Consider the following 72089-nt stretch of genomic DNA (forward strand, 5'->3'; position numbering starts at 1 on the left):
CTCCATTGAACATCTTATTCTGGCTCCTTCTCAAATACCCCCCAGTGCCACACATAACTGACTGCTTACACTTGACTGCTGAAGTGGAGAGCTGTGCATCACAGTGAAGTGGGCGTCTCTGCATAATGGGAGGGTCATCTCGCTGATACTGACAACATAGTTAATTTGTCAGAATGTTATGCAAATATGGTTAAAATATAAGTTGATTATTAAGAGTAAGAGAAACTCCAATGTGATACCTTTCACTTCAGAGAAAAATTGTAGTACACAAAGAGAATGATTACAAAATATATTTGGTAAGCATAAAACCATTCACATTTAAATAACCACTATGACGAATTTTAATTAAGTCAATTGTTAGCCCACACGTAACAGTTTGATACAACTAATTTTGCAGCATCATATTATTAAAACCAAAACAATATACTGAACGCAATCCTGTTACAAAACTTTAGTTAAGCTACCACTGCTTTACTAGGTATGTTGTCTTTTATTTGGAGGAAGAAAAGCCCTTATACAAGAAACATTCTATCTGCATTTGCACTTCACTTCAGCTAGGGCTGGTCGAAGCATATCATTGTTTTTGGTGCCAAACAACAACCCTCCTCTAAAATGGATGATGGAAGTCACCACTCTTTATCTGGCCCAAACATTTGCCTTTGGAATGTTTACTGCCCTGGCCCCTTTGATGCTTAATAGTTATTCATCTCTTATTACACATCTAATATGACCTGTCTCTAAGCGTGGGACTGGAATTCGAACCTATGTTGCTCTGTGTTGTCTCGTTTCCAAGACAAACATGTTGCCCCTGAGCTATCCTTCCGGCCCATGCAGGGATGCTGGTGGCATGCACCAACTACATTGGACCGAAGGGTGTAGAACTTTCAGGATTCAAACTCATAACCCTGTCTAACATGTCTGGCTAGCACAGGAAACAGAACTCATGATATTCCCTGACCATAAGGGGCTGCCCCGCCCCTCACCAGAATAACTTCCAATGCAGGGCCAGATGGCCCGGCATCTAACAGTAAATTAGATTTGCTTGGTGGAAAAGCTTTGCCTGGTCTATCAGTATCACTGGACCACCATTAGGAGAATATCATCAGTGTCCAAGAGTACCTGCAAGCATTTGTGCCAAGTAGAAGATTCTGCCAGAATCAAAATAGACCTGGTGCTTAATTATTATCCATGACATTATCAAAAAATGCTATGGTAAGCATATTATTTTGCAAGAATCGTACGCGTTCATTATCACACATGTGACAAGGTCCAAACTGATGCTATTAAGAAGATTCCAGGTGTAGTGTATGAAAACAACCCATGAACTGCAGGAGTGTTTTAACACCAAGAACATTTTTATTTTTATAACAGTGAAGTTTCTCAGCCTTGAATATATGTTAAGAATTGGGTAAAGACATGTACTGGGGCTAATAAACACTTTATCTCATCTGTTTATTAGTGGATCCCAAAGCTGGTCCACAACTTAGGCTATTTAGAAAGAGGCTACATCACTGCCACATAAAGTATAGCAATAAACAGAGAATAGAAACTGTTTTTACTTATTGTCATTTGGAGTCCTGATGGAGCAGCGTTTAGCTGTGAAACATGTTGATTCAACTCTTAATTATTAATTGTAAACAAATCTGCAACCTCATCATTTTTTAAAAAAAGATTTATCATTAAGATGTTCTATTGTTAATCTAAGCATATATTGGAATGTCAACCTAGCTTTTCACCCACCAGGGATGGAGAAGGTAATGTAGAATCTTAGTAAGAGACACACAAAGGGTTTCATTGCGAGTTTGCCTGTATTTGTGTCAGAGTTACTGCCAAAATCCTCCAATGTTATTGCCACTTGGTCCAGCAGATTTTCTGTGGGATGGTAAGTGGACTGGTAATGTTAGCGTCCATCTTTTGAATCCAGAGGACTCTCGGAGGATTTGGGCAGATTTACACCGTGTACTAAATCCGCCATGGTAAATCCACTGATCTTTGGAGATAAAGTGCAAGATTAATCTCCAGCTATTATCAGGATGTAAATCCTAGCCTTCACCCACAACCTCGGCTGTGCAGGAAACTGTCGGTATTTCTGTTACTGCTTTTACTGCCATTTATCCCATACTTCTGTACTTTTATTGAGGCCCAATGCGGTTTTCACACAATGCCAGATGCAGTGCTACAAAGGGACATTTTCAAATGCTTTAAAGTTATAATGGCTTGATCACTGTAAAAGAGTGATTTTCATAGCATTTAATAATGACACTGAAGTTCCTATTTAATTCTCATTTGGCTGCATATAAAATATATTGAATTGTGTTTGGTTTTCTGAATTTGTGTGTTTTGACAACATTCATCAATGTGTGTGTGTGCAGATCTTTACAAGCAATCGATTTATTTAAAACGGGTGAAGTGAGTGGCTTAGAAATATCTGAAGGCTTTTTTGTCATGGGTGTTGTTCATGTCTACGTTTCTACATTAATTAATATGCTTTTAAAGAGCAGATGTCAGAATTATTTAAATCATTTGAGATTTTGCTCTTTGGAACAATCTTCTGCATTTTTCGTTTTTCAATTTTGCCAAACATAGAATTTGAGCCCTAAACCCAGAAAAGGCAGCGTCCCACCCAGAGTGAGGCTACTTCGTGGCTAACCTGATAGGTTTCTGGTTTAGCTAAAGCGACAGAGAAGCCCCTGCAAGGACGACTTCTCCCCTTAACATTAACGGGCCCTTGGATGGGATGGATGGCTGAATCCTTCCCGCTTTGACAACACCCTCATGGGTGAATCATAATCTTTTCTGAAGCAATTTCTGAACAAGTTTGCAGGATTTCAAACCACTCAAAATGCATGGGGTTCAAGTTTTCATCAGACTGATTTGCCCCTGTCTGGTTATCATCAACTTTAAAAATCCTCCAATCTGATGATTAATAACTAGTTATAGACACACGGTTTGAAGCCATATGTTTGAAACAACTACATTTGAAAATGCATTGCGTCAGTATTCATTTTATTACTGTAAATGCAAGTTCGAAATTGTAAATTTCAAATTTGATCTGATTTGCGTTTTTATGTTATTACTCTCTTCTCCAATTATGCCTCTCCTATGTCACCTTCCCATTTCTTGCTAACCTTGCTCCCATTTCCTAGATTTTAAAATGTTTCTACCAGCACATGGAGGATAAAAGACAGACCATATAAATTGTTCTCACATATTGTACATTGGTGTCCCGATAGAGCAGTTTCACCTGTGAAACACACGTTAATTCAACGCTAAATTAACAGTTGCAAAGTTAAAACCAGATACTGGTTAATTTTTTAGACGTTCTACCACAAAGTCGACACTTCCCTCCTTGATCAACATCTATTCTGGATGATCTGCTAACACCAACATGAACATTCGACGTATAGGTCGGTAATACTTCAGATATCAGCATTATTTCTATTGAAGAATTATATTAAGCAAAAACAAGATAGTGACAACACTGCCCATGTCCTTTCTGACACCTCCTTCATCACTATTTGTTATGAGTGAGTTAAAAGTGAAATCTCAGTGAGGCAGTAGAAGGGCCCAAACTGAGAGCACGCTTCAGTGATTGGGCTAGCTCAGCACTGCTGGAGCCTCACTATTATCTGACCGTGTTTTACAGCTGGGACATTTGATCAGACTTACCCAGCTGACCAACATCTGGTGTCATATATATATATACATATAATTCTATTAGAATGATTGTACATTGGGATCTGATCATGTGCACAGCCATACTTACCCGATCATGCTAAAATCCAATACAGGAAAAGTAAACATTATCATTTGGCAGTCATTGGAACCCAAAGGAGCGACTGACATCACAGCTTTTTGACCCCACATCCAAGCCCTGACTCCGTCCAAATCAGTACACATGGTTCAATGTTACAAACATTTTAATGGAGCACCAACTCCGATGAGGATTATGAACTCACTGATTCAAGCTAGCAAGTTGTAACCATTTTTATCACAGGCATAACTGTCAAATCTAAAACTATTTGGTCATTTTTATTTTCCCAAGATGCATGTTGATTTAATCCTAAACAGGCCGGATTCCTCTCTATTGTTATTTGACCACCTCCCCTTTCTCATTGGGCTATTCTGAAGAGAACAATAGGGTGTGTACATGACTGTACATCTTGGAATGATAATAAACTTCCATACACAAATCATAATGTCCTTCTAGGTTGTGATAATGTTTTTGTTCAAAAAGACGTGCAGCATTCTTATTGAGACTAAAATAGGTGCTTGGAGCTGTCATTAGAAATTTAATACTGTAACATTTTAAAAAGAGCCAGTTTATAATGTTTTTATTACAATGTTAGTACAATTAAATAATTTTATTTTTTTAAACCTGCTTTTACAAAGGAAACACCATTCCCTATGATATTTTTTCCATATGTGCATAAAGCTGCCAGCAATGGCTGTGAGGGCTCTAGAAAATGGGCACCTCACAAGGAGACTCTCGCCCACATATAAAGAGAGAGAGTGAGGCAGTAGAAGAGCCCAAATTGAGGGCACGCTTTAGAGATATAGCATGACATAGAGGAAAAGAGTGCAGAGAGAGAGAGTGAAAGAGGTGGAGAAAGAGCTAGATCAGTCTAATCTATGACTGGCACAATTAGTTAAGATAAAAAATACTTTGCCATAGCAATCACCTGATGGCAAGCCTATTCTCGCAATACATTGATTTGGTCATTATCTAGCCATTTCTCTGCCAATCATCTTCCACCCTTCCTTTGCATCTTTGGTCTGGGTAACAGCAATTCTCCAATAAACCATGCACACCCCTTGTATGGAAAGATGATGGCAGACTTTTGGTTGTTATCAAATTGGTGGTTGTTTTGAAAGATATTACAATCTGCCATAGGTTCATAAATGGCATATTTGTCTGTGACTAGTCATGAAAAAGTACTTGCTTATTAACACACTTCAAGAAAACAAAATAATACAATGGAGTAGTTCACATCAGATCTCAGTTTCAGACTGAATTGGTTGGAAAAAAGGCATTTCAGTTTTTAACTCAGTTCAATTTCTTAGTTGATTGTCAGCTCTGATAAGGGTCTGTATGTATTGCACTTCATTGTTGCATGTACATTTTGATCTCCCGGTGAAATATTCTTCTGAGTATCCCAAACTAAATGTTGTCTGAAAAATAAATGAAAAAGTTAAGAATTCTCCACCTTTTGTTATGACTGAAGCTTTTGAATAGTGCCAAAATGGCGTGTTTCAAAATGTGCACGAGGCCCTTCAATATATTATTCTATTTGCAACAATTAACATGCCAGTACAAGGATGAAAAGTCACACAAATTTACCGTATTATGCTTACGCCAAACAGTCACAACCACAAACAAAATGGGGTCCATATATCAAAATCACCATAATTCTGAAATGTAAATACAGAGCAACATTGCATTGTAAAGGAAACAGTGTGCAGTGCTATCATAGGTGGCCTTATGTATGAACTCTGTATTTTACTAAGAATTGGTTTATTGTCTATTTCAGCAGCAGGAAGCACCACCACACTGACCCACCAGAAGAAGAAGCAGTGACCGAAGCAGATGCCTGACCACCATGTCCTCGCTCACCAACTTCACAGTCATTTGCAAGCCATCCAGTCAGGTGACTAGAAAAGATTGAAAGAGTTAAGGGCACCTTCAAGACCCTGTCCACACTCTGCACAACACCAATAAATATGGCGTTGCTACGCTGTTATCGGGTGATTGGCCCATTGCCCATTCACATGACCGGAAAATACTGGAGCTGCCAAAACACTTTAAAGTGCTGGCCTGTGGTATGCAGAATCACCAGATCAGCAGCAAAAGTGTTCCTCGTGCACCTAGCAACCACAAAGAGAGACAGTATCCCAAGTGGAGGCCTACCCAAAATGTCCTGTTGGAGGTATTTAGGGTGGTATTTGAGGTTCGTGGTATTTTGGGGTATTTCATGGTATAGTGGTGAGCCTAGCTTTAGAGTACTTCCTGATAATTGTTCTTATACCGGGATCACTAACTGTAACGAAATACTGGACTTAGTACACTTTAAACAATTAACTTATCCCCTTGCAGTATCTTATTTACAATACCACAATATGCCATTTTGGCTTCCATCTCGGACTACAGTTACCATGTAAATGAAACATGAATATTCACACACATAGCCCTTCTGTAACCCAGTGTACAATAACCAGTTTGGTTGTTGTCCTATCACACATGACAAAGTGAAATTACCAAAGGCATACAATCTCACTACTGGTTATACCGAGGGCCCTGTGTTACCATCACAGATCAAACACGTAATAAATATTCTGAAATGATTCAACTTTTGAATTGTTATTCTTTATCAGAGGTTAGAAATATGCAAGATACAGATTTAACATACAATGCAAAATGTTCACATAGCCCCTACAGCTTGGTGCCAGGAATCAAAAATAAACATTTCTAAGTGCACTTCACTTGCGGTTATTTTTCTCTGCAATGAAAGGGCCTTGCTATGCTAGATTTCAAAATATATTTTTTTTAATTATAAATGAGCCTTAAGGGCAGTGTATATTGGTAACTGGTCAGCACTCTGAGAAAAATGTCCTTGAGCTTCTAACAAGTCTTGGCGGAGACTAAACTACTATTACATTTGAATTTGGTTGCATGAATAAAAAAACATATAAACACAGTTATGCACGTTTAAGACTTCACTGTATGGTGCCAAAAAATGAAATGTCGACCTCTGACAAGTTAATAATGATATTCTCCACCCCACATGATCCAATACTAAGCATTCAAACATTAGCACGCTCCTCAAATTAACTGAACTCACCAAGGATAATCTTTAAGTTTGTGCCTGTCCCGAACTGCCAACGCCCCCATCTAGCTGCCGGCCACCCTCTTCTAAGTTTGGAAACAGCCTCTGTCTGCACACATCTGTCCGCAGGGTAAGCAAAACTCTTCTGAGACGGCTGCCTGCCAGGAACCCGAAGCCAGAGAGTGAGAGAAAAAAAACCAGCCCTTTTTTGACCAGCCTTTTAAAGCATTTTTCCGAAACCTACCCAGAATGTAGATCCTACCTACATAAACTGTAGAAATGCCTGCCCTTTTCTGTGGCCTCATGTGTCATTTAAAACCACCTTCCTTTTTGTCAATCAGCCAGCCCTCCAGATAGTTCTGAAGCACATGGCCAATCTGCCGGCTTAGAGCAGAACCAAATTGGATGCAAACATAACATTTGCCCCATTTCCTCCTCTGAAAGTCTTAAACAATAAGCTAAATGAACTTCACATTCCACACTTCTGACTTGTCACATCTTCATTCAAACACAGGGCACCCTTAATTCTGCATTTTTTTAATCATATTTCCAAACTAACCCTGCACAACCCAAATGCCTTAGATTTATCAATCTGCAACACGTTTAGATAACCAGCATGAACTTTTGTGCACTGATTGTTAGTATCATGGTATGTTATATGTTAGAGGGATAAGGTAAAATAGTATATGTTAGTCTCATGTTTTTATTTTAGTGCAACTCAGCCCATAACCGTGGTGTGGTGTTGTAAAGTGCTAACACCCTGTTATGTAATGCCCAATTCAAAACCTTTATTTTTCTAGCATTTGTTCTGTGCATTTCCAATAATTACATCTACTAGATTGAGTCTCACACATGAGTCTCACACTCATGTTCTCCACTGGAAGCAATCTTTTACCATGTTGAAATGCAGAGTACAAGTTGAAATCCATGACTTTGCTAAAATGTGGACGTTAAAATGGAGAGGTATCCTTGTTGAAATTCAGAATACCTTGCCCTACAGTCCTCACTCAACCATTGCAACAGTATTGACCGACTACCTGGTCATGTGTCTAAAAAATGTAGACAGTGCAGGATTAGCAGCAGAAGGGCACGCAGCAACCACAGCAAAGACCTGCTAAACTGGACTTCCCTGCTGCATTGCCATTGGCTCATCACACGGGAATTCGGCAAATCCTTCATGCATCACTTGATTGTGTTCTGCCCCCAGAAAGCAAATGATGTATTTGGATAAGGGTATCCCCTTTATGTTTATGCATGGACCATGATGTGGAGTGTGCTCATACCCCTGGCCCATCACAGGAAAATATTCAAATCAAATCAGGCGACAGTACTTGATTGATCAGACCTCAGCACCTCCTGCCCCTCCTGCAGGAAGTGCCATCAATCATGAACTGCAAAAGAAACACTTTTCACTCCATGTCACAAAGACCCACACACCCCACACCAATGCACAATCAGACACCACAAATGAAGAGAAGAAATGCATGCTCAATGGCACGTCAGTCAGCAATCATGCTGGGACATGCAGAAGCTCATCCTCAATAGACACCTTGACAAACTCATTACAGAAACCGATTATACAAACACCACCTCTACAAGCCTTGAACACCTGGTGCTCCCAGAATGCTGGAAACACATGCACACTGAGAAACAGGCAGAAAGGTGGGAGTAGGAATAGTCCAAAAGAGATGCAGCTTCCTCTTTGCCCCATATGCTTCAGCTCTCCGAAGGTGGCAAACCAGCAGATGAAGAAGTAAGAGCCACCCTTTCTACACACTGTGTGCTCATCACCTACTAAAAGCCAGCAGGCCCATCCAAATTGTTTATGGCCAACTTCTCCAACTGCCTCACTGGCCTCACTCAGCTCTTCCAGTCCACTAGTCACCCACTGTTTGCAGATGACTTCTGGATATAAGACAGCGCCACATAATGCAAACATGAGCTCCACATCACCCCTGAGGATTGGAAAATAAATGTTCCATTGTAACTGCTTTCCGGTGAAAATGGGCAATGCTGTGACATCCACCCCCATGGAATCCAGTGCAGAGGCATCAATGCAACCTCTATGTGCTGGTCGAACATTAGATGACCTGCTTCGTAACCCACCATGAAACAATCACATCAACACAACTACCCCAACCTATTTTTAACTCTACAAAAGCTATTACAGACAGTTCTAAAGAAGCACACTGACATTGCTTAGAACGGATTAACCTCAACTTACCACCAATCAAACTTCCCACGGGCCCATAGAACAACCTCTTCCACATCTGGGTATCGCCTGGTGCAGAGGCAATGACCCATAAATCAATGGTCACAGTTTTTCTCTCCATGTGAGAGAGGGTATGCCCAGACGTGGGTCCCTTGCTCAAAGTGACATAGGGAACCAGGCTGCACCTCACTGAGGAGGTCCAACAAGGCTGAAAAATGTCTGGGGTTGCTTGGTTTTCTGTGCAGAAGGGACCTGGTCTAGCAGTTCGGGCTGGGCTGATACCATTGGTGGCGGCAGCTGACTGATTTGAACATGGCTGGACCCCTTTTGCAATGGCGCAGACGGGCTAGAAAACGGTGGTGTGGAAGGTTGCCCAGAGCAATTGCCAGTGGTTCAGATTCATTCGAAACCTTCCACCCATCACTTTTATGGTCACAGTTTGTCTCTCCATGTGAGAGAGGGTATGCCCAGACATGGGTCCCTTGCTCGCTGCGCCATAGGAAACCAGGCTGCACCTCACTGAGGAGGTCCAACAAGGCCGAAACATGTCTGGGGTTGCTTGGTTTTCTGTGCAGAGGGGACCTGGCCTAGCAGTTCGGGCTGGGCTGCTAACATTGATGGCGGCAGCTGACTGATTTGCACATGGCTGGACGCCTTTTGCAATGGCGCACGGGCTAAAAAAACGGTGGTGTGGAAGGTTGCCCAGAGCAATGCCAGTGGTTCAGATTCATACGAAACCTTCCACTCATAATTTTTGTGGCCATAAATCAATTGTAAACTAAAAGCAGCTCCCAGTGCGTACTAACAAGCTATTTTATGAGCAAAAAGTGACTATTGCCGCAAAAACATTACAGAAGCCATAAACGGCTGTGGCGGCCACTGGCTCAACAGACAACTAGGGCAGAACGGTACTATACTTTCTTTCTCTTTTATGTAGATTAAAATTGCTATGGAAGGGTAGCAAGGCCTATGGTGCTCCCTAAGGGAGAGGAATCCACAGGACCAGAACAGTGCTTAGGGCAAGGATTATCATAAAGACAGAGATCCTGAGTCCTTCCCTGTCACTGGGTTACGGCCTTCATGCCCCTGGTAGATCAGACCACCACTCATAGTTCCTGACAGTTTAGAGGGCTCCTAGACACTTTGTTCTTGATGGTTGCTGGTCCTTTCTTGACGGGCGTCTTCCGGATCACAATGTTGTATAGTTCCTCCTGGACACACTGCTACCAGACACCATCACACCATGCTCATAGGTCGCCTCACGAGGATCAGGCCTCAAACACTTAAAGGTGTCAGGACCACAGGGTACTATTAGGTTCCCCTCCCATTCAGGGCTATTAGCTTTGTTGTTAAGCATTAGGGCTGGAATGGAGTTTCTTTCTCTCCGTCATAGAGGATGGGGTTTGCACACCAACCTCCCAACCAGCCTGTGGTTCAAACTTAGCCCAACACTTTACTAAGGATATCAAGGTCTTTTTGCTTCTTTCTCCTCTCCTTCTCCCAATCTTACCTTCCTGGCACTCCTTACATTCCCTTCCTTGTCTTACTTCTGTCTTACTGACAGCCTCTTTCCTCCAAATTCCCTCTACCAACTCCCTTCTGTTCTCTAGGTGTTGACTCGCTTATATGTCTTCCATTTTCTCTTTCCTCTTCCCTCACTCTTTTCTTTCCTTATTACCACTTTGTTCGTTCCCACTACTGACCTCCTTCCTTCTTCTAGGGGTGTTCTCTTTTTTGTTTCTCCTCCCTTCTCCTTCCAGGTGTTTCTATTGCTTTTCCTCACTATTACAATTCTCCATTTGCGCTCTCATTTCCTCCTTGCCTTCATGCTCTCCCTTGCTCTCTCATATCTCATCCTCATTCCTTGCTTCCCCTCCCCTCTCTTGCCCGCTCTCCTTTACCTCCTTCTTGCCTTTTTTCTCTCCCCTGATTTCTCTTGTCTCCACTTCACCACGGCTCTCTCAACTGCACAATGCCACGCCCTTCTCTCTTGCTCTCTCTCCCTCTCTCGCTCTCTCTCTCAGTACTCCTGGTAATCCGTCACCTAACACTCCCACTACTGATCTAAAAGCAAGCCTCTTACACCCAGTTAATTGGGCTGCCAAATCCAACTTTGGGGACATCTGAAGGTGCTTAGCATTCATGCTGTGCGATTGGCTGATTGTCCTGCCTCCAGTCATCCACCCAGGTGAACCCACACACCTTTGGAAGCTTGTGCAGGGGCCCACAGCCACACAGACCAAAGTTATGAAAGGCGAGTCCCAATGTTTTGGGAACATGCAGCTTTATCATGGGGGCTGTCTAACTCCACCATGATACCATAGGATCCAATTTGCGTCTATATGCGTGTGTGTGGTGCACTTTCCAGACCACGATTTCTGATTTTCTCTGCTGCTCAGAGAATCATGTTCACGAACCCTGCAGACTTGTGTTCAAGTTGGCACTGCTCAGGGGGCTTTCATGAGGCCAGGAACTGTACCTCCCAGCCTACATATGAAGATGGGGATGGGCTTAAGGTCCTGAGGGATACACTGTGTATGACCTCCTTCACTAGCATCGTTTAGTGGGCTGTGGTCCCCTGTCCCCGGGCTCTCCAGGATCACATCCCATAGCCTCTCCTCCATGACATGGTCACACAGCGCAGAGGTTCCGGAATTCACCCCCTCCGTCATCCCACCCACACGAGAACCTAGCAGCAACTTTTCTACCTTATTTATAAAGCTAGTTCAAAAGATCAGACCAACTGTGTCATACCCCAAAAAAATTAGCATGAAATTAAGCCACCATCAGAAACCCCGATATTAATTTGCTGATACCTTTTGCAACAAAACCTTTCACAGGTACCAAAGCAAACAGGCAATATATCCCACAATGCACTCCTGTGTACTAGCCTCCAAGAAACCCACCAAGATGGCGCATGTCTACCAACCCAGCTGTACCACTGATTCTTTATTGTTTAGTTTAATCTGTTATAGCCAGTCCACGTCTGGAAAAGTTATAAAGAGACACAAGGAAAGTGAGAGAAAGGCGGCGAGGTGTGTGGTCTTTAATCTGTTTTCCACTTTGAATTCTGAACTCAGTCGGTTAGACAGAAACCAGTAGAGCAGACCTGGAATGTAAAGGGCGGGCTGGGGCATAAAGACAAAGGTGTGGGGGAGGGGCGGTGTACACGTCCAATGGCAGAGGGCAACAATCTCCGTGCCACTCATAACTTCTGCAGCAGGTGTTGTGTACCAACACTTTTCCTTCGACACCAGGTTCCCTCTTCAGACATCTTCAAGCATTGGATTCATCTTTTATGTTGAGAGTTTTTTTACACAGCGCCAGTACCAATGCACTGGCTCTACAGCTCTGAGGCTTGCCCGCAAGGCAACAAACTGTAAAGGTCAACTGCTTCCTACCCAAAATCGACCGATGAGGGTGGGACAGGGGCATTTTCAAAGCATGATAAGAAGGACCTGAGAACTGTAAGGATACAAGTTAACATTTGCAAAAGAGGAGTGGCAAGAACGGCTCCAGCCATGTTTCAGAGTGCCCTCGAGCCCTGCCCAGATAGGGCGATCATGGAGCAATGGTGCTTAACTCATCCAGAACAGAACTGCGAGACTTGTCCTTGGCCTCAAGCCCATGGACCGTATCTCTCCAGGACTGAAATCACTACACTGGCTCCCAGTGGCTGCGAGGATCAAGTTCAAAACCCTCTGCATTATCCACAAGGCCTTCTGGGGCCTTGGGCCAAAATACCTTCAACTCCCTCTTCCTAAATATCTTCCTTCTCGAGCTCTTCGCTCATCCGCCTCCAACTCCCTCATGGTCAGCCGCTTTTCCAAACAACGAGTTGGTGGCAGATCTCTCTCCGCTGCAGAGGTCTCCCTCTGGAACAGCCTTCCTGCCCCCCTGAAACTTGAGGAGAACCATCTCCGGTTCCGGAAGCACCTCAAAACCTTCCTCTTCGCCTCCACTTTCTCTCCCCCTCTACCCTGCTAAAGTTACTAAACTGCACTGAATCTGCAACTGGGCCACTCACCTTCTCGGTCCTTGGCCCAGCCACTCTCCCCTGCACTGCCTCCCTGGCACCCCCTGCACTACGGGACTGTGTCTGTATCCCTACAGCCCCTCCTTCCCAGCACTTATCTGCACTTACTCGCACTGCCACTAGCTGGCCCTGGTTACTTTCCTGTATGCTATTACCCTGTACTGCACTTTCCGCTCTCCCTTTCCCCTTGCACTTTTCCCTTTCCGCTCCTCCCTTGCACTTGCGCGATCTGAATAACACCTGGCCTAGTAGGATAGTTGTATGTCTCCCCTTGTTTCCCCCCCCCGCCTCGTCGCGCCTTGAAACACTTGTGTAGAGGCGCGTTATAAATACCATATCATATCATATCATATCATAAAGCCTTTGACAATTCAGGGGTAGGACAGGATGACGGCCCTTCTCTGCCGTATCACAGCACATTATGGCAGTTCACATGCAAGAGGATCCAAGCTACCCTCTCAATGTTAAGCGTGTTCCTGTACATAGGGCCTCACTGCAGACTCTTTGGTAGCTTTCAAACAGGCGGTGTGTCACTAATACAGCCTACTTAAACCCCTCCCACATTGCAGCCCAGGCTTAGTATAAAACCTGGACCTTCATACCTCAGTTTTAAAAGTGAAATTCCGCTTTGAAAATCCACCAATTTTTACCTCCGCCCAAAGAGCTGAAGGCAAAAAATGGCAAACGTTTCCAGAATATTATTCGTTTTTTTAAACTATTGAATACAGGGGAAAATGTTTCAGCAGTTTCTTAGGAAGAATGCATGAAAACGTCCCCTTTGTCAATTTTCTGCAAGAAAAAAATACACTTAAAGGTAGAGTGGTGGTATGGCCCACCAGTGTACGTAGACCATCTTCATCCTCACGGAGAGGATTTAAATGGATGCAGATTACCCACATACCACCATCTGAATTTCAGTAACTCCATGTTCTTAATAATGTAAAAAAATACTTATGACCCAATGATGTCCACAGCATTGCGGCAATTTCTGAACCTCGCGTTGTTACTTGCAGTTGGCAGAGCTTCCTTTCAGCGAGTCGGTATGTGGACATGTTCTTTCCAAATGTGTTGCTCCGGATCTTCCTGTTTCTTCCATTACTACAGCTAAGCACACCAGCTTTTCAGGTTTTTCAGCCCATTCTCAAAACAGTTAGGCGCAGCACACTGCTATCTTCATCGGCCATTAAAAAGGGTAAACATGACGACTACCCCTTGCATTCATGATTTGCAGTGGCGAGAACTATTTCAACAGGCTTCCACTGTCCATATTGCAACCCATTTCCCATTATGAGGGCAACAAACTCAAAGATGGTGATGTTAACGAACACAAGCGGAGCAACTACGAGTCTGGCAAGACCAACAACCACATTCACGTGATCACTTAGGCAACGCACTTCCCAGCTCTTTACTCTGACTGAGATGTCCATTTTAATGAGCTCCCATCACAACATTTCCAACTATTCACACACTGTCATCTTCGAGATCGGACAAGTGGGCCCCAGCCAAATTCCCAACCAATAATCTCAAATGTGTGATATCAGTTTGGCCTCTTGAAGTCTTAAAATGAACGAATGAGGTGATTCGAATGGCACGAGCTATAGTCAAACAAATAGTCAAACAAAGTTATTCTGAGGGAAGCTTCTGGGAAACCTTGTTCTGAGCCACAATGTTGGTGACATGAGAAAACAAGTCCCCACCTTTACACATACAAGATTTCAAAGTGGCGTGCCATAGACCATCTTTTTTATGAATAACAAAATATGTAGTACTTAAAAAGCACTGCACGTTCTACCATTAATGGATCTAAAATATATTTAAGGTCTGAAACCATGCCAGGTTGCAGGAAGTTCTGGTGTCTTCTGGGGTAGCTCCCACATGGATCAGAGCAAATGAGTGGCGTGGGGGTGAAAATAAATTCCAGAGGCGGAATGGTGTAAATCCCCATTCCCATTGAGTCCTATGGGATGCAATGGGAATGGGGACCATGGAAACACCAGCTACATCTCGTGATGGTGCCGGTGTGTCCTCGTTGGTAAACCCGCCAGGTCAGATCTGGCGGGAACACCACCTCCCGCCTGCAGGACTTGTGATCGGGCGGTCCGGAATTAACAGTGGCGGCGGGTTTACCGCCACTGTTATTTCCGGACCGCCCGACCTGTAATGAGGCCCATTGTCTAGGTATAACTTGAATCCATGTTGATGCCTCTGATCGAGAAAGCCGGGGCAAGCTTCAAGTGAGGGGCATCGACCAACAAAGTATCGCTGCCCTCTGCCTGATCTTAGCCTAATGACATCGGGATAGTTCCACAGGTCTGTCAGGTCAAGGTCCTGAAGTGTATTCCTAACGTGGGGCACCCATGAAAAACTCCTAACACCCACCATGTCTAGGAGATGTTGTAGTGCCTTCTGATATCTTTCGATGCCGCACTTCTTCCACAGACTGGCCCAAAAGAGGACTGGTCTAGCTCGAATTGGACAGCAACCAACATATCACTGAGCTCCAAGAAAAGCAAGGCTGTAGGGGCATTAACAGGAAGCTGCAATAGTTTCTTCAGAAAGATATTTTCATAAGTGCAAATCTTCTGGATATTACTATACCCCACAGTTCTGAGCCATACAAGGCGGCCAGGATGGCTTGCTTATGGAACAGGTCCAAAGCGGGAGAAATAGCACCCCTCCCATGTTTAGTGTGAAACGCCAGGATGGCTCCACCCACCTTCTTTAGAGTGGCTGATGATTTATTAATCTGGTGCTCTTGCTCAAACACTTTACAACACTATCAGAGTCAAGGATCCCTGACTCTCTCAGTTTTGGCAACAAATACATTTTTCTCAACTTAATTGTTCTAGAGCAAAACAACAAGAAATGTGTTCCTTACCCTCCCTGCACACAGGGCACATACTTGTATTGGCGGGTAACTAACTTTGAGTAAAACAAGCGAAGGGGAGAATCCCCAAGCGAAAGAGTAAATACAAGGATTTCTCATAAGCTGGATAGATATTGGGCCTCATTACGAGTCCGGCGGTAACTGAGGCGGTAAAACCGCCTGGTTACTGCCGACTCGTATTACCATTTCAAAGAGCTTTTTAAAAATGTCAGGAGGGTATAAGGGCCTAACGTGCCCTTAAGGTAGGGATTTCTCCTGCCTAAGGAAAATTAAGGAAAGTCTGCATCTTTAAGTCCAAATCAAAGTTATGTCTGTGTCCAAAACCTATGGTTGTCCTCACATCTAGAAATAAACAAAGTGTGGGATTATTCTTAACCAAAATAGTGTTCAAAAGTAAAGTCTCAGCTTAAGATCTTCTAGGGCCTTCTGTGTGTTTCACCATTGTCAAACCACGCCTTGGGTTTCCCTTTCCCAAGTTCAATATGGTATAGTTCACACAAAAAGAACATCTTGAGGTTTCCCATCCCCAAGATAACGCCTCTCAGTTCCTTCCTTGGGTTTCCTTCACCCAAGATTTCAATATATTATTTATTCTAAAGTCATTTGTTCAATGTAAGAAAAACAACAGGTTCACTTGATCTGCCTTCTGGCTTGCCTTATCAAGTAGTTCAGTTTTCAGTGTCTTACTTACAATGTTCTTTGCTGGTCATCATTTAGGGTTCCCCGGGCTAGGCACAGTTATCAGACTACACAGTCCACCCATTACAGGTCTCGCAACCAGAAACCCTATGCTTTTGCTTGGCTTGCTTCCGGATGACTGTGATCTTTGTAATAGAGAGCTTCATGGTCTGGGCGTAGTTGTCAGACCGCACGTACACCCATTGCAGATCACGCAACCATAAGTCTGTCCTTGAATTTGTTTTAGCCCCTCATAGGCTTTTCTCCCTTGGGCTATGGGTTTTCCACACTTTTCTTTCCTTTTGGCTAGTGCTACCCTTTTCTGCACCAGTCTTTATTTTGCCACAAGATCACAAATCTTCCTCACATTTGTAATTTGAATACTTAAGTATTCGAATTACGAATGGGAGATTGAACAAATACTTAATTATTTGTTCAATTTACCACTTGCTGTAATTTGTATACTTAAGTACTCTTACGCCCCGTCCCCTTTCCACAATACTGTAAGGGCGTCCCTTCCAAAGGACGGGAGACAGAACCTTTTTCACCAGAAAAATCCTTCTTCCACTTTAAATTTAGAGGCGCGTGGGGGTGCGGCCCAGGGAGCATGCACTGCCCTGACTCCGCCCTCCGGAGCCACACCTCCGTCCCCTTTTCCGTGCTGACGAGAATGGGCCGAATTCACCAGCGCTCCTGGGTTTGGCTCCGGCCATCTAATTCCACATGCGGATACTTCTTCTCTTTGTCTTTTTTGTCATTCAGGTACTCGGTCCTCAGGCGTCACGCTCCTCCCTGGCGCATGTCGACTTCTACAGGGTTCAGCAGGTGTCCATCCTGCAACGGGCTCTTCCCAACTTCAGACCCCCACACCCTCTGCGTTGCCTTGGCCCAGACCACGGTTGGCAATCATGTTCGGCGTGTGACTGGCTGTCCGCGAAAGCGCTGATGAACAGACTAGCCAGGTGGAGGGAGGTCTTCCAGACGTCGCCTCCAAGGATCTCAAGAACTTCGTGAAACATCGAAACAGGCCCAAGGTAGGGCCGATATTCTCCATCGCACCCCACAAGGGAGACTCCTTCCCAGGGACTCTCCTGTGCAGGAGGGACAGATCAGGTACTTCTACCAGCACGTGCACCGAGGTTGCTTCATCTACCGGTCTTCGGGTCGAGGGATCCTCGGATCCTCCCGGTCACAGTGTTGAGGGACCGGAAGGTTCTTTTGCCGGGTCTCCGCCTTTATACCGGCACCATGGCTGAGGGGCTATGCCCTAATACCAGCAATACATCTGAGGGGGGGTGCCTAAATGCAGCTCTACCGACCCCCGGGTCGAGGGGGTCACACCTACCGGGCCTAGGCTCGAGGAGCAGGGTAGGCCTCGTGAGCCACACGCAAGAGTCTGGCAGGAGGCTGGGCCCAGCAGGCCAAGCAACACGTCGCAGGCACGTGGTAGGCAGCTTGACAAAATGGTTGCTGCGCCAGAAAGAGGCACCCATCCCAACGCCATTCCAGGAATTCGGCGAAGAGCGAGTGTCGAGGTGGGACTGGTCTCAACCAGGTACGTGGCCTACAGTCTACCCCTCATTTGCACAGGGCAGCTTTCCTTTGCGTCCTTATGGACAGGGTACGCAACGACTCCAGCAGCTCCCTGCTACCCCGTCGGCACCCCCTGCCACCTCTTTGGCCAGTGAGGAGGTGCTCTTCGAGAAGTTCCTCGGCCTCATGAAATCGACTCAAATGGGGGTTATCATCAAGGACACCATCAGGGAAGTCATTTCCGCCATGCTAGGGCACCACAGACTCCTCCATCGGGCCCCCAGGTCCCAGTGCAGCCGCCTCCTCCGGCTCCACAGCCCACTCTGCATGCTCTACCGCCTCCTCAGCCTCCGGTTGCAGTCTCCGTACCCCAGCCTCTGGCCCCATCTACTCCTCCTCCTCCACAGGATCCTCCAGACTTACAGGATACGGATGAGGCGGAGGACCCGGACACGCCATCCTCAGCCAGGGCCTTCCACGAACGTCTTGCTGTGCTGGCGCAGTATCTGGGCCTACCCCAGCCAGAGGTCAAGCAGCCGGCAGAGGGGGTTTTGGCTGAAGTCCTCACACAACGCCCCTCTGCCAAATCGGGGATTGCAATGCAAACCGATATAGTCTCCCTGGCCAAGAATGGCTGGCTCAAACCCCACTAAGCCCAGCCGGTCAATCGACAACTGGACGCCAAGTACAGGCAGATGGAGGGTGATGCACTCTTGCTTTCGGTCCATTCTCAGCCACACTCCACGGTGATCGCTGCAGCAGCACTATACTCCAAGCCTCAGTCGTCCTCATCCTCCTCCTCTGCGGCGCTGCTAGGCAAGAAGATCTTGGAGGCGTATGGCAAGAAACTCTATTCCAACACCTCTTTACATCTACGTCAGGCCAACGCGGACGCCATGCTGGCAGCTGCCAACCAAAGGTTATGGCGGGAAATCACAGACTTCCTCTCAGAACTCCCAACCCAGAGCCAATCACGCTTTAAGGCGGGGCTAGCTGAGGCCAAGCTGGTCACGCATGACTTAATTGAATCGACAGTGGCCTATATTGACACCTCAGGCCATGCCATCTGCATTGCCACGGACATGAGAAGGACAGTCTGACTCCGGGCAACAAAATTCAACCCGGATGTCCAGGAACGCATACTAGATCTACCATTCGAGGGGGGAACCTCTTCCAAACAGCTAAGTCTTTGTCCATCCTTACAAAGACCACGCCCAAGTTGTATGCACAATCTCAGCAGAGCTCAGAAAGAGGTCATACATACGGAGGCATCCGTGCCTTCAAGGAATGCAGATCCAGGCAGCCGGACCGCTCGCCTTCTCAGAACCGGCGCAAGCAACAAAAACGTGGGTGGGAGAGTAAGAGCTTTTTCCAGTGCCCCTTCTCCGCAACAGCCTCCGAGGGAAAGAAGGCATGACACGCTCCTTCGGGTCCACGTGGCTCCGGTGGGGGGCAGGCTTGCTCTCCATGCACATTTCTGGTGCCAGAATTTTGCAGACCCCTGGATCCTCTCCGTAGTATCCAAGGGTACCGCCTTCCTATCCCAGCGTCTCCTCCCCTCCGCTCCCACAGGTTGGGACAGCAACTCTTTTGGCAGAGATTTGATCGCTTGTAATGAGCCAGGCAGTGGAGGAAGTCCCAGCCTCCCAGTGAGGCTTTGTCTTTTACTCCAGGATTTTCGCCATTCAGAAGAACCAAGCGGGCCTGAAAGTTGTGCCGGACCTTTCCACCCTCAACCTCTCCTTACCCCTGCAAAAATTCAAGATGGTTACGCCAGCTTTTATAGCGGAGACATTGGACAAGGGAGACTGGATGTATTCCCTGGATCTGAAGGACGTGCATCTACAAGTCCCGATTTGGCAGCCCCATCGTACTTTCCTACGGTTCAGGATCATGGGCATCCATTTTCAATACAAGGTCCCTCCTTTTGGCCTCAACTCAGCCCCCAGGGTCTTTACCAGGCTCATGAATGCGGTGGCAGCCCTCCTCAGAGCGCAGGGCCTCCAAATCTACCCATACCTCGACGACTGGCTCATCAGGGCTACATCTCCTGAAGCGGTTCACCACTCTTCCCGTGCCCTTATGAACACGCTGCACAATCTGGGCTTCTTGCTCAATCTCAAGAAGTCACAGATGCACCCTACGCAGACTCTGACATTCTTGGGCCTCATCTGGGACACATGCTCTGAGAAAGTATTTCTGTCGGAGGACAAAATCTCGGCCATCAAGAGGGCCGCCGCCCACTTTCTCAGCAGAAAAGTGACCTCAGCATGGTGGTACCAACATCTTCTGGGTCTACTGGCAGCAGTCTTGTTAGCTGTTCCGCACACAAGACTAAGGATGAGGAGGATTCAGCTGCACTTCGCAGCCTCATGGATCCAGGAGCGGGGCTCTCAATCAGAGATGATCAACGTTCCTCCATCTCTCCACCTGGACCTTGGTGGTCCAGGGACTGCAACCTACAGACGGGCAAGCCCTTCCGGGTGCCCACTCCGCATGCCACCATCACCACGGATTCCTCGCTCATGGGCTGGGGAGCAACCCTGGACGATCTCTCGGTCCACGGCACCTAGACTTGACTGGAGCATGGAATACCACATCAATTGGCTAGAGCTGAACGCCATCGGCCTGGCGCTCAGGGCTTTCCTACCACTTCTCAGGGGCAAGGTTGTCCTCATTCAGACGCACAACTCGACCAGCATGTACTACATCAACAAGCAGGGAGGCACCAGATCCCCTCCTCTGTGCAGACTGGTTATCAGCATGTGGGAGTAGGCCCTGGAAAACAACATCTATCTCACGGCAATTCACCTCCCGGGGGAAGCCAACCTGGAGGCGGACAGGCTCAGCAGGCTAGGAGCAGACAATTACGAGTGGCAGCTAAACAACCTCATTATTCAGGAGGTTTTCAACAGGTGGGGTCACCCCCAAGTGGATCTCTTTGCCACCTGGCACAACAAGAAGTGTCCCCAGTTCGCATCCTGGCAAGGTCAGGGCCCCGGCTCTCTGGGTGACGCATTTCACCTCCAGTGGACCGGCATGAAAGCCTACGCCTTTCCGCCCACTCCCCTGATTCACAGGGTAATTTGCAATATTAAGGAGTCCCGCCAACTCCTCATCATTATAATAGCTTCATGGTGGCCAGCCAGGCCATGGTTTTCGGAGCTGCTTAATCTCTCGGAGGTGCCCCCGATTCACCTCCCGACGGGCTCAGCACACCTTCTGGCACAGCAGGGGGGGCATAGTCATCCACCCTGCGCCAGGGAATCTAGCCCTCACAGCGTGGTACCTGAGCAGGTAATGCTTTGGCACCATAGCCTCTGGCAGGCCAATCTGGAGATCATACAGGGCGCCAGGAGCAAAGCCACCAGGGCCCAGTACAAAAGCAAATGGACCAGATTCTGCCAATCGGCAGACGCCAAGGGAATCGACCCCCTGGCATGCACCTTGGACGATGTGCTCTCCTTTTTGGCGGATCTCGCCCATTCAGGCGTGCAGGTGTACACCTGCCGCACATACCTCGCAGCGATTGGGGCTTACAGGAACTTGGAGGAGGGTGTTTTCTCCTCCTCCAACCCTATCGTCAAGAAACATCTGACAGACTCGCAAGGCTTTACCCGCCCGTCAAGAGACTGCACCCTGTGTGGGGCCTTAACATAGTCTTGGGCGCCCTGGCGCACAAACCGTTCGAGCCAATGGTGTCGTGGACATCAGGCTGGTCAACGTCAAGACGGGTTTACTAGTCTGCCTCACCTAGGCTTGTAGAGTCAGCGAAATCCAGGCGCTGGTCGCCTCTGAACCAAATACCACCTTTCACAAGGACAAGGTAGTTCTGCAGACACACCCGGCATTTCTGCCCAAGGTTCCGTCTACGTTCCACTTGAACGAGGAAATAGTTCTTCCTACGTTTTTTCCCGATCCCAAGGACGAGGCACAGAGAGTGCTGCACTGCCTGGATGTCAGGCGTACCCTGAAATTCTACTTGGACAGGACCAAGGGCTTCTGCAAATCTGATGCCCTGTTAGCCTGGCCTTGCACCTCCGAAAGTGGCTATTAGGCCTCTAAGGCTTCCATAGCCCCCTGGATGGTCTCTGCCATCAAAGAAGCACATGAAGGCCAGCACAAGCCACTCCCGGCCAACATGCATGCCCACGCAGTCAGGGCCAAGGCAATGGCCATCGCATTCCAGCACCATGACCCTTGGCAGGTCATAAGCAGGGCGGCCACTTGGGCGCCTCCCTCGGCTTTCTGCAAGCATTACTGTTTGGATGCCGGCTCTACATGTGATGCAGCGTTCGGACAGGTGGTTTTCAGGAGCCTATTTCCTGAAGGAGGGTCTCCTTTCCACCCTGGGGCTACAATCAGTTGTAATCGCCCATACAGTATGGAGGAAAGGGGACGTAAGAGTAATAATAATTTACTCACCATAGTGACTAACGTACTCTTAGTCCATAGTCCCCTTTCCTCCATACGTCCCACCAACCTCCCTCCTAATAATACTGGTGTCATAAGGCAATGGTAAACGTATTGTTGACGTGTCAATGGGGACTGAGGTGTGGCGCCGGAGGGCGGAGTTAGGGCAGCGCATGCTCCCTGGACCCACACCCCCACGGGCCTCTAAATTTAGAGGGGAAGAAGGTTTTTTCTGTTAAAAAATGTTCCGTCTCGCGTCCCTTGGAAGGGACGCCCTTACAGTATGGAGGAATTGCGACTAAGAGTACGTTAGTCACTACAGTGAGTAACTTATAATTATTTATTCACTTTGTCACTTGTTGTAGTTCTGTTCATAAAGCGTTTGCCTCACAGTTGTAGTATTTGTTCAATTTGCTACTTGCTGTAACTCTTTTAAAAAAACGCTGTTGCTTCACATTTGTAGTTCACATACTTAAGTATTTCTTCACTTGTTGGTAAACAATTTGACATCCACCATTTGACAATTTAACCTTCAAGTGTTCGTTAGATATTTAGTATCTTTTGTTCTTAATCAAATAGGAGCTCGAATTTAGTTTGGTATTCAATATGATGGGCTTTCATTCAAAAAGCCATTTTCATTTAGTCCGGCATTCAATGGTATTCGCACTCACTTGTCCTTATGGACCGTTACTGGCCTGCGGTTCCACGGAAGTGCGTCGTCTTCTAACACTCACCGGCTCTTAACATCTCACCAGTGCGGTGCCATCTTCTCCCGCTCACCTCTTCAGTATACGGGCAGCAGACCGCATTGATTCTGCTTTCCCGCCGGACACGTCCTGCCATACTCCGGCTTCTTGATTCTTAATAAACATGGACCGCGTTTGCTTTGCTCCCCGCTCTTTTCTGCAGTAGGTTAGTTATTTGACAGCTCTTCTTGCCCACCTTTGCTTCTTAAGGCTCCCGGTCCTGCAAACTCTGCATTACCCGCCCATCTTGCGTCCTGCAGGTCTTCCGGTATCGTGGCCAGTCTACAGGCTGTCTGGTCATGTGGCAACTCAGCGGTTCTCCTTCCCTTCTCACATAGCTGCCTCTCCTTTCTTTATAGACCTGAGCCCTATTAAGGGGTATCAGGTGTGTGTTGTGAATTGAAAGTGCCTGGCTATAATGAGCCCAATTAATGTGACATGCATGACCTTCTGTATTACACCTCTCTTCTTCGTCTCAGTACTAGAGTGATGTTGGTTATAAGAAGTGTGCGTTGTTCCTAGTTGCCTCTTCATAGTGTTTGGTAGGTATTTAGAAGGAGAGAGAGGGCATGAGTGAACATAGCCCATGAAGGCTGAGTGAAGGGAGGGTGATTCTATATTCGGAAAGGGGGATACCATGTCTCTCCATCCGGTACTCTTTCCCCAATACCCAAGTTACCTCCACCCAGGTGATCCTCACTTGCTTGTCCACCCCTAGGGTCTGGATCAAAGAGCGATTGCCTTTCCCTGGCCACCTGTGCAGAGGATCCCTGAGGAGTGGATGTGAGAATACTTTCAGGTTTCTCACAAGTGCCAGTTAGGATGTTTCAGGTTATAGGCAACTCACATTTGAAATGCTATGCTGATTCAATGTAGTGTTTATTGATGCAGAGTGTGTTTCCTGTTTTCTCACATGTGCTCAAATATAATGATTATTGATGCAGTGTGTGTTTTTCTGGCTGATACAAACTGAGAACACATATTCAAGTGTCTAACTGGGGAAGGGTGTGGCGATTACTTTTTGTGCCTGGTTTGTCTTTGGGTTGCCACTAGAGGTAAAATGCACATATACAATAAAATGCACAGTACACGGTCTGTAGATGTCTAGATAAGATCCCATGGTAAAACCTGTTGTAAAAAAGAGAAGTCTCAGGAATTATCCTGCAGCTCTGCCACCCCGACCTCCAAGATCAACTCCTCAGTTGTTTGCTGCCCCAGCATCTAGGCTCAGAGACACAGATACTGGCCCAGATAAGGATGCCTCTCCTGACACTCATATTACTACTGACGAGTATGACAACCTGGTGCCGGCTGATGGGGAGCCACCAGACAGGACTTCCAGAGAATCACCTCCCGATGAAATTGGCTCTTTCCATGCTCTGCTGTCACGAGCGGTGAAGCTTTCTGACCTTGTTCCAGAGCAACAACGAATGGAGAGGTTCGGTTTTCAGAGGCGTGAAGCCTCCAAAAAATCTGTAGTTGCCGTCCCAATGCTTGACTACATTTGTACATTTGTACATTTGTACATTTGAGTATGGGCTGCTGATTATAAAGAATATTTCCTGAGCACCTCCAAAGAAAGACCGGCTGGAGCAAAAATATAAAGTTACAGATTTTGCTCCAAAACGTCTCCGCACTCAGCTAGGCCCCAACTCAGTGGTATCTGCCGCCATAAGAAAGTAATCGGACAACCTATCCTCCCCTTGCATGGTGACAAAGAAGGCAAGCAGCTAGATGTTTTTAGAAAGCAGGTAATTATTACCGCCACAACCACCATTAAGGTAGCAAAATGTGTTTCAAAGTTCTTTAATTATCATAGTTCCTTGATTATACCACATCAGCATATATCAGGAGCATATATCGGGAGGTAATTGGTATATTGATCTATGGCAATCTTCATTCAATTTTTTCCCCAATTTGGCATTTCATGTATCTCACATAAACAAACTTGGTCTTTGAACGTTGCCTTGTCTGCATTCAAACATTGTTTGTGTCTGCAATATTGTAGCATTCAAACACTTGATGGTGCGCTTGTCTGAATGCCCTGAGGTCCCCAGCTGCTTTGGGCAGACTCACCTGTTGCTCCCAGCTTCTCTGATGCTCCTTGCGCCTCTGTGGTGGGATTCCGTCACCGCTTTCCAGTTCGCAGGGTGCAGATGTCCTCCCTGTGTCCTGCATGGCTGCGTGGGCACACACCAACTCCCCTGCTTGGCCTAGGCTGCAGAATGCTGTTGTGTCGAGTGGCACAACCTCCAGGAGCTCTGTTGTGGCTCCCGCCTTCTCCATGGTCCTTTGTTCTCGCACGCGGTACTTCTCTTCTCCTAGCGGTTCTCTCCGTTACGCCATACCCGTTGATGTGCCTTGCGTTCCTGAGTCCCAGCGTGGGCAGCAACGTCTAATTCTGCACTGCTCCACTGGACAGTGCAGTTGCTGGCTTTAAATGTCCCGCTCATTGTAGGTTTGAAAAAACAACTAGTCTGCATGTTAAACTTCAAGCACGTGTTAGTATGCAGAAACTCCCTTGTCCCAGCGTCATAAATAACCTATCATAACATCATACCTGGGTGGTTATGGGAGTGGAGTCCATAGTTGTCTTGGGACTTTTACTTCTTGGTGGTTTTCCTTATTCATTCCACATAAAGGCACATTAGAGACAAAATATGGTGTGTGTGTGTGAGTTGTGGGTGTTTGAGCCAAAAGTGGAGGCCTGACTGGAATGACAAAAGGACATTAAGAACTCTGGTATCAGAGGTTCTTTCTCATTGGAAGGGGGGTATACCACGTCTTGGCGAATGCAGTCAAAACGTCTCACCAGTAGTTGTCTCCTCCCATGTGATCCTCCCTTATGAAACCGCCCCAGGATCAGTTAGTGACCGCAGTCCCCTGGCCACATGGGAGGAGATCACTGCCGGGGAATCCCTGATGACTCCACTGGATTCATGTACCCTGCAGCAGAAAAGACAGTCCTTTCGGAATCTCCAAGAGCAGATTCTCCAGGACTGCCAGAGATTATCGGCCTGCCCATCGTCAACCATCCCACACCAGCTCACAGGTGGCGTACAGAGGAAGATCACAGGCATATAGGGGTATGCAGAGGCGACGTGATGCTTCCACCAGCATGCAAACCCCGAAACAAACCTGACCAGCATCAGGTCTTGAGCCCCCACTTCAGCACCCCAGTGGGAGGCTGACTATTGCAGTTTGTCGAGCAATGGTGGAACATCACCGCCGACAAATGGGTGCTCATCATCATCTAGCATGTTCACACACTGGAATTTCTAGACAAATGCCCCTCCATTCCTCCACTAAGAAGGCAAGAACAATATCTGTCACTCCTCCTATAAGCGGTTCCATCCCCGTTACCAAAAGGGCTCATAGAGGAGGTTCCATCGCACCTCCGGGGATACAGAGAGTGTACTGCAGATACTTTCTGGTGAGTAAAAAGTCAGGTGGGTGGAGACCCGTCTTAGACCTCGGGGAACTCAATAACTTTCTAAAATCATAAAAGTTCTGCGTCATCCCACTCAGCATGTACTGGAACGGGCATTTGCTCTCGTCCCTGGACTTGCAGGATGCCTACTTCCACATACCCATCCATTGGAAGCACAGGTGTTTCCTTTGCTTCGTGGTGCTGGGGAAGCAGTACCAACTCAAGGCCCTGCCTTTCAGACTAAATGTTACACCTTTTCACCGATGGCAGCTTAGGCGGCATTGGTCCCTGTGTGGAGCTGTGATTCGAGGAAACTCTGACGTGGCGAGAGAATCCTATGCCAGCAGTCTAGTTGTTTCACGTTGCCGTCAGGAACACGTGATCCGTCATCTGATCCCTCTTAAGGAACCTGGAACTCCGCTTCAACGCGTCGCTTCTGCTGAATGTGATGCTCCGTAAGTTTGCTACGATTCAGAACCTCAAACCCTATTCTATCGACAGCTAGTCAACAATCTTTTTCTCACTAACACTCCTTTTTGTTATATAATTGTATCTCGTCTTGGCCTGCTCACTTCCTCTCCTTCGTTCAGTCCAGGGAATTCCCTCCTTTCTTCAAGCAGGGCTATCCATTTGATATTCCGCTCTAGTCAGAAGCTCCGCCTTTCGCAAGTAAGTCCTATTCCTACATTTGGTCTTTCTTTTCTTTGTTTAGAACCACACTTACCATTCTCCCTATTTCAGTTGTTACCCTCTTCTTTGAAATACCACTCCTTCGACTGCCCGGGAATACCCATTCGAAGGATCTAACTTCAGTCATCTCCAAAGTTAGTTCCGTACTTTCCTCATCAATTTACCCTTCATTCTACTTTCCGTATACTTACCTGTTATTCTCGTCCTGTAGGTCTCTTTCCACTCGCCACTTAGAGAAGGGCCATCCTGAGAGACAACCAGAACGGACATCCTTATAGAAGACTGATTCAAGATCTCCAGGGTTTTCTTCCCCAGAGGGTTTCCCTGGGGTCCGTTTTTCCCCTCACTGATTCGTTTATGTTCGGTATTAGGGGGAACAGGGATTCCGGGGTGATTCTTCTCTTCTGCTGTTGCTGCTCTGAACACATTGGCATCCGATCGTTTAGTGTTTTTTCTAAATATCCTTTTTTTTGGGAACTGATAACCTCAACGGAGTTACAACTGTTACATTAAAGTCGGCACCAAGGGTATTCACCATCTGCCCCATGCAGGCATCTACATTTACCCTTACCCTGCATGACTGGCTAATCCGTGTGGTCTCTTCCCAGTATTCCTGAGTACACTAAGCAAACCATCCAATGCCCGACTTCGCTGTATTTTCGCCATAAACTTTCCAAAATCATACGTGTTGCCATCTCAGAACACCCTGTTCTTGGGCTCACAACTGTACACACTGCAGTGTCTAGCAACCCCCCTCGGAGGAGAGGGTCAAGGCCATACTTCAGAAGATTCAGCAGCTGTCCTCTCTTCTTCTGACAATGGTTCGCTCAATCAAGTCATTACTCAGGATGATTTCCTCATGCATCCCTCTAGTACCTCTAGCAGGCTGCGTATGAGACCTCTAGAGGAGTTTCTAGATACCAGGTGTCGGGCTCCTGGAACAACAAGATCTCACTCAACCCAAAGTTTTGCTAGACTCTGCATTGGTGGACTCATCAACAGCATGCCACGCAACACAACCCCTTTCGCCCACAGGCTCATCAGGCCACGGTGACAAAAGACGCCTCCCTGGAGGGTTGGTGGGCGCACACTGGAAGGTTCCATGCCAGAGAACTCTGATATGCAGTATCTTCTTTTCTGGCTGACAATGTGTTGGAGCTCTGAGCTGTGTTCTGGGCTCTCAATTCCTTCCAACCCCAGCTCCAAGGCAAGGTGGTTCACATTTTCACAGACAACACCACCACAATGTTCTACTTTAGGAAGCAGCGAGGGACCCGCTCTTCAAGGAGTCGCCGACACTGTGGTACTGGGCGCTATCCCAGGGCATGTTCCTCATTCCCTTTTCCCTAGCAGCGATCCACAACACTATCGCAGATTCCCTCTGCAGGGGACTGCGATCCTGCCACGAATAGGAACTCCATCAAGATCAAGTTTGTCAGCTTTCCTCAAGGTGGGGTCGCCCACAGATCGACCTGTTCGCGGCCAACTCCAAATGCGACCAGTTTTCCAGCAGGTACCCGCAAGGGAAGAGTCTGGGGGACGTTTTCTCCGTGCCCTGGGTGGGCTGGTTCCTATACATATTCCCCTCAATTCCTCATCTTGCATCGTCTCCATTTAATTTAATTGATTACTTGTAGAGAAGATCCTCATTGCTTCGGCCTGGCCATGGCAGATTTGGTATTTTGACCGTCTACATCTGTCGGTAGCACTTTGCATCAGACTGCTTCCTCATCCGGACCTGCTCTCAAAAGGAGGAGGGTTTGTTCTGCACCACGACTCAGCGTCCATGAATTTGAAGGCTTGGTTCCTGCAGCCCTAAAATTTGGACACTTCACCAGAATATTTCTGCATTCTAAAGGTAACCTGAAGGCTAGAGCTCTGTCCACTCTCCCCTGCTACAAACACAAGTGGAAAAGGTTTCACTATATGGTGTCATTCAGAAGGACTTGACCCTCTTTGAATCAAGGCTATCAGATACTGCCATATCTTCTCTCATTGGCAAAGGCAGGGCTGGCACAATAATCCATTAAAGGTCCATCTTGCAGCTATCTCTTGCTATACTCGCACATTGGGTAAGCCTTCCCTGTGTGTCTCATAGGCTGGTTAAAGAGTTACTCAAGGGTCTGTTCCAGACATTCCCTCCAGTAAAAGCATAAACTCCAGTATGGGAGCTAAATGTGGCACCCTCCAAGCTCATGGGCACACCTTTTGAACCTCCATATCAAGCCCCTCTAAAGTTTCTCTCATGGAAGACTGTTTTTCTGGTGTCTATACATCTGCCAGACGTGTTGGGGAGTTGCAAGCTCTCTCCCGCAAGCCACTGTATTTGACTTTCCATCGAACCAGGGTAGTGCTGTTCACTCATCCCTCATTTATGCCAAAGGTTCCGTTGACTTTTCACCTGAACAAGCCGCTGGTCCTACCTGTGTTCTTTGGCTCTCCCACCTCTCCGGCGGAGAAGGCATTGCATTCATTGGGCATCGCCCGTGTGTTAAAGTTTTATATTGCATGCACAAAAGACGTCCGCAAAACTTCACAACCTTTTGTAACATCAAGGGCTTCTATTTCACGGTGTCTATATGGCTGCATCTCCTACTGTCATCAGCTGGCCAACAGACCACTGCCAGGTAGACCAGGGTGCATTACACCAGGGCCGTGGCTTCTACTACAATGTACATGTCTGGTGTTCCCCTGCTCGTCATCTGCAAGGCAGCTACGTGGAGGTCTACCCGCACCTTCATGAAATTCTACTGCATTGACAGGGATTCCAGGGAGGAATCCCGTGTCAGCTAGCAGGTGCTGCACAACCTTTTGGCTTGAGGTGAGCTCCAGGGGTAGGTTTCCATTGCTTCTGTTGTGACCTGTACCGCCTCCCATCGGTTGTTCTGTATGTACTGCTATATAATCATATTCATGAGCATGTGAATCCATGAAAGATCCAATGCTGTAGAAGGAACAAGTTACTTACCTGTAACTCCTGTTCTCCAGCATTGATATTTATTTATTTATTGAGCATCTGTTAGGCGCTTATACAACTGAATAGTGTTTCAATGCGCCACAAGGCTAAACGGGAGAGGAACAGGGGAGAAATGACAATGGCAAAATCAGTAAAAATACAGTTATGGTCCTACTAGGCTGTGTGGCATTCTGACGTGCAAGTGCAGTGAGGGGAAGTGCAGGAAGGGCGGGAGGGGTTAGCAGAGGTGTGTGCAAGTGCTGGTGGAGGGCCCGGGAGGGAAGTGCTAAGGGCAGCCAAGAAGGAGAACCTGAGGCTAAATGCTATTTCTAGCCACTCCCAGCAGGTTTGGAAGCAGGTCTGCAAGGGCAGTGCAGTGGGGGTTGGGGGGAGGGAGGGAGGGTGCTGGTATCGACTGGGAAGAAGGGCCTGGAATCCTGTGAGGTTCATGAGGATCAGGCCGCCGGTCACAGTGGCAGTGGGCTGATTAGCAGGGAAGGGTAAGAGAGAAAGAGATAGAGAACAGCAGAGTTTTGAGTAGTTTCTGCAATTTAAGGAGGTCCGGCTCAAGTCTGAGAGGAGCAGGGAGGCTGTTCCAAAGGGAGGCACCAGCTGAGGAGAGAGACCTGCCTCCCCACTCTCTGCTAAGAGAAGCGTTTGACAGGGAGAGAATTGGAGTTAAAGGAGCGTAGGGTATCTTTGATTGATTCACATGCGACCCTCCTGCCTACTCCTCTGTGGCAGTAGAAACCAATGAAGATCCATATTGTGTGTGCTTTTAAATCAGAAGATGACCATCACAGGTGGAGCTAAGGGGGACCACTGTCATTGGCTGGGGCAGTACGACCCAAAGTGACAGAAATAGGCTACACACGTACCAAGCAGTTTTTCAAGTTTAAAGCAAAACTGCTTTATTATTACTGAGGATTCCCATTCTGGAGACTGCGAATATTTATGAACATGTGAATCATTAAAGATATCAATGCTGTAGAACAGGAGTTACAGGTAAGTAACTTGTTCCTTCCAGCGCCAGGATGCTTCTCTAGAGTCAATCGCGTGACTGATATACATTTCACTAGTTCGATTTTATCTTATAACACACTTCAGATAAATTACACATTATAGATTTGCATCTGAGAAGGGCATTAATTGAAAGGATGATTGTGGGTAGCATGTATTTGTCATTCATGGTTCATTTTACAGAGTTACAGAGGCACCCATGTTGATCAACAAGTTGTAATTACTAAGGCAAATACTAGATGGTGGAGTGTGCATACCGTGTCTCTAAAAGAGATAAAAAGAGCAACACGACTGTCAGAGACTGCTGAATGGTGTTACTGTGCCATCCGTTCTGCTGTTCAGAGTGCCCGAGAGAATCACAATGTAATCATAGACAACAACTTCAGCCTATGTACGAGACCCAACAGGTCGGGGTTTGTCTGAAGTCACACAGAGAAGATTTTGTTCAGTCACACCAGAGACAGTGATAACACTTTATGCAGGTACAACATTTTATTCATCATTCAATCATGACTGATGATACTAACTTCCAGACAAATAAGCACATTAGATAGGATGAGAAATGAATGCAAGGCTTTTTGGAATTCAATACTCTTGATATGCGCTCGGATGACATGGCTGTAGTGCTATTGTGCAGGACTAATACTTTTTTTTTGCGTTAAATTTTATTGCTATTTTACCCATCAACACAAGGACCACATTTACATACCACTTCAAAGCTCTGCCGGTCCCTTTAAACAACTCAGTTCCCCTCCCTCCTCCACCCTACCTCCTCTAATCAAATGGACTAATACTTAGAAGATATTGCTCGGCAACATTCATGGTTCCACGCCAGGACTCAGAGAATGAGGAAGAGGGGGTTCTATGTATAACATTGGATAAACAGAGTTTATGTTGCTCCTCGACTTAATTTGACGGTGGTATGTTTGTACTCGGCCGTAGCCAGGTCATCATATGTACTGCAGGGTGCAAATGTAAAGGGTGAAAGGTGGCGCACAAGCTTGAATGCCGCCGTTTCCTCTCTTCAGTGCAAATTGAGCACCAGGCAGTATGTCCCTCTGGAGAGCGTTTCATTTTCATTTTGTGAACACTACTTACCATGCGTGCATGGTAAGCAGTGTTCACAATGGAAAAAAAAAACTCTGTCTCGCAAGCATGTCTGAGAGCATTTATTTGTAATTGTAAATGCTGTCTGGCATGCAAGCATAGCAGATAGCATTTAAAATGGATTTCCTATAAAGTCTGCCTGCTTTAGCCAGCGCGCTTCGTAAGGATTCCCAGCATTTGTGCCCCCATGAAAATGAATGTGGGTGCAAATGCTGGATTATTTGTATGGCGGAGAGGAAGGAAGCTGCGTTCTGCTCCTCCTCTCTGCCATACAAATTACATGTAAATAGGGTTTACCAAAAATGGCAGGCTTTTACGCATTGCATTTCTCCAGCTTGGGGTCTGGCAAGGATTCACATGCTCATGAATATTCCCCGTCGTCGGGCTGGGAATCCTCGGTAAAGAAAAAATCAGTATCAGTTTCGTTTCTCATCTGTCTTTCTTAGTAGTAATCAATCACTGATCTCTGGGTCATACTGCCCCCAGCCAATGACTGCCCTCTCCCTAAGCCCCTCCCCTGGCAGCCATCCTCAGATTTTTACCGCACGTTCAAGTGTTGGGAGTCCTCGTGCTTTAGCTCTCAAGCTTTTACTGCGTTTTCGCGCTTTTTCAGGAGAATTTTCTCATTTTTTCGGTTTTATCGAGCCTCAAGCTCCACCGTTTCTACTTCCGATAACGGGGACCCGTTTCGGAATTCTTCTACGCCCCTCAAGGGTGAAGTTTTCGTTGAGTTACGCTTCTTGGAGGATTCCAGAAGATCTGTGGCCTACCTCAATGGACATGGCCCGGGACAAGGGAAGCTCGACGCCCGGATCCAAGCTGTTCAGGAGCTGCCCAGGATGCGGATTGCAAAATGTTTTCAAGGAGGACGAGCATTCGAGATGTCTCTACTGCCTTCATGAGGACAAGACGCACGTGGAGAAGGACTGTGCGTTCTGCAAGAACCTGTCGGAACAGACCAAGCAAGATCGTCGTTCCCGCCTCGCCGCCTGGCTGGAGGAGGGCACAGCAGGTGAGAAGGCGAAGAAAAAGTCTGAGCGGTCTTCTAAGTCCTGTGAGGGCGCCCCGGCGACGGGGGCCCAACAGAAGGCCAAGCACCGTGAGTCCGCGGGCACCGGGAGCGCCGAATGGTCGGGCTCCTCGGCTGCCAGGCAGGGCGCGACTTCCCCGGCACGTTCAACCACGAGCCAGCGCTCTGGTTCGGGGAAGAGGAAGTCCGAGAACCCGGGTAAGCTTCTGGAGAGGCCCCGGTCGATCTCGAAGGGAGCCGAGGGGGAGCGAGGCGATGACCCTCCCCCCAAAGCGAAGGCCCAGAACGCACCTAAGGTGGTGAGGGTCTTGATCCAACCGATAAAGGCCTCTATCGAGGTTGTCGCAGCGGCCCTGGCGAAGCCGGCAGAGGCTACGCCAGTGGAGGCGGCCTCGGGGCCCAGAGTTTCCCTGCCACCGCAGAGGGAATCCTCTTTCCAGACCATCATTAAGACCCCTGTGAAGACCCCGGTGGACAAAAGAGGGGGGGCGGTGGCCATTACGGACTCGGATTCAGCCTCCCAGGAGGATCCGGTGGATATCGTGAGAGGCCTCAACGAGAGGTTCGTAGGCCTCAACGAGAGGTTCGAGAAGGTTCGATCCCAGGGGAAGGTTCGATCCCAGGGGAAGGTTCCCGCTGATGTGATCGAAGATAGCGACGACGAGGGCCCAGTGGAGCAGCTATTCCGTCCGTCGCAGCCATTACCCGAGCCCCAGGATAGCTCGGCGGCCATTTTGTTGGCGATCCAATCCTTATGTACTAAGATAAGGACGAGGTTACCACGGACCCTGACGGAGGATCCAGAACCAGGACCGTCGGGAAGCCCTCCGAACAAGCGGAGGAGAGTCTACCCCGTGCCACCCTTCGTGCCCGCAAGGCCTGTGGAACCCCTCATCCCCCTCGCCGGACCCTTGGGAGGATACGGCGACGGATACAGCGACGGGGACGGACGACGACGGCGGCGATGATACAATGGACATCCCGTCATCACCCCCTCCTCGGGCCTCTCCGCCCGACGAAATTGGCTCTTTTCACGCCATGATAGCCAGGGCATCCGAGCTCTTCCAGCTCTGCCCTGAGGAACAGAAAAAGGAAGGTTTTCTTTACCAACGACCAGAGGCCAAGAGAAAGACGGTCCTCGCGGTGCCGTTGCTCGACGACATCTGGGACGAGGGGCTGGCTATCCTGAAGAACCCTTCCACGACACCCGCCAAAAGGGACAGGTACGAGAACAAGTACCGGGTCCCCGATGCCGCCCCCTTGTGCCTCCGGGCCCAGCCCACGCTGGACTCTGTCGTCTTGGCAGCGGCCAAGAAGAAAGCAGCGGGTGCGGCGGCTAAAACTTCCACTTCCCCGCCGGACAGCGAGGGCAAGAAGTTGGGCTCCATGGGACGACGAGTCATCTCATCGGTGGCGACGACGATTAAGGTGGCAAATGCCTTAGCGATTGTGGCCCGTTATGACAGGGAGCTTTGGTTCAAGATAGCTCCTCTGCTAGACTTCCTACCGGACGACAAGAGGGCGGAGGCCCTACAGATTCTGCAGGAAGGCGAGGTGGCGTCGGATCACACCATGACGGTGGCAACAGACATTGCCGATACCAGATTTTGTCAACTGGGCAACCGGGTTTGCCTCCTCCGACGAGGATGGCTCAAGGCGATGGACTTTCACCAGGACGTCCAGACCAGAGTGTTGGACATGCCATTCGACGGCAACAACCTGTTTGGAAAGACGGTGGATGAGTCCCTCCAGGCCATCAAGACAGACACGGAAACAGCCTGAGCCCTAGGAGTCCTTCAGCAATGGCGGCCCTTTCGGAGCCCCCGAGGCAGACAGGGAGCCTCCAAGGGATCCAGCGGTGGCTCTTCCACTTACCGCCAGCCGGCCCGCTCCTTGTCCCAGGAGGCCTACAGAGGCCGCGGCAAGCAAGGAGGGTCTGGCCGCCGTCGGCAAGGAGGCCAAGGCGGCAAGGCCTCTTCCAAGCAGGACTGAACCGGCCGTAGCATCGGGCCCCCACTGAAGCACCCCGGTGGGAGGCCGGCTGACGAAGTTCGTCAGCGTGTGGGAGTCCATCTCCACCGACCATTGGGTGCTGGACACCCTGGCCCGCAGACACTCGCTAGAATTTCAAAAGAAGTGTCCTCGCATTCCTCCCGTGGCCAGGAAGGAGAATCACGTCCCTCAACTGCTGTTGGAGGTAAGGGCGATGCTCAAGAAAGGTGCCATCGAGCTCGTCCCCAAGAGGCTCCGGGGCTCCGGAGTATACTCAAGATACTTCCTCGTCAGAAAGAAGACAGGTGGTTGGCGCCCCATCCTGGACCTGCGTCGGTTGAACAAGTACATCAAGGCACAGAAATTCAGGATGGTCACCCTCCAGGACGTGCTGGGACAGCTGGAGGAGGGTGACTTCCTATCGTCACTGGACCTGGAGGATGCTTACTTCCACATCCCCATTCTAAAAGGACACAAAGTTCCTCAGATTCGTAGTCCAGGGGCGTCACTACCAATTCAGAGCCCTGCCGTTCGGATTAAAGTCGGCACCCAGGGTGTTCACCAAGTGCCTCGCACCTGTGGCGGGGCGGTTGCGCCTGCAAGGGATCCACGTCTACCCCTACCTGGACGACTGGCTGATCCGTGCAAGGTCAAGAGAACTTGCCGTCGAACACACAGAGAGGACCGTCCGCCTGCTCAGGGAGCTGGGATTCGCCATCAACTACCCCAAATCCCATCTGGTCCCGTCGCAGGTGGCACTGTTTCTGGGAGCGAAGCTCGATGCAGTGAAGCGATTGGCATCTCCGTCGGAAGAAAGGACGAAGGCCATTTTGGGCAAGGTGCAGCGCCTCTTAGCCACGGATGTGGCCAGAGTGAGGTCCATCAAGTCCCTCCTCGGGATGATGTCCTCATGCATCTACCTTGTGCCCCTTTGCAGACTTCGAATGCGTCCGCTACAAGAGTTCCTCGACGCCCACTGGATTAAAGTGGCGGGCAGCTTCGAAGACAGGATCCCGCTCGACGAGGAGTTCTGTCGGGCGATTCTATGGTGGGGTGCCCATGCGCACCTCACGGCAGGCATGGACTTTCAGATCCCAGCGTATCAGGAGACGGTAACGACGGAGGCCTCCCTGGAGGGATGGGGGGCCCACACCAGAGATCTCCACGCAAGAGGCCTCTGGCTCCCGGAGGAGAGGCCTCTCCACATCAACCTCCTGGAGCTACGAGCCATGTTCTTGGTGCTCAAATCGTTCCTTCCGTCCCTCAAGGACAAAGTGGTGAGGATCTTCACCGACAACACCACCACGATGTTCTACATCCGGAAGCAGGGAGGCACCAGATCCCCAGCCCTATCCAAGGAGGCCCAGGATCTGTGGCACTGGGCCGTCGCCCGGGGGATGTTTCTGGTTCCCTTCCACCTGGCAGGAATAAAAAACACCATCGCCGACTCACTCAGCAGGGAGCTACGCTCGTGCCACGAGTGGGAACTATGCCAGGACCAGGTGGATCGGCTCTTTTAACGATGGGGCAAACCCCAGATCGACCTGTTTGCGACGGCGACAAACTCCAAGTGCCAGAGGTTCGCCAGCAGGTTTGCACAGCCGAGGAGCATGGGCGATGCTTTCTCGTTCCCTTGGGACGGCCTGTTCCTGTACGTGTTCCCTCCGTTGCCGTTGCTGCTCTATCTCATCAACCAGCTCAAGAGGTCCAGGAGCAGGATGATCCTCGTCACACCGGCGTGGCCGAGACAGATCTGGTCCCCGGACCTTCTGGACTTGTCAGCGTCCCCGCCTATCAAGCTGGCGACAGACGCGGATCTTCTCTCCAGAAAAAGGAGGCGCCTGTCATGCCTGCTGGACATATCTCTGGACCAGGAACAACCTCTCCATACAAAATGAGTTACGCCCATAGAACCACTAGACGATTCTACTCGAAATGGAGGTTGTTCGATGCATTGCCCGGAAAACGACGTCTGCATTTTTCACATCGTTAAAATTCACGTGATTTAGTCCCGTCACGTGTATCACGGCAGTGCGTACATAAGCAGCGTGGAAACGCCGATCGCTGCTTCTGATTAAGTCAATTTTGGCGTTTTGTAGCTGAACTCCGGACCTGCGTTCTCGCATTCCCTTCAGCAACTTCTTTGGCCTTTTTTGAGCGTGTTTTCCTCCACACGCTAATTCCTGGAGCCGTGTATCCTGTTTGCGTGCCAAATCTCCACGCGGACGCTGTCTGCAAGCGCGGCTGTCCTGAGCTGCGTGTATCCTGTTCGCGTGCCAAATCTACACGCGGACGCTGTCTGCAAGCACGGCTGTCCTGAACTGCGTGTATTCTGTTCGCGTGCCAAATTTCCACGCGGACGCTGTCTGCAAGCGCGGCTGTCCTGAGCTGCGTGTATCCTGTTCGCGTGCCAAATCTCCACACAGACGCTGTCTGCAAGCGCGGCTGTCCTGAGCTGCGTGTATCCTGTTCGCGTGCCAAATCTCCACGCGGACGCTGTCTGCAAGCGCGGCTGTCCTGAGCTGCGTGTATCCTGTTCGCGTGCCAAATCTCCACGCGGACGCTGTCTGCAAGCGCGGCTGTCCTGAGCTGCGTGTATCCTGTTCGCGTGCCAAATTTCCACGCGGACGCTGTCTGCAAGCGCGGCTGTTCTGAGCTGCGTGTATCCTGTTCGTGTGCCAAATCTCCACGCGGACGCTGTCTGCAAGCGCGGCTGTCCTGAGCTGCGTATATCCTGTTTGTGTGCCAAATCTCCACGCGGACACTGTCTGCAAGCGCGGCTGTCCTAAGCTGCGTGTATCCTGTTCGCGTGCCAAATCTCCACGCGGACGCTGTCTGCAAGCGCGGCTGTCCTGAGCTGCGTATATCCTGTTCGCGTGCCAAATCTCCACGCGGACGCTGTCTGCAAGCACGGCTGTCCTGAGCTGCGTGTATCCTGTTTGCTTGCTAAATCTTCACGCGGAAACGCTGTCTCCAAGCGCGGCTGGCCTGGCTGCGTGTACGCTGTCGCGTGCAACCCTGCACATGGTTTTCTGAACTTCTTTGAACCTTTGGTGCCTGTGACAGTTAACAGGTGAAAATCTAATTTTGTTCTTCGTGGGAAAGAAGGTATTTCATGAACTATTGGAAGGTGATTGTGCACAGTACTTTGGACGCTATCCTGTGGTGCACCAACCCGGTATCTAGCGTGAGCCTCGTGCCGTTCGGGATAAGTCTCCCTTACTAATCTTCCCCTCCTTTATCGTTGTTTCAACTCCTGGTTTTCTTCAAGAGACTTTCGTTGAATTCTTCAGTTTAGCCATAAGGTTAGTTTTTCGAATTAATGCTAATACTGTGCTATCATAGTGATTTGAGTTTGGGACAGTTTCTTATGATACTTTATCTATCCTAGGCATATCTTACGATACAATACCCACGCCCTTTCCAGTGATCCATCTCTCTGCCTGTTTTATCAGTCAGAGAGTTGTATCATTTGGAAGGTCTAATTTGACCTACCTACAATCAAGTCGTGTGAAAAAGGATCCGGAAGAGCCCTACCAATTGTATCCTTTTTTGGTTACCGTATCCTTTTCAATTGATACATTGGTGATTTATGACAGCGCCATTCTTCATCACGACCCGGAGTCACTGAACTTGCAGGCTTGGCTCTTGCAGCACTAGAGTTTGGAGGATACGATATACCGGCTGACTGCAGAGAGGTTCTTGCAAAAGCCAGGGCGTCCTCAACTCTCAAATGCTATGGACATAAGTGGAAGAGGTTCTCTGTCTGGTGCCGTGCACAGAAGATTAACCCTCTGCGGATTACGGCCCCTCAAGTATTGCCGTACCGACTGTCGCTGGCCACAGCTGGAATTGATGGATGCCTCCATCAAGATACATCTGGCGGCCATCTCCCGATACACCAGAACTACAGGACGGGCATCCTTGTGGTCTCGTTGCCTGGTGAAGGAATTTATGAAGGGACTATTCCGATCGTTCCCGCCGGTGAAGGCCCCTGCCCCGGCGTGGGAGCTCAACGTGGTGCTGACCAGGCTCATGGGGTCCCCATTCGATCTTATGCATTCGGCGCTGTTGAAGTTCCTGTCGTGGAAGACAGCATTTCTCGTGGCCATCACCTCCGGACGATGAGTGGGAGATATCCAGGCCCGATCTTGCAAGCCTCCATACTTGACTTTTCACAACACGAGGGTGGTTCTGAGGACGCACCCCTCCTTTATGCCCAAGGTGCCGTCGGACTTCCACCTCAACGAGCCCTTGGTGTTGCCAGTTTTCTTCCCGTCGCCTTCGTCTCCGGCCGAGAGGACTTTTCACTTGCTGGATGTGGCTAGAGCGCTGAAGTTCTATGTGGACCGCACAAAGAGTTTTCGGAAGACATCACAGCTGTTTGTGAACTTTGGACCTGTGAATCAAGGGAAGGCTCTCTCGAAGGTTTCCATTTCCAGATGGCTCTCTGGCTGCATCATGCACTGTCACCGGTTGGCAAACCGACCGCTGCCCTGCCATCCAAGAGCCCATTCGACCAGAGCGATCGCTGCTACCATGGCGTTCCTGTCTGGTGTGCCCCTGCTGGACATCTGCAGGGCTGCTACGTGGAGGTCGACGCACACCTTCACAAGATTCTACTATGTCGATTGGGACTCCAGGGAGGAGTCCAGGGTCGGCCAAGCAGTGCTGCGTAACCTGTTCGCTTAAGGTGAGCCTAGGAGGAGGTAAGAGATGCTTAATGTTGAGTTGTTGTATTGCTTAATGTTGAGCCTGTTGCCACCTCCCGTGGTTGTGCATGTGTATACTGCTATGTATTCTTATATTCATGAGCATGTGAATCCATGTCAGACCCCATGCTAGAGAAGGAACAAGTTACTTAACTGTAACTGTTGTTCTCCAGCATGGGTCTGGCATGGATTCACATGCAAACCCTCCCTCCTTCCCCTCTGTGGCTCTTCACTTGGTCATACTGCCACTTTACGTGCTACCAAATCTGAGGATGGCTGCCAGGGGAAGGGCTTAGGGAGAGGGCAGTCATTGGCTGGGGGCAGTATGACCCAGAGATCAGTGATTGGTTACTACTAAGAAAGACAGATCAGAAACGTAACTGACACTGATTTTTTCTTTACCAAGGATTCCCAGCCTGACGACGGGGAATATTCATGAGCATGTGAATCCATGCCAGACCCATGCTGGAGAACAACAGTTACACGTAAGTAACTTGTTCCTTATGGTACCACAGCTGCAAATGAGTCCCTGTGCGCATTTCCATCTTTCCAGATCCTTCAGCAATATGGGGCTTCAAGGAGCCCAGCAAATCCCTCTTCCATTGTGCAGCAACCTTATCTGTGGGTCTTAGAATCCAAACACTGCCTGATGGTTGTTGCATGTGAAATGCCAGAGGACAACCTTAAGGGAGCAACGACCTTAAGGAGCAGACAGGAAGGAAGCAGCACAGGGAGAAATGAGGAGGAAGGGCTAGTAGAGCCCCGGAAAGGCTGTACGATTGTCAGGATTACTCCCTGGAAGTTGTGGCAGAAGTGGAAGTATTCTCCACATTGACCATGGTAGCACATTATACGGTCTAGTCCTCACGTAAGATGGCCGCCCCAGTGTTTATCTACGTTCTGTTTCGTGATGACAGCGCATTGTATCCGTCTTTCCTTTGGCTGGACTATGCTGCTGTGTATCGTCACAGTTCTTCCTCTCTGTTCCAGTTCCCTCGTTCGCCTGGATTTCTATTGCTCTTTTCTGTTACATTTACTTACTCTGTTTCTTGTCTATCTCTCGTTCCGCTATCATCTTACATTAATTTCCACGTACTTGTACGCAGCCTGAACTGTATACTCGCTTCGGTACCCTTCCTGTACCGCAGCCATCCTTTTCACTTCCCTTTTTTTCTTTCAAACCTTTATCTCCTTATCTAGTTTCTAACTTCGGTTTTCCCGAAGTTATTCTACTATCCTAAACCCTATCATTCTGTCTGCTATATTTTCGGCACTCATGCATTCACTCTATTGCTGACTTGTGCTATCTCTGCCTCTCTTCGGTCATGGTTGCCGTTAAGCTCCTATTTTTCACTGCAACTGTGATAGCTATTGCTTTGGTTATTCTCTCTCTCGCTGTGTCGGCTGCTCTTCTAGTTCTGGATACTTCTAATCTTTTCTTATGGTCTACTTCCTTGCCCCAAGATATCAACGCTCCAAGTAGACTGCCATATCACTCTCTGAGGCTTCAGGATTATACCAGCCTCAGCATCAATGCTACAGATACTTTCAGTGACTTTCTACTGTTGGACTAGTTATTTATCCTGCAACATTCTTGAACTTTACCTATTGGAAACTTATCGTTGCTCAACCTACACCATCCAGGGTTTTTTTGGTGCCTTGTGGCTTTTTCCCTGGTTTAGGGGTTTGGCTCCTTGGAGTTCTCCGAGATTTGGTATCTTTACCGGTCAAGGTGGCCTCTGAGGGAGCTAGACCCTATCTACACGAAAAGAAGAATAAGAACTGTACGGAGAAGGGGATTCTGGACGTCAAGAAGACTAGAAGGAAGAAGCAGGTGGATCCTAGGTCCAGTTCTTCTGAAGGTCAAGGTGAGGAGGAGGTTTGGGAGGGATCTCCAGAATACAACGCCTGACAACGATGTAGAGGCAAATAAAGAGAGGTTGCACCAACAATTGCTCCGTCTGATTTGTGGCATTGAGACCGAACCGTCCCCCCATGGGTTATGCGGCCCTATCAGAGAAGGGTCCAACAACTGGCGATGACGGGCAATGCACCCACACATGCCCACGAGAGTCAAGGAGCATCCTATGAAGGTTTCTGCCTATCCCGCATTCTGGAAGGTAGATGAGTAGATGAAGGCAATCCACCCCCCTCTGCCGATCCTGGAGTCCTGTAGTGCTTCCCACCGATCCGGTGTCCTGTAATGGCTCCCGCTGATCCCAGCGTCTTGTAATGGTTCCCGATCCCAGCATCCTGTGATGTCTTCCGCTGGTCCTGGCATCCTACACTGAAATCTGCCTATCCCGGCGTCATGCGAAATTCTCCGCCGATCCCGGTGTCCCACATTGAACCCTGCTGATCCCAGCAATCCCGGCAGAGGAAGGAAACGACATCCGCTGTTTGACGTGGCACATGGAGACGTGTTGCTTCACCCTCCGCTGATCTCGCCGCAGTTGGGCAGAGCAGCCAGCCCTTGCATACACCCCATGACCCTCCGCCGCTCAGCTGCGTCACGTAGCTGTCCACTGTTTATTACAGAGGCGTGAACGGCAGTCCGCCGCTCACCAGGGGCCATCCGCCTCGTACACTCTATCCTCTTGTGTAACCGACACCAAACAGGAACACGCCGCACCGGAGGAGTGGGGCCTCAGCCAGACAAGATGCTCGACACCCACAGGCGGGCACATGCACCCGCCATCCCCGGCACAGCAAGTAAGGAAGCAGTAACAGCTCACCATTTGCGCCCTCTGAAAAACCCCATGCAAGCGTAGAAAAGAGGGGGGTAGCAGAGGCCACTACATAACAGAGAGATCAGAAGGGAGAATCCCGCAAACTTCGAGTAGATAACAGTGCTATACATAAGAGGAAAGAAGCAGAGGTGCATACAAACATCACTAAATACCACGGAACACAGCACTCCACGAATGTTTGAACCACTGCACGATGGGAAATAGTATTTAAAAACACAGCTCACGGCTAGAACACACTTACCTGTTTGATAAATGCCTGATACCGGCCACAGTGAACAGAGAAAGATTTAAACCATTTTCAAAAGCGCATGTTAGGCAAACAAGAACACAAAACCGAGTGCGACAAGTGACGGTCTTGTCGCATTGTATATCAAACAAAGACATTCACGTGAGAAGGGAAAGTGTTTGATGTTCTCTGTTCTGTGCGGATTTAAGAATGTTTTGGCACAAAGTACTGCCAGAAAGGCAGAGAAAAGTGCTGCGCAAAGCGCCGACTCGCCAACAAGAACAAAGTGACATTCTAGCCAACTGCGTGCTCACCTGAAGACACATCCAAGCGTCACTCCTGAGTCCGCCATCTCAGCAGAAGTGGACTTTCAGCACGGCACAAACACCTAAAAAAAAAGTTGCTAAACCTCTGCAATGTTTCCTTTGCAGGACAAGTACTTGGCAGATTCAGCAAGCATCCACCAAAGACTTTCAATCACCTATCGAAGAGGGAAACGAGATAACGATGACAGGGGGCGGCAAAGAGGGAGGAAATTCCTCCCCATGATAGGCAACATCAAGAAACTCTTGCCAAAATACACACACATGCCATGCTCCCCATAGGAGCGCAAGTGCTCATGCTAAGGGGCAGCAAAGCGCACCGACAAGGACCGGCAGTGTCAAGATTCTGTCAAAAAGAGTCCACGCTCGAACAAGAGTGCGCATCTTCACCAGTCAAACCAACGAAAGAAACAACGTGGGTAATCATACAAAGGTTTGCACCCGCAGCCCTGTCGACCATTTGCACAAGAGGGAAGGAAACCTGTCTCATCAATGGGCACGTGGCCCGTGTCATCCCCACAGCGACTGGGCGACCTGCAGACCAGCAGGCAGAGTAAGGACCGATGCCTCAGGCGCTCCATCCCTGCTGGTCACCAACAGCACCTCACATTGGGGTCCAAAGGAGCCCTGGTTCCGACACATCACTGGAAGACAAAGCCACTGTTGTTCCAAGCGGGACACAACACAAGGAAACCACCAACACTCTGAACCAACACCGGTAGACAGTTTCACCATTGCCCCCAGCAGTGAACAGCAGAAGACATTCACCAACAGCATACGAGCAAGGGGGCTCCGGGTGACAGGCCATAGAAACCAGCTCACCAGTTGACCATAGAAGCGGAGCAAGACACCTTGGTGAAACAGGCCTGCCGAAATGCAAAGCGTGGAAGGAATATGGCCTGGAGAAAGCAGTTGACCATATCGTACACACCCAGAACATCCCGCAGGAACAGGATTCCGAAAGAAGAGCGATCGCTGCCAAAGGAAGGGCCGCTCATGAACAGGAGGCGCATAAATCCTGCTGTACATCGTGGGAAACAAAGGTCAGCATCAAGAATCAGTCCCACCACAAAACTGACCAGTCCAGCCCAAACCATGGGAGATGAGCCATCAAGGGCTCAACCCAACCCCTCCAAGAGCACCTCAGAGGAATGTGCCCCCAGCACAAAGAGAAGAAAGGAGAGGCTGCTCGGGCCGAATCCCCCCACAAGGATACAGCAGAAGAGTTTGACCTCACTAAACACCATAAGGAAGCCATATTGCAAGTGGCAGGAGAGACACTGCAGTACACCCTGGTGGACCCAGCTGACAGAATAGGTCCAGTGCCTTGGGGGAGAGCTACGTGGTTCATAATCCAGAGGACCATGGCACATCTGAGCTCTCCGGTGAGGTGCCATGTTCGTCTGGTACACAGGTTTGATACAAAAGACCCACATCTATGTCAACGATCGTGAGGAAAAGGAATCTCCTCAAAATGACCTGCGTCCCAGCAAGACAAGACACACAGGAACCGTAGCACACATGGGTGGCGCAATACAGATCTGCTGAATGGTCACAAGAGCCAATACACATCACAAGAGGATATCAATAGCAACACCTTCCGACGTGAAGCCACCCGTTTTCACACAGTATATCGAAAAGTGCAACGGAGGAAGGAGCAAGAACCCAGCAAAGGGACTACCAGCGCGGCAGCCGAACAACAGCGAGAGGAGGAGACAGTAGAATAAACGGAAAGGAGAGATAATGAAAAGGACAGCCAAGTGGAAGTATTGGAGGAAATATCACAAACAAAACACATAGGTATCATGGGTACCACGGACGACCACGTGATCCAACAGAACGTGACGGAAAGGGAGAGGAGAACCCCAGATGCGAAGGGAAACCAAAAGATGGAGCGAGAAGGGGGTGAAGTGAGACTGCATGAGGATGAAACCAAAAAGATTGCTGTCCCACCTCCAAGCACACGAAACGACATGACCCACGGAGGAGTGTAATGGGGCAAAGGAGGAAAGGTCCCGGTAACAGAACGACCAGTTTTGGCAGAAACACACACAATAGCCTCAGAAGGACAACTGAGATCCAGTGCCCGGGGGGAAATAGCAAGATTCTAGAATGGGCAGGAGCATCAGGGAATTGGAAATAACAATGGACAAATGAAGAAGTGGAAGAGCACAGAGACAGCAGGGCTAACCAAGAAACAAGTAAATAGCAAAGAGGCCAACACACCAAGAGTAAACTGGGGGGTGGGGGGGTGCATCATTCAAAGTGGAACCAAACAACCTGGAATGAGTGGCCAGCTATTTCTCCTTTATGTCTGAACCGCTAGTCATTTTAAGAGATTTCTTCTCCCCAAGGCATTTCTATCTCTGTCCTTCTTGTCCACACTTACTTTGGTGGACAAGCTCTGCATCTAGTTACTTTCAAAGGCATTTCACTAGTTTCCTCATCATCATACCTATGTATATGGTCCAACCACTATCTAGCTCCTTTAGTCAATATCCCCCATTGCACCCCAAATGTCCATGGGTTTTCAGGCACACATTTCTCCCGAGGTGCCTTCCCTCCCTCACTGCTTTGGTTCAAGTTGAAGTCACATTCAAAGGCTTTATCAACATCTACAGTTGTGTTGTTACTGATGCCTGCCATCAAGTGACCCTGAAAGCTCCTGTAAAAGAAAACCCTCCCCCTAATGTAATAGGTGCCTCAAAAACACAAATCAACCATGAGAGCATTGGAAACAAAATGGAGGAAGGACGACTTCCTGGCTGATACCCAGGCCAACGAAACCATTTGTATACATTATCAAAAAGCTATCTTGCTTAGAAGAACACTTGAAGGGTGATTAACTTTTACCCATTGGTCAATTTGTGGGCTATACAAGTTGGTATAGGCTCAGAGTGTTCTTATAGCGCAGAGTTTTTCATACAGCCCACAAATTTGGCGTTTGCTTTTTTTTTTTTTTAACTCGGAAAGTCGAGCACTAACAGTGCTTCACCCCTCTCTAGTGGCCGTCTTAAAAATAACATTTGCCTACAAATAACGTTCTTTTTTCATTTTGTTTAAATTAATTAAAATGTCTACTATAAATAAGCATGCCATATGTTTCTCATGTTATTTTTTATGTTTTTTGTAAACTTAAATATTCCTCATGGAATATTCAAGCCCCCAGAAAAACAATATAATAGTTAAAAAAATATATATATTTTTTCTCTTTGTCCATGGGTTCTAATAGCTTTTTGTGATGTTATTTTTTTTAAACTTAAATATTCCACGTGGAATATTTAAGTTCCACACATATTTTTTAAAATATATATATATTTGTACATAAACGTTGTGTTTGGCCATGGGTTCTAGTAGCTTTATAGCCCTCGCCCTCGGGCCGTACTCTCGTTAAAGGCCCTCACCGCGCACGCTCAGGCCTTTAACTCGGTCTTCAAGGCCCATAACTCCAAGTACAGTCCTCATGCCCGGTCTATAAAGCTATACAAAACAAGATTTACTCTTTTTGTATCCAGGTACATGAATGTATGGACATTGTTATAGAATGGTCCTTCGGCCGCAAGACGCCTGAATCGGCCACAGCAGCCCTACCCCTAAATCGGCAGAAACATAATAAATCCCCAAATACCCCTCTATACGTGTGGAAAAAAGTATTCCAATTCATGATTTCCCTCTTCTGCAACGAACCACTTTTCCCAAAGTATAAACTGATTAACGTAAATGCGCCAGGGAACTTGCTTGGCAGAAGCACTTCTATCACGGCCAGTCTGGGTGCAATTACTGCCCTCATGTAAGTCCGCTTTCTGCAACGATACCCGCTACTGTGCTTGTTTGAGGGCTGCTCTGAAAAGATCAACAAAATGCTAAAGGGCGTGGGCTAAGCTGTTGGAGTACAACATAGTTTGCTTGAGTGTAACGTGCAACTCACGTGATGAGGAGGAGTCGGAGCACAGGTAGTGCCAGTTCCGTTGGATACTAGTTCCGATCCGCAAAACTGATCTTTGGTTGCTAGCACCCTTTCTCAGATGGGAAAACGCTGCTTCATTGTGAGTAGACTAGTTCCCTTTAGAGAAATTGCCCTTTGTGCTTAGTGTTCAGGTCCTGCATAATTATGGGTTTTTGATTTTTTTCTCACTGAGAATGTCAAATCCCATAAGAAACATTTTCTAATGGGAAGTAGATCATTTCACTTAAAACTAACTTTCATTACGGGAAAGGCACACGGTTAGGGAGAATTCTCATAAATGGCTGATTTCCCTTACCTAATGAGTCCCTCAGCAGCATTGCTGGATTCCTAGGATTTATTGTTTTCACCTGGTGAGAGTGTGAGCCTTTTTCCCACTATTACATGTGTTTTGCTATGTGTGTTTTCACTTTTTGTGTGATCTTGAGGACTGGAGCCTCACCTACTCCACGGCCTCTTATTTTTCATGTGCGTTACACAGCACCTTCAGTGCAGTGACACAGGGTTGTCTTTTAGACTTCCCAATGACTCCATTTTTCTGGGGCTGACTACTGTCCCCCAGAAAAGGTAAAGTTGCCATTAACTTTACTTTAGTCACTTTAAACCACAGACCCAGTACAACCCATCTTACATGGAGTATTGGAAAGGGTTAACTCTTATCCCTTTTGTCTGTGTCTCTTGGAGCCTTGTTTCACTCCCTTTACATTAAGACTTGGCTGGTGGCAGTGGTATCTACCCTAACTTTTCTACCGCGATTATCTAATATAACCGTGGTAATGTTTTAGGCTATTATATTAGCCGCGAACATAAACACGCTTGATCAAATACATTTTATTTTGGCTCAGGCTGGGTTTATTCACCATTTCTTTTTGTTAAAGTCTTTATTGCGTTTTTCTCTGCGTGCCAAACCAGGGATGATTCCTTTGTTCGCTGTCTTTTCGCAGGCTTCTGCCAGAAGCCCTCCTTAAGGCGCCTGAACGTCTAGGCAGGCTGGATGTGAGAGGGGTCTTAGGTTACCAAGGGAACCCATGGCAGGGGTCTGAAGTCGCACTCCTGTTTGATTGGCTGAGGGGACTGTCCTTGCCAGGACAGCCACCCTGCTGTGTGATTGACAGCTAGGCTGTATGAATGGGGGAAAACTGCATAAAAAGCAGGTCTCTGGGACTGGAAAGGCATAGTCGCCACTGGAACGAAAAGAACCAACGAGGAACTGGAAGAAGAGGACCCCTACAACGACTGAACTGCACGGTGAAGCCCTGCTGCAGGTCCGAATCTCCAGAATCCGACAACGAAGATCCTCCAGGAAACTTCTTCCCTTGAGCTGGTGGGACCAACCAGTTCACCCAAACTACAAGCCAGGACCCCTCCTCTTGTCAAAGTCGCTGTTCAGAGGTACAGTGTGCCGGATAGCCAGGAAGGTTGGACCCTGCTTGGGTTTTAAGGAGTGCACCTTTTATTCGTTGTTTTGCTCTGCTGCAGGACCCTCCACTCTTCCAACTTCGTGTCAGTCCGACAGTCGCTACAGGAACCGTGAGCCTGCAGGAACCACCAGGAACGTCCGCCTCACCTACAGCTCCCTCTCTGTTTTAAGGTACTGTGCAAATCCGGTTGTCCGTTTCGTTCAACCACGGTGAAAGTGTTTGAAATCTTTCTCAAATCCAAGGGCTTGTCCTTCCTCTTTGGACTAACTTTTCTTTCAACCAACCTCGTCCGGAAACCATGTCACAAACTTTACCGCAAACTACCCTGAACTGTGTGATCTTGAGCAAAAGACTTTTGACCCATTGACTTTGGCCTTAAGCCTTTTCTAGCTGATCTCCTCACTGTAGTTCCTCTTGTTCAACTGCCCTGAGTACTTACCTGTTTGTTTGATTTAATTTCTAATAACTTGTGTCTTTCCCTCCCTTTTAAATTCCTCGAGTGCCATTTTGCTCCCACTTCGTTTTATGAGCTTAACTTGTCTGGAATTTAAGGGAAGTGGTGTGGTGTATTTATGACTGTGATTTTTAACCTACTTATAATAGTGAAATGGTATACAACTGTTGAGTAAATAAATATATATTCTTTTACTTAGAAACCATGAGTCAGCGTTTGCCTGAATCATAGTAATTGCTGTCCTTTGTGTAACTATTTGATACTGCTCACTTACTCTTGAGATAAGTCTAGCTGCTCTGCTACTGCTACCACTTTAACTGTGTAGTACAGGCTTGTACCAAGGGTGAAATTGTACTGTCACTTGTAGTCTTAATTGTGTGTGGTGTTCCCAAAGGGTACTGCATATAATTCTGCCTAACACACACTTTTGTCCTTTCCCCCCTCACCACATTCTGTAAGTCGTCTCTGATGGGAAATATTAGATAGTAAGGTCATTTTATTAATAATATAAACTTTTACAGCTATAGACCACTCCCTGCTGCAGAAAAGGATGCTTATGTGCTTTCAAAAATGTGGCAATTATTTTTTTTTTCTTAACAGACTAATCCCTATTATACAACAAGACCTTGTTGTTGTCCCGGGTTGGATGTCTCTGTCTCTAATGGGAAATAGCTGCCTCACTGTGACTAGGCTAGTTCCCATTAGACGAGAGGGCCTCTTCATCTCCTTGGGTTAGGGGTCTGTTTCTCTAATGGGAAATAGCTGCTTCACAGTGAATAGGCTAGTTCCAATTAGACGAGAGCACTTCTTGCTCTCTTGTTTATCATCAACTTGTCACAAATGAACTCTTTCAGACAATGTTCAAAACAACATTTTATAGCCGACCCTCTCTGTTCTGTAACAAACTCCTCATTGGTCTCACAATGTTTCTGTTGTCTGATGGCAAAGTGATAGCAAGTCAAAATGTTATTCCCCTTCACCTCATAATACTTGTCCATCTTGGCTATGCATATATCAGAGTTGTGTTGCCCATCTCGATGGATTCAGGTAGTCTTAAGAAATTCTTGTTCAGCTGGACCTCGACAATGAAACAACAGCCTCTTTCTTTATACTCAAATAATTAGGATCATATACTGCCAACATATACTTCTTGAATCCTTCTTTCCATTTAATAACCTATGAATAATCCAGTGCCTGGTGTGTTTGCCATCATCTTTTAATTTGTTTCTATTACTTCCCTATTTTCGGGGCCTTGGCATTTGTCACCTTGTTCACAGGGACATCTCGCTTTTAAGGTCCAATGAAAAAAATAATCTCAGAGTATCAGCCAATTGTGTTATGGCATGCACCCTTCTTTATGTGTGCAAGTGTTCCTTTCGGTCGCTACACTGTGTGTGGGAGGGATATACCACGGAACAGAGTGATGTCCTTCAGCTTGTTAGGTAGCTAAGCAACAGACATGTCAACTCCTTATCGTGTCTCACATTGCCAGTTAACAACTGGAAACACAGGATGACGCGTCCCTGGATCACGTGCTCTGTCACGTGCATGCACGGCTAGGCAGATAGGAGGCTTCATGTGTCCTCATAGGCTCACGCACACCCCACATACTGCCCAATAAATGCCTGGAGAGTCCGAATGAGCCACCATTCGACTCTGCAACTAACCCTGTACCTGCTCAGCCAGGGCAAAGTCTCCTCCATGGGGCGGAAATAACCAATGGCGCGTGCAAGTGTAGGCTCTCTGCCATTGCCGCAGCTCATCACCAGTCCTTAAGGAAGTGAACCAGGACATAGCCAGTATGTGTGAATTCTTTATTTCCGTGCCTGTTCATCATTATGTAGTAACGACTCTGTCTTACTATTGCCACCATACATTCCTTACAGTGAGGACAAACACAAGTGACCACAGTTCAAGGGTGTTTATTGAACTTTTGCAGGGGTATGATAAATGCCTATCTAAATCTAAAGATGGGAGCAAGCTACAACCATCAAATAATAAAGAATGCAGTCATAGTGGAGTTGTCAACATAAAAAGGGCCTATACTAAAAAAACGATTGCCAGTCCTTACTACTAGTTACAAATAGTGTTGGGTGCAGCTCATGAAAAAGAAAAAAGTGTTCACAAAATGATGAGTCAGTATACTTGGGCTGTTGGCCTCCCTTCCCCACGTTTTCAGCACAGGGCAAGGCAGTTCACTCGAGCTAAGCGCACACTCTGGCTTCTGTGGCACGAGGATACAGTTCCAGTTTCACAGTCCACAAAACTCAAGACCTTCTTGTTCAAGTCTGCATCAAGAGACTGGTGAGAAGAGAGGGCCTGCTGTACCAGAAACGACATGCAAATATTCTCTTTAGCGTTCACAGTATTCACTTAGGTTATTCACCCTGGATCCCCCTCAGCCGGGCTCAGATCCTTTTCACAAACAAAAAGTTCAACGATGGATCCCCCTCTTCCGGGCTCAGATCCCTTTACCAAAACAAGTTTCAATTAGTCTCCCTCAGCCAGGCTCAGACCAATTGGATTTACTTTATACTGTCGAAGACTTGCACAGGGTTTAGCAAGACCTGTTGCATGACCACTTAGATCTTAATATTGCTTTCACACTCGGGATCAGTTGGATACCTAACAGAGTCTTTCGAATGAGCACCTATGTGGTGCCGGACCACTCTGCGTATGGTATCTTTTCTTGATTTCCCCAGAGCTCAATTCTGAAGTTCAAGCAATTAGTTCTGGCTTTCAATTACAGTTGCTTCACTCATTCCAAATGCTTTATACAATGTTACCTTTGTACAATGTTGCATCTTGCAACCACTGTTTAAAACAAGCTGGTTTGGTATCAGTCCCTCCGACTCACCATCTGTGTTGCTTTTTCAGACGCTGGTTTATTGTAGGAGCCATGGACAGCACCACAGTGACAATCTCTCTTCTCCGGCTTGGTTATCGATGCGGGAGCGCCCCGGATACCTCTGACAGACTGTAGGTTTGATCAGCCTTAGTTCCTGGTCTTTGGTTTCTTACTTTCCAAGGCTCGTGGAAATAACGGTCTTTAAAGGTAAAGGGTGCTTCCCTTCTTGCAACCCTCTCGGGTCTCTCTGTCTTCCTCCTTGTATTAAACTGCCATCTTGGAACTGCTGTTTGCTTGTGGGTTTTGCCTCGCTCAGAGTGTGCTTTTGTGCTCCGCCTTTTATCCGTGTGGGGAAGTGTGATGGAAGTCAGGTGTGTGTAATGATCCATAATTGCCTGACCATGGTGTTGGGACATGTCAGGTATACAGCTCTTGTGTTAGTCCGATGTCACTCATGGTGGGCTGTCCGTGAGAAAGTGTTTGTGCCGCGAAAGGAGGGGGGTCCAGTTCCTAGGTATCCTCACCCTCCGGTGTCCGACTTCCACTGCCTGAAGACCCCTTAGCCAGGTGATCCTGCCACATTGGTCCACCCCCAGGAACTGGATCTAAAAGTAATGGTTGTGTACTGGCCACCTGGAATGCAGATCCCCGGAGACTTGCGGGTGAGACACCTTCAGGGTTCTCACATCACCCTTGCACCAATCACCGTACTACTTGCCTTGCATTCTCTTCTAGTGTTCTCGGTTCTCATTCCACACCCATAACATTACCTCTGCTGATATTCCTAACACACGTGAGGAGGCCCCCCTTTCCTCTAGAGGACTTTATTCCGGTGTCCACTTTCTGTATTCTTATAGTACTCATCTCAGTTGTATTGCCCAGTGTGAATGGTTCAATTAGTCACCCTCTAGTGCTCCAGAATACACTTTATTTGGCTCCTCTTCGCATTCTTCTATGTCAACATGGTATGGCTCTCCTAAGATTGATGATGCATTGTCCCTACTAGGCATGAAGTTAAGTTTGCTCTCCTGGACAGAAGGACTATTTGTCCCTACTGAGCCTGAAGATGTGCTGGCCCCCCTGGGCTTGAAGACAAAGAAAGGCCCTTTCAGGAGCCTGCACTTCTTCCTTCCTCCAACTCCCTTTTCTTCCTCAGTAACTCTCCCAAAATGTTCCTACATGGGTGGGCCTCATCTTCCTACACCCATTTTGTCTACCTTTCAAACTGTTCTCCCCTTCCAAGTAAATGTTCTCCTTCCTCTTGTGTGTCCCCTTCCATCTCTCTTCTTTTCTCCTCCACCTTGCTTTAGTTTCCCCTTCACACTGCTCTCCCATTTCCCTTCTTTTTACCCTTCACCTTCCTTTCCCTTCACTGTTCTATCATCCACCCGTCTCGGGAGGATAGCTCAGCGGCCACGTGCTCACTTTGGAAGCAAGACGATACAGAGAAACACAGGTTCGATCCCCGGGTCCGCGGTTAGAAACCTCTGGGTATTAAGCACGTTATAAATAACCTATCATATCATATCACCCCTCTTTAAGTCTTACGCTACTTCCACTCCCTTCACTTTCCTTCTTCCTCTGTCATCTTTTACTCTGCTCTTTACTGCAACGCTTGTTTCCAAACTCCCATACTAGTCCTTCGCTTCAGCCTCCCTTTATAGTTCTGCCTCTTTTGTAAGTGACACAGTAACAGTGTTACTGACTGTACCTGGGTCCTTATGTGGATGTGACAAAGGGATTGGCTCTTCCGAGTAATACTCATCACCTTGTCAGATCTAGTGATTTGTATAAGTTATAAATTGTCAGCTGTCAACTTGAAGTCAAGCAGCGCTGTCATGGCAGCTGCCTGAACCCCTCATGGTGCCTCCTGCAGGCAGCTGCCCGTAACTCTGCCAACCTTGAACCCTCTTGTCTGCCAAACCCATTGCATACCTTCAAGCTCAAGAATGTCTTTTTCACAGTCCATCCTGCAGACTGTGTAGGTAAATGTAATTTTAGTTGGCTCAAAGATGATACCCAAAGACCTTTTGGCCTTCTAATGCAGAGGTGTTCATTTTTCACAACTCTACCAGGTCTTGAATTACAGATTAGTACCTAGTAAAGGAGAAAGTGGATAGAGTAGATGTCTTGGGAATACCTCCTATACTGGCTATTATCTTTCTGGAGGTAGGGCCCCCAACCCCCAGGATCTCTGTCCACCTAGGAACATTGTCACACGCCTCTCCTAGTTTTATGCTTTCAGCCTGTTAAATGTTGTACTCAAGTTTTTTCATTGATATTTTCAGTCATTTATATTCCATGAAAGTATTTATATTGTTAAAGAAGAACTTATTTTCGGTTACATGTGATTTTAATGAGGAAAAAAACATCAAATTCTTTTTTAACAAATTTAAAATATCTAAAACACATTTTCTTTTCGTTGTTTTTGGGGGGTCCCCCTAAACCCCCTTTAAAAAAAATACTTTTACCCACCCCCAAAACTACCATTCCCATCCCCATATATATAGTTTTCTAAAATTTGTATTTTTTTTTGATGTTTAAAAAAAATTATCATTCTTTGTTTTATATTTGACAAAATCATTGCATACCCTTGTTTTCTTTTATTATTTTACTTGCGTCATCGGTTCATGGTTCTTACACATTTATCATATTCAGCCCTACAGTTAAGGGGTGTATCTGCCACTTGTATTCCCTAAAAATAGGCAAATACTCCCAAAAAAAAAATAGGAGTACAAATACTCCCAACAAACAATTGGAAACCGACACATTAGAACAATGTGCCCCTGCTTTCAGCCACATAGCTCTATGGTTCTGGGGAACCAGTAGTAAACATAGTACCACAGAAAGAAACTACTATTATGACTGCTGATAGGACGACGTAAACATGTATCTTTTAATGTGCATGAGTAACTAGGTGCAAATAATTATTACAAAAACCTTTCCATTCTTCAGTAAAAACATATTTTTAATTGCTTGCAAAATACTCCCTTTGGGAACTGGATGTACATTTCTACTCCCTAAAAGGTCAGTTGGAGTAAAATACTACCACTTCCAAATCTTATCTGGGGCACTGATCATATTCAAGATTTATCATAACCATTTAATTGGACCGAAGTGTAAGATGATATCTTATCCATTCGCATAATTATAGATTAATGTGTTCTAATTGAACCTAAACTAGTTTTTCCAAATGTTTTGTAACTCATTTTTTCCATGTCAGAATGTGGGGTAGGTCCCTTCTCCTCCCCACCCTTTACCCAAACCAATATTGCCTGAATCCAACCCACCATCTACATTTGGTGGCAAAATATAAAAAAATAGGGGGAGGGAGGAGTGGGCGGGGAGGGTTTGGGGGAAATACGACCAGTTGGGGGTCGACCAAAATACATAACCCCATAATCATATAGTTAACTGTTGTTATGTTCACTAATATTCTTACTATAAATTTACACAACTTTAAAGAAGAATAACAGTTACATAACCCCAAAAGTGCTAACGGTGAGTATGTTCATACTATTTGCATAGAAATGCATGGAGCTCAGTACTTGAGGGGTTAAAGAAATAAATCAACAATTGTGTAATGGAACTGTTTTTATTATGACAAGTGCTTGCACTGTAAAGCAACACATAGTACATATACATGAGTAGAGTGGATACATACTTTACACTACATTTGGCAATGGCAGTGAGCCCCGGAAGGGTGCCCATCACTTCCCGGAGGGGAAATTCTGTTACGCAGGCCAGCCTGACTTCCGGGACAACTGGGGGTGCTGCCTCCGGGGTTGGGCACCTGTCTCCCATGTTGGGCGACCATCCCCAAGTCCAGCGGTGGTCCCAGTGAGCCCCGGCAGGGTTCCCATCCCTTTAAGGAGGGAAAAGCTGTAACCCAGGCCAGCCAGACTTCCAGGACAACTGGGGGTGCTGCCTCCGGGGTTGGGCACCTGTCTCCCATGTTGGGCGACCATCCCCAAGTCCAGCGGTGGTCCCAGTGAGCCCCAGCAGGGGGCCCATCCCTTCCCAGAGGGAAAAGCTGCAACACAGGCCTGCCAGAGGTCCAGGACGGTCAGGCGTGAAATCGCCGGTCTTGGGCGCCTGTTTCCCATGTTGGTCGACCGTCCCCAAGCCCAGCGTTAGGCCCATGGAGCACTGGCAGTGAGCCAACCCCTCCCTGGTGAGAAAAGCTGTAATGTGGCACGGCCAGAGCAACAGGACCGCCAGGGGTGATGTCCCCTGCCTTGGGCACCTGTCTCCTTGTTGGTCGACTGTTCCCAAATTTAGCAGCAGTGCCATGGAGCCCGGACAGGGTCCATATCCTTCCCTGGAGGGAAAACCTGTAATGCAGGCCAGCCAGAACTCTGGGGCGGCTGGGGGTGTTGCCTCTGGGCTTAGGCGCCTGTCTCCCATGTTGGGCGACCATCCCCAAGTCCAATGGTGGTCCCAGTGAGCCCCAGCAGGGTGCCCATTCCTTCCCAGAGTGAAATGCTGTAACACAGGCCATCAAGAGGTCCAGGATGCTCAGGCGTGATGACCCCTGCCTTGGGTGCCTGTTTCCCATGTGGGTCGACTGTCCCCAAGTCCAGTGGTGGTGCCAGGGAGCCCCCGCAGTGTGCCAATCCCTCTGTGGAGAGAAAAACTGTAACACAGCACGTCCAGAGCAACAGGACCGCCGAGGGTGATGTCCCCTGCCTTTGGCACCTGTCTCCTATGTGGAACGACCAACCCCAGGTCCAGCAGTGGTCCCGGGGAGCCCTGGCGGCCTCCCTGCCCCAGGCCCGTTACAGCTATTACCTCCGGGAAAGGCAGGAACCCTGCCGGGGCTCTCTGGGACTGCCGCTGGACTTGGGACGATCTATCCACATGGGAGACAGGTGCCCATGGCCAGGAACATCCCCCCTGACTGTACTGGAGTTTTGGCTGTGCTGCGTTAGAAACTTTCCCTCCGAAAAAGGATGAGGACCCTGCGGGGGCTCCCTGGGACCACCGGTGGGCTTGTGTATGGTCGACCAACATTGAAAACAGTCAACCAAGGCCGGGGGCAGCAACGCCGGCCGTCCAAGAGCTCTGGTCGTGCTGTGTTACAGCTTTTCCCTCTGGGGAGGGACGTGACCCCGCCGGGGCTCCCTGGGAAAGCCGCTGGGCTTGCGGATGGTCGACCCACATGATAGACAGGCACCCAAAGACGGGGACATCACCCCCAACAGTCCTGGGTCTCTGGTCTGGCTGTGTGAGGGTCACCATCCCTCCCTGAAGGGAAAAGCTCTGCCAGGGCTCCCTGGGACTGCTGCTGGACTTGTGGACAGTCGACCCACATTGGAGACAGGCACCCAAGGATGGAGGCAGCATCCCCTGCCGTACTGGAGCTCTGGCTGGGATGCATTACAGCTTTTCCCTTTGGTGAGGGATGGCGACCCTGCCAGGGCTCCCTGGGGCAGCCACTGGACTTGGGAATGTTTTATCCACATGGGAGACAGGCTCCCAAGGCCAGGAACATCACCCCCAACCATCCTGGAGCTCTGGCTGTGCTGCCTTACAGCTTTTCCCTTCAGGAAGGGATTGTGACCCTACCGGGGCTCCATGGGAATGCCGCTGGACTTGTGGATGGTCAACCCACATTGGAAACAGGCTCCCAAGACTGGTGGCAGCACCCCGGCCATCCTGGAGCTCTGGCTGGGCTGTGTTACAGCTTTCCCCTCTAGGGAGGGACGGTGACCCTGCAAGGGCTCCCTGGGACTGCCGCTGGACTTGGGGGCGGTCGAGCCACATGGGAGACAGGGGCCCAAGAATGGGACATCACCACTGACCGTCCTGGCACTCTGGGCTGGCTGTGTTAGAGGTTTTCCCTCCAGGGAGGGATGGGGATCCTGCCAGTGCACCCTGGGACCACCACTGGACTTGTTGACGGCCAACCTATATTGGAGAGGCACCCAGGGCCAGAGCTCCAGGGTGGTAGGGGGCCATGTCCCTGGCATTGGGCAGCTGTCTCCCATGTGGGTTGACCTTCCACAAGTGGAGTGGCAGTCCGAGGGAGCCCCGTGCGGGTCCCCATCCCTTCCCAGAGGGAAATTCTGTAACAGCCCAGCCAGAGCTCCAGGATGGTTGGGGGTGATGTCCCTGGCCTTGGGCACCCGACTCCCATGTGGATTGACTGACCCTTAGCCCAGCGGCGGTCCCATGGAGCGCTGCAGGGACCCCATCCTTTCCTGGAGGGAGTAGCTGTATCGCAGGCCAGCCAGAGCTCCAGGATAGTTGGGGGTGATGTCCCTGGCCTTCGGCGGCTGTCTCCCATCTGTGCCAACCATCCCTAAGTGCAGTTGCAGGGAGCCCTGGCAGGGTCCACATGCCTTCCCGCAGGAAAATTCTGTAATGCAGCCCAGCCAGAGCTCCAGGATGGATGTGGTGATGTCCCTTGCCTTGGGGGGCTGTCCCTCATGTGGGTTGACTGTCCACAAGCCCAGCGACGGTTCCAGGGAGCCTCGGGAGGGTCCCTGTCGTTTCCCACAGGGAGAAGCTGTAATGCAACTCAGCCAGAGATCGAGGGTGGTAGGAGGTCATGTCCCTGGCCTTGGGCAGCTGTCTCCCATGTGGGTCGACCATCCCCAAGCCCAGCCTGGAGCTCTGGCTGGCTGCGTTACAGCTTCTCTCTCTGGGTAAGAATGGGGACCCTGCCAGGGCTCTCTGGAACTGCCGCTGGACTTGGGGACGGTCGACCCACATGGGAGACAGGTGCCCAAGGCCGGAGACATCACCTCTGACCATCCTGGAATTCTGGCTGGCCTGCATTACAGCTTTTCCCTCCATGAAAGGACAGAGACCCTGCTGGGCTCCCTGGAACGACTGCAGGGGTTGCGGACAGTCTACCCGCATGGGAGACACCGCCCTTGGCCAGGGACATCACCCCGACCATCCTGGAGCTCTGGCTGGGCTGCATTACAAAATGTCCCTCTGCGAAGGGATGGGGACCCTGCCGGGGGTCCCTGGGACTGACGCTGCACTTGGGGATGGTCGACCCACATGGGAGACAGGCACCCAAGGCCGAGGACATTACCCCTGACTGTCGTGGAGCTCTAGCTGTGCTGCGTTAGAGCCTTTCCCTCCGCGTCGGGATGGGGACCCTGCCAGGGCTCCCTGGGACTGCCGCTGGACATGTGGACTGGCGACACTATTTCTTTTCCACCCAGGTAGATACACCCACACATGTGGCTGCGATGACCCAGGCCCAAATCTGTAGGTTATCCACAACACCAAAATCCTAAAAATGTCCTCTTCCCAAACCCTTTGGGATACAAGTTGTCTAGCCTTTTCCCTTTGCGCCCAGGTTGGTGAACCCACACGTGAGGTACTCTTTTCGTCGGGATACCTTTGGGAATGTGGGAAAGGAGGACATGTGTTGTTTCCGGCGTGTTTCGGTGGCAAATGTCTGATAATTGTGTTTTATTTCCCTAAATTCTGGACTTTGCCAGGCATTGTGGGTAATAAATTCTAGGGCGATTTGCGCAAGTCAGACTCCTTTGGATTAGTCCTCTTTGGATTCCCACGTGTGTCTTTTCAGAAATGTATGGGGTTCTCTGTTTTCCGTGGTGGCTGAGACACCCCAGGTCCAAATCTGTAGGTTGTCCACAAAACCAAAATCCTAAACATTTCCTCTTCCCAAACCCTTTGGGATACCAGTGGTTTAGCCTTTTCCCTTTGTGCCCAGTAAGGTGCACCCACACATGTGAGGTACCTTTTTCATTGCAACACCTGTGGTAATGTGGGAAGATAGGACATGTGTTGTTGTCTGCTTGTTTCAGTGGTTTCCTGATGGCAAATGGCTGACCATTTTTTTCCCCCTACATTTTCTCTTGCATACTTTTATCAATAAATATTTATAACCAAATACATACCTGCTTTTGGTCAGACTCCTCATTCCAGGTCACTCACCAAGGTACAAGACCATCACTGCTTACTGATTGAGAAGGCCCAACCTCAATGGTAAGTTCCACAGGGCTTCCGAATTTAGCACCTTCTGGTTACCACAACCTATTGGGCCAGTTCAGTGAAATCAGGATTAGGTGGCAGTTGCGCTTCAATTTGTGAAGTGGACTGGAGGGACTGGTGGAAAGGTGGAAAGAGTCCAACCATCTCAAGGGAGGAGAAAGACTTAGTTTCCTGGGTTGTGAAAATAACTCTTTGGTTAGCTCAGTTGTTGTGTTGTACTGACAGAGGTAGTTTAGGAGTTTGACTAGGACGGAATACTTTCTTTTTTTACACAACAGATTTCCAGGCACGAGTTTTAGTTTGGTTGAGTTTGGGAAACCACCTCTAGACCACGTCTAGTGACTTTGGTGGCTGTAGCTTCCCAGTAGGGGCACCTAGAGAATGGAATGCACTATTGCTCACAATAAGGACTACCAACTCTCTGACCGGCTTTATGAAAGCTGTTAAAAGACACCTGTTCAGTCTAATAACTGGCTAATTTCCTTTTCTGACCTTCTTTCGCACTCAGTTTCTATGTTTGTCATGTCCGTCTATCCCTTTTCTGTGCACCCTGAGGCCCATGGCCATGTGGCACTCTACTTGAAATAAAATAAATAAATAGGTTAGGGTTTTGCTTCAAGATGGTCGCCTTATAGGTGGACCACCTTGAATGGTTCTGGTCTTCCAGCCCCGCAAAGAAGCTGAAGTACTCCAGAGAGAACGTCCATTTGGCATAGTCTATGCAATTCTGGCTATTCTTGATGTTAGAAGAGTCCATCATCTGTTCATATAGCTCCATATGCTCCCAGACATAATATTGTGCATTTTCGTCATATAGAGTCATGAAATTCCTAATAGCCTTAATCTGCCTAATGGGGTCTTTCACTAAAGCTCTCTTTTGTTTATTGGCCTTCTTTTGCTGCTTCACCTGAGTCCATTCAGCCTCAGACTCAGAGCTGCTACTGTTTGAGGTCTTCTCGTTATCTTCTAGGCTCTCCCTGATTTTTTGAACTTGTGAGTTGCTCTCAGAATGGTGGGGCCTAGTTCCTTCTCCCCCATTGTGCCTGGGGCTCTCTAGGTCACTCCCCTTGAACTCCCTCTTTCGCACAAGAGAGTGGTCTTCTGACTCCTCCCTGCTTCCAGGGTTGGTGGAGAATCCCCACCACTGCCCTGATTGGATGCAGGTTTTTAGAATGCTCTTTTGGGGCCTCAATTCACACTCTTTTTGTTCTGCAAAGCGAGCCAAATGGTTCCTTTGTAGATGATGCTTCTGTAGGTCTAGCTCGCTGAGTTTCTCCTTATAGGAGTCTTCCTGATCAGATATATCGGCCATACTATTTTGGAATATGTACAGGGACGGCTGTCCATCAATGGGCAGTGACCTGCCTGTTCAATCATGCTGTACCTACTAGAGTCTAGCTGCTTCATGATTCCCGGTTCTTGTAAGCCGGCGGGCATGAAGTTAGCAGTACCTGGTACATACAAGGTGGTAAATGATTTTGAGGCCCTGGGTACAGAGGGCATCACACTGATCAGGGGTGGCCCTGTCCCTCTCTACTTGTTCAGGGTCCCTCAAGTTTTGATTTTGCCTAGCATACTCATTTTCTAACAGCTCCAGTTTCTCCCTCTCAGCCCCTTTTTCCTGAACATAGGCTAAGGCCTGAGCCTTTTGCTCTGCTATCAGGGCTTGACTTACCTCTGGTACCTGCTCTTGAGCTGCCACCTGACTCTGGAGTCCCCTGTTCTCATCACAGAGGGCCTCATTGTGTTCCCAGGTCATACAGGTAGCACAAAAAGACAGAGACAATTTCGGTTGCAGGAGGTGAACCTCCTTTCTCTGCACATTTTGGGCCTCTATGGCCTGCTCTAAATCACATTCCATTTGCTTCTTATGTCCCATTACTTTTTCATAATCTTCTTTTAGGTCAGTCAGTCCCTGAAGGTCTGACTCCCTTCTCTCCGGGTCTGTCTTTAATTTGCACACTTCCTGGCCTAGGGCCTCCTTCTCCTGATACAGGTTCCAACCTGTTCAGTCAGGTCATCCCTTTGTTGCTTGATAGCATTTTATTTCTGGCGTTCTTGATCAAATTCGGTTTGAGAGTTGGAGTTCTTTAATAATTACTTCATTACTTTCCTCTTCCAATTTCTCAATCTGTTTCTGCAAAGTAATTATCTGCTCTGAGCAAGCTCTGTTATATGTTATCTGTTGATTCAATTTCTGTTAACTCTCTTCCAGTTGTTCAACTGTTTGATGTTGTTTTCCAATTCTGCCTCAGTATCTTTCAATTTCTCTTCTACTAGTTTTAATTCAGTCTGGATTTGGTTTAAAAGCCCATACTGGTTTTGTGCAAGGGTTCTATTTTCTTCATATTTTTCCTCTATAACCCCCATGTGGAGATATATGTAGGTTGCGAGTCGGACCATTTTAATCTGTTCCTCTTTAATACTTGGAGTCATATACAACTCTCTTAAGGCTTGATGTAATAGGCCACTATCTCACCACACACCCGTGTTCATGGAGGTGACCTGTTGCATTATGCTGGACATCCAGGCTTCCTGTTCCTGCTTCGCCCATTCTCCTCTAACGAATAATTTGTGTAGAAGGTGCTGCTTAGCCATATTCATCTCCACTGTGGCGATTATGAGTGTTCTTCCTTTATTACATTATTTATATCAGGGTAACCCTGTATTCTGTTTCTTTTTGTCTAGTTCAGGGTTAGTTTAACTTTATTTTTACACACAGGCCTGATACTTAGAAGCACTTTTTAGTAAGTGTGTTACTCTGCCCTCACTGCCCATCAAGGACTAAAGTACACTCCTCCTAGTGCAAGCAAGATTAGACGGACACAAGTGATCACAGTTCAAGGGTGTTGTTAAACTGCATAGGTAGGTTGGAAAAATGCCTAATCTAAACCTAAATCTAAGATGGGAGCAAGCTACGACCATCAAATAATAATAAGGCAGTCCTAGTGGCCTTGTGTCAAATAAAAGCGCCTAAACTAAGAAAAATCTATTGGCAATCCTTACGCTAAATACAAAAAGAGTGTGTGCTAAGGTTCACAAGAAAGAAGTGTTCACAAATGATAAGTCAGGATGTGTTAGTCGGGGGTCTCCCTTCCCCACGTTTTGAGCGGGAGTCCTGAGCACTGCATACTCTCAAGCTTTCCCAGCACGAGATAACCACTGAAGGTCCTGATACGTGAACCAGAACTGTTAAGTCTTTTTTCTACAAAAAGTCTCTGGTCCCCCAAGGACCTGATGGGTTTAAAAAATAAACAAAAAGAAGTTCTGTTCCAAATGTACGTTGGCTGATGGCTTCACCCCTGGGTCCCCCTCTTCCGGGCGCAGACCCCTCACGAATCTCATTCTTTCTCTGGAGGGTTCACTATGGCTTTGGGGCTTCAGGCTTCACCCCGTTCTATCGTCATCCCTCTGTCAGGGTCACTCTTGCCAATTCTTTTCCTTGAATTCATTATGCAGGATTCACCTCCCTTAGCTTTCCAATTACGTGCAGGTCAAGAACGTTTGACTGTACAGTGGGTTTTCTTAGACCCGTATGACCACTTTGACCTTTTCCTTGCGGCTCTACTAGGGCCTATTTGCCGCTCTCCTAGGACCTTCTGGTATTGGTAGTTTAGCGAACACGGGATTAACCAGAGTCTCTCGAGTGAGCACCCACGTGGTACCGGACCACCTCTGCAGCTGGTCTTCCATTAATAAATTACAGTTCGTCGCACTTTCCTCAATGTGCCACTTTGCGACTTTCATTCAACACAGTTCGGTTTCTTTATCGGTTCACTTTCGACTCACCGGCTGTGACGAACCACTCAGCTTTTCACTATATCTTGAAGGTTGGTACCATGGTGGCAGGCGTCTACCTCCGTCCTGCTGATCAGCGTAGGTATGCTCTGTGTACTATTGACATCTGCTGCAACACACTCTGGCTATTATTCGCTGTCTTATGTTTCTTTCTGCAAAGGCTTTACGGGTCTAGGTCGGAAAGGGCAAGGTGCTTCTCTCCTTGTCGCCCCTTCGGTTCTCACTGCTTTTCACCCCCTCTTGAACTGCAGTGCGTGGATAGCTCTCTTCGTGCAGTCTGCCTTGCTCATACTGTGCCCTCATGTTCAACCTTTTATCCCTGTGGGGAAGGGAAAGGGCCGGCGGGTGTGTGTGATTCTGGTCAATTGCCCGACTTTGCCCGACTCTTGCATTGGGACATGTCAGGTAAAGGGCTCTGGTGTTAGTCAGCTGTCTTTCGTGGTGTGCTAAAGTGTTCATGTGGAAAAAGGGGGGTGGGGACAGTGTTTCTGAATGTCCTACGTGGTAGGTTGGGGAAAAGGTGTTGGAAGAAGGGAGATACAGCGTCTCACCCGTCAGTGTACCCCTTCCACTCCCCGAGGACCCCCCATCCAGGTGATCCTCCCTCACTGGTCCACCCCCAGGAACTGGATCCAATAGCGATGGTCGTGTCCTGGCCACCTGGATGACAGATCCCCGGGGACTAGCTAGGGAGACACCTTGAGGTTTCTCACACTAGCCCTCCACGGGTGCTAGAAACAAGAGTGAATTGCTATGGTAGGAGGAGGGGGAGGAGAATGGAAGGTTACAGATAGGGGAGAGGGCGCTAGGGCCACGAATAAAACAATTGCCAATCCTCAGACCCAAGGACCCCAGAGCGCACTACTCTCTGCCGTAGAATACACAAGCTGGTTCAGAGAGACAGTGTGCATGTGCACTCACCACTGTGCTTGCCGCCCACTTACACTGGATCCGGGCCAAAGCCACCCCACGGCACTCGCCACTCTGCCGAAGACTTCACATTGCAAGGCCTGTGGGGGGTGGTCACCATGTGGCCCCCACAAGTTCACCAGCATTAATTCAGAATTCGGCAGACACAGCAGTCCTGAATTCGGCACTCTCAGCACACACTGCTCCAGGTCTCTGCAGCCAACTGTGGCCGCAGCGCATTTGTGCTTGCGTGCTTGTTCGTACTTGTGTTCTGCTGGCGTTCAGTTGTTAATGGAAAGAAGAGGAAAGAACCTCACGCCTGTAGACGTCATGCCGCACTGCGCGTCTCGGCCTCTCACCACTCACAATTGCAGCCACTTCCAACAGCCAACCATCTTCAGATAAACAATTGATTAAAAGGAGTAAAATAGAAAAACCTTTCAAATCAGTTTCCAATATATATCACTGTTTACAATGAATAAGCTGCAAAAAAAGATAAAAATTAATTCATGAGCATAACATACAATATAAAAACCGACAGCATATAAAAGCCAATAGCATTTCTGATGATTGTATCTGCTTAGATTCACATGCTGTGCATATAGACCTACAACTAGTGGTAATAGCGGAGTATTGCATCTTTCTTTCGAGGATCGAAAGGGACGTCGACATGGGTGTGACTGTAACACTATCCCTAACGTGTAGTGTAGTGTACCCAAAATACCTCACGCGTCGTCCCTCGGATTGTTTTTTTCCACCCAACTAGTTGGTACCCTTATGTGGCACTCGCAAGAGTTGATATTGCTCAATAGTTACTTCGTTGTCCCACGACCAATGGTCGTCTAGTCTTCAAATACTTCTCTTCGACAACTGCTTCGTGGACTCCTACGCCAAAGACATCCGCTGCTGTTCGGCGACTGGTGCATCGATCGATGTCTGTCGACCGTGTGGCTACGGCCCTCCGGCCAGGCCCTTACAGAAGGGAGAGTGAGGTCCTGGGTTGATTCTTTCTGAGAATGCATTTCCTTTTCCTCTCTTTCTCTTTCTGGACTGGCTGCCTTTCACCTCTGCTATAGAGAGGACTCCATTTAAATTTTGTCCGTCGTACAATGGCAAATACCCCTAGAAAGACACCCATCGCAAATGCAATAGGTACTTGCCTCGTGACCACGAAGAGCATTCCTGCAAGTCCTGAAAACTCTTTCGTCTCAAGACCCTAAAAGATAGGCGGACAAATGGGTGGGCGGCCTACGTAGTGCAGGCCGAGAGTTGCTCCCCCATTGGCGCCGTCGCATCGGATGACGAGGACTCTAGCGGCAGCCTTGGCTCTGACTTGGAGGCCATAGACTTTTCTGCTGGACCCTCCGGTTCCCAGATGCCTGTCTCCGGCCCAACAGACCGGCCACTGGTTCTGTAATGGGGAGTTCACACCCCAGCGACAGGGGCACACACACAGACAACCTCTAAGGCCTCCTCGACGGACATGTCAAATAAGCGCCAAACGCCAAGAGGCCCACCGAAGAATTTGACAGTTGCGGGGAGGGGGACCGGACCTCCAGGTTCAGCAGGTACTGTCTCCTCGGCATGTGACTGGGCTTTCCTCTCATAAGGGCATTCCAATTAAAAAGCACATGGTTATGATACTTCGACCAAGGGCGCACTCGCACCTAAGGCTTCGGCGGAGTCGGCAACCATGACAACGTCTTCAGGCGCATCAAAGCACAGTATTAAGCTGCCGAAAATACTCGAGTCTCGTGGCTATTATTTTGGCAGCGGAACATCCCAGGAGCACCCCCTTGTTAGGCAGAAACCTGTGCAGTTCCCTCTGGGACCACTGCAAAAGATTTAGGACTACAGGTGTTTGGCAGTAAACCCACTTGGTAGCAGTCTGTACCACACAGATTCACTTGGTAGCTGTGGCTGAGCAGTCAGACTTCCTTCAAGAAGAGTTAGGCAGTATACAGAGTATTCACAATAGGTCAAGAGAACACAATAGAACAAGTAAACACTGACCAGGGCTTGGTGTAAAAGAGATATAATTATTTATTTAAAACCACATCTAGAAAAATACACAGGCACTAATAGTAAGCAATTCAAAAACACGGTCACTAAAAGATATACACTCCCTTAAAAGAATATTAGACAAGTCTTAAGTAAAGCCCCACTTATTTTCAGACAGCGGTGAGCGCTTAACGTAGATGGCACTCTAATAATTCCTTTTAAAAAGGGAGAGAAAAGCAGAGAATAAATTGAAACAGATCCCAACACATTTTCACGAACACAACAAGAGAGGAAGGCAAGGTAACACTGTGAATTCAGAGTCAGAAGCCGGATCCGCTTTAAGAGGATCAAAACGAAATGTGTCCAAGGTCACACGGTTGCAGTGCAGAAAAGTCTGGTAACGATTCAAAAAGGAGTTGGACCAAAGAAAGGGACCAGTTAGAGGGTCAAGGCGGCCAGCCCAGTCCAGAAGGTTAAGGGGTTATTATTACCTTGTAGCAATCTTTAGAAAGGGAGGCCTGGTGGACACGGTAACTTAAAGGGGTGAGAACACTCCAGAGGGGGCAGTTGTTCCTGGCAGCGGATGCAAGTCGGTGCTTCGTCTGGGGGAAGAGAGGATCTCGTCGGGGAGGAAGACAGGAGTCCGTTGCACTGCCAGGGAAGAAACCAGCCGCAGAGTTTCTCAGGTACAAGGAGCGGTCCGTTGATTCCTGTTTCAGGGGTAAGTGGTTATCCGGCCGCCGGGGTGCTTGGCACGGGCAATTCGACCACAAACCGGTCTGGGGTGCGAAGAAAAGAAGGTAAACTGGTTGTGCCCACCAGTCAAGGGAAGAAGCCTCTCCAGCCAGGAGATCTTCTCTGTCGTCGGGAAGTGGTGAGTCGGTTCCGCAGGGCTCCACCGGTGGTGTCGTCATGGTAGGTCGGCTCAGCTTCTCCCTCGTCGGATTCTCAGGTCCTGTGGTGACTTCTGAAGTTCCAGTCCCCAAAGCCATGCTTTTATGCAGCATACCCCCATTCACTCAGCCTAGCTGTCAATCAAACATGCTAAGTGGTGAGCCGGCCGGCTCACCACTTGGGCCAATCACACAAGAGTGCGACTTGAGTTACCAAGGTAACTCAGTCCAGGGTGCCTAAACCCCCTCCCACAACCCCTGTGGTACCCAGACAGAGAGGCACCACTTTGGGAGGCTTCTGTGGAGAAGCCCGCCAAAAAGTGGAACAAAAGGCTCGACTTAGGTTGGAGTTACAGAAGAGAACACAAACGCCATTTTAGAATCGAGTCCTGGCAAAAAATACCAACCGGCAAATTAATATTAATTAAATAAACCGGCGGTATGTTCGAGGCTATGAGAATTAAATAATTAAAGTTGGTAGCCTCGAACAATGGGAAAATCCCATAGGGAAATATTTGCGGTCGAATATAAAAAGTAGTATCCACTGCCACCAGCCAAAACTCGATCAGGGGGGACGGAGACGTGCCCCCTCGACTAACAGACCTCGGGGCAATCGAATTGCCCCGACCAGTACGTTCACAATATGATGGTTTGTACTGGTTTCTGTTAATAATTTGGGACTAGTAAAGCCAATGGTGACTTTACATGCCCTGGGAGACAGTAGTCAGTCCCAGGGTATGGAGTCTATGGTGTGGTGTCACTATGACACCCCTGTGTTACTGCACGGAGGGTGCTGTGTAACACACATAGTAAAAACCCATTAGACCCTATGGAGTAAAGGACCCCATAGCCCATAAAACACATAAACAGTCAAAGGAACACCATAAATCATGTCCAAGAGTGGGAGAAAAAAGAGTCTCACTCTTGGCAGGAGAAAAAAACAAACTCCAGAAATCCAGCAAAGCTGCTGGGGGGACTCACTAGGTTAGGAAATTCAGCCTAAAGAGAGAATTCTCCCTAACACCCCTCTCGTCGAGAGGAGGTCCTCTGAAGACCCCCAGACCCTCTGTAGGGCTTTATCAGGAAAATCTCACCCTTCTGAGCAGCTTTTCCCTCTTCCAGACCCCTCTGCTCCATCCCTCTGGACTAGACAGAGTTTTGAGAATTACATGGATAAGATGTCCCAAGTAATTGGGCCTCATTACACGGAAGGCGGTAAGGTTTTACCGGTACTGGTAAGGGTACCGGTACCGGTAAAACCTTACCGCCTTACTACGAGGTCCCTTTGCGGGTCCTCCCTTAACGCCTGGTTTTTCCAGGCGTTAAGGACGGGACCCGCAAAGGGACCTCAGAGCTAATTACGGTACCGCAATTAGCGGTGCCGTAATTAGCACCTACATCATTCCCATTGAGCCCTGTGGGGCTGACTGGCTATGATGTAGAGGTAATGGAGGATGGCGGAATTAGCGCCATCACCCACCTTGGAATATGGCGCTAATTCCGCCATCCACCAAGGCGGAGCCGGTAAGGGACCAGCGGCAGCCATGGCGCTAATAGCGCCATGGCTTACCGCCTTCCGTGTAATGAGGCCCATTGACTTCTCAGAGAGATACATTACCCCCAAGAGACCAAGGGAGGAGGATGACTCCTGTCCTATTCCACCAAAGCTGCAGAAGCTTCCTAGTCAATCAAAAACCCATCAGCAGGAGGTTTTTGAGTATTCAGAACCAGTGGATACATATGAGGACATATTGTATTTGTACCCGAAAATTTACCAAGAGTGATGTGTGCTGCTTTCAAAATACAAGAAACCCACTAAGGGAAACATAGTCTCCTAGTACTGATAGTCTTAAGAGCTGATCAGGTTTCCCATAAGAATGAGTGAAAAGTAAGTGGAGGGCTTAATTTACCTCCAAAATGTCAGTTCAGAAAGTAAACACTAGCAAAAAGAAAGGATGTCCCATACAAGTCTATACATTTCGATTCAGTAATTCCACATACCCACACATTGATAGCAATGCCTTGCCAAACACGTGGACTGCTGCACCGCCTGCTCTTCCTACTCAAAACCAGTATCCACTTACCTCCATCCTCCACACAGAATGCATATCCTTCCAGCATTGTATATATTACTAAAAGGAAGCAAGATTTTGGAAGAGGTGGCAAGTCCGAACTGCTAACAAGGCAGCTGTGGATATAAACGGATTAATAATACAGGCAAGGTTTGATGGGTTTGTGGGCACACGGAATACAGCAGTTAGAGTTGCTTCTCATGAAGTTGTAGGGTACAAGTAGGCTTGTGTTAGAGGTGGGTGGTCTGCATTGAGGTTGGTGATTTAGGGCTTGCCTTGGAAAAAAAGGCATGTGTGCATGCTGGTAATGGCTTATTGCTATACTAATACTCCCTTATCTTCAGACAGTCCCACAGATTTGAGTGGACTCTTATTTTGATTTTGTTTAAGTCCCCTCTGGAATGTCTATAATTTCATAAATTCTCATTGATAATAAATGGAAATATACCAGAGTTTAAGTGATCCTTTCTTACTGAATTTGGAGGGCATTGACAAACCATAGAGAGGTTGGGTGGGACGGTATGTCCGTGAAATAACCCCGCAAAAAATAAAAGTAGAAAGGACAGGGTTTATTTTGGTAGAAAAACGAAAACAACTTTGGGGTTTTTGCTCCTTTTAAAAAATATAATGTGGAGGGACACCACCGCAACCCCCACCCACGTCCCCCTACCTCAAGCTATACCCTTAGCCCACCTCCATCTATTTTTTACAAAAATGTGCCAAGATTTCAGAAAAATTTGAACCAAAAACTGTCATTTCTACCTCGTTATTTTCGGACTCATTTTTTTCTATGGATGCCAGGGGATTGGCCTAGTACCTAATGGGTTAGGAGGCATGGAGACTGCTTCAGGTGCTCCTCTCGGATGTCAAATGTTTTTATTTATCCTGTCTATTACTAGTTAATCTCAAAGTGCATTTGAAAACATTTCTCCTGAAGAGAAAATGTAGGTTACATTCGGTGCCAAACGTATTTCATGGCACAGTGAGAAACGTACCTTGCTCCTTGTATACACCATCCTCTAGCGCTGTACCTAAAGTGTTTCACAAAAGGATATTTTCTTTTTCTCAAATCTGTTTGAATTTAGTCTGTTTACTGTGCACAAATATGAAGACGCTTAAATATAGCACTGTGAAATGTCTGTATTTTAACATATGGATATTTTTGAAAGATTCAAAATCCTTTTTGGAGCCGACTGTAAACTCCATATTCATTTTCGAAACCAGCACCCCAGTAGAGTGGGTGCCTCATGTGCATTACAGGGCTTTCATCAGGAAGTCTGAAACGTTCTCACTCGCCATCACAGAGATGCGGCACCACTATGCAAATAAAACTTCAACATTTTACTGTTGGCTCAAGTCATGAAGGGTTTTTAATTATTTAGATTTAGGCTGGTGTGGAACACTGGGCGCCCTTATTAGATTCTTATTTAATGTCGCTATTGGATGAGAATAGTATTAACATGCAATTTCCTTAACGGGGAGTGATCAATGCAGATGCAGGATGCAAGATTCTGGCTGATTGAAGTATCTTAGGGGTCACAATTTGATGTTTTGCTTTATGAATGTTTGTCTAATGTTGCGAGTCTTTACCCAGTGTGACCATTTTGTTTTTCAGGCATGTTATAAATGTATTGGGAAAATCCAAACGGTCTTCAGAACTACTGCCTAACAATCCATCAAAAGGGAATGCGGATGGAATAGCAAAAGCTTGGGAACTGTATGCTTCTGAAAAGTAAGCCACCCTTAAGTCTTGATTTTGTACACTTGTCTCCCTCGTCCTATCTCCTTACACCGTTCAATTGTGTTGTAAAATAATGCACAGGAGACTGAAGGTTTGCTGGTAGCACTTCTTTATTCAGTGCTTGACATCAGCTTCTTTCAAGTTACACTAACTCAGTACTGTAACTGAGGCAACATGCCTCACAACTCTGCTTTATCTCATAAGTCTATAAACTTGAAGTATGATGTGTGTCAGTCCATAAGAGGAGCACATGGGAGCTGATGTTGCTCCGTGCCCTCTGCTGCAGCTTCTCCGCTTCTGGCGCGCGGGAGCTGCTCTTCCGCTTCCCGTGGCGAGATCTTGCGAGACTCAGAAGTCTTGCGATATCTCTACAGATCGTTTTGTCTTTTTTTCCGGCCCGTCCATAAGCGTGCCTGTTGTATGCAGAGCACTGTAAGAGTAAA

At 48.0% G+C, this 72089-nt stretch overlaps 1 long non-coding RNA gene across 1 annotated transcript; it reads left to right on the forward strand.

The window, feature by feature from the left end:
- The first annotated feature begins 5536 nt into the window (after window positions 1-5536).
- On the forward strand, window positions 5537-52535 carry LOC138579655 (uncharacterized). The gene is made up of 2 exons (XR_011304115.1): window positions 5537-5648; window positions 52282-52535. It is a non-coding gene; the product is annotated as an uncharacterized lncRNA (long non-coding RNA).
- The last annotated feature ends 19554 nt before the right edge of the window (window positions 52536-72089 follow it).

The sequence above is a fragment of the Ambystoma mexicanum genome, chromosome 3p (genome assembly GCF_040938575.1).
Source record: "Ambystoma mexicanum isolate Mex_15411 chromosome 3p, UKY_AmexF1_1, whole genome shotgun sequence".
NCBI classification, from domain to species: Eukaryota; Metazoa; Chordata; class Amphibia; order Caudata; family Ambystomatidae; genus Ambystoma; species Ambystoma mexicanum.